This window comes from Castor canadensis, chromosome 3 (assembly GCF_047511655.1).
Source record: "Castor canadensis chromosome 3, mCasCan1.hap1v2, whole genome shotgun sequence".
Taxonomy (NCBI): Eukaryota; Metazoa; Chordata; class Mammalia; order Rodentia; family Castoridae; genus Castor; species Castor canadensis.
This window is the reverse complement of record NC_133388.1, coordinates 129305093-129371760: the sequence shown is the minus strand read 5'-3', so window position 1 is coordinate 129371760 and position 66668 is coordinate 129305093. Positions and strand designations below refer to the sequence as shown.

The window sequence follows — 66668 nt, the reverse complement described above, 5'->3', positions numbered from 1 at the left end:
GTAACTGCAGGGCAAAGATAGTCAGCCATAGGCAAGCAGGTTGGGTGCTGGAGCAGCCACAGTTCCCAGCCAAGGACCAGCCTCAAGTAGATTCCCCGCAACTCGCAGTTACCCACATGAACCTAAAATAGAATTTTATTCTATGTATATCATGATGGGAAAAAAACTAAAAGGACTCACCTAGATACAACTCTCACCAAATTTCTAAATCCATGTTGAAACATCATCTGGTCTAATATCTAAACCAGTTTATCAGCAAATACATTTGTTTTCTAACAAGCTTCCAGAGCATTTATCTCACATATTTTTTTTAATTGTGGTAAAATATACATAACATAAAATTTATGTACAGTTCAGAAGTGTGAAGTGCATTCACATTGTTGTGCAACCATTACCACCATCCATCTATAGAACTTTTTAATTTTGCAAAACTGAAATGCTAACTGCTTGTTCCTCCCACCTGCCAGCTCCTGGCAACCACCATTCTACTTTCTGCCTACTTTCTGTGACTATTTAAGTACCTCGTATAAGTGGAATCATATGCCATTTGTCTTTTGTTTAACTTAGCGAAATGTCCTTAAGGTTCACTGTTGCCATGCCAGGTGACCAGATTTCCTTCTTTTCTAAGGCTGAGTAATATTTTATTCTGTGTATACACCACATTTTGTTTAACTCATTTGTGCTTTGTAGGTTTAATTGTTACTGATACAAACTTACTTGACCTGGAGCAATATCAGGGTGCCTAGAGCCACTGAATTATGATCCACTTTCACTTACTATTAAGGAAGAGTCATGATTTTTAGTGACTTCCTGGGTACCTCACAGAATCTGAAGCGAATTCAACGCACAGGAAGGGAGACTTGTCAGGGATGCAATGATAACTGTAACCAGGAACTCAAATGCTATTGAGATCTTCTCTCTTACATTTACTTCTATCTATTAGCTTCATCCATCTTTCCATGCATACTAGATTTTTCCTTGTAGACAAAGACTTCAGTACCTGATTGAACCTTAACAACCCTGAAGTCAGGTTTACTCACCAAAGTCCAGATGTGACTATAAGGGTAATGAATACCTGCATTGTTAGAGGATTGATTCAACAGATGTAGAAAGACAGACACAAATTTTTATGCAGAAAAAACATGATCAGGATCTACTTAAGGACATACACAGATCCCACACACTACCATGCCATGAAGGATGGCATCTTTCCTATAGAGCAGTAACTGCTGTATTTATTTTCTGAATGAAAGTTTCTTTTTTGTTTTTTTGTCTTATATTTGTTTTTAAACTGAAAAAAGAAAACTTCCATATATGTATGGTGTACAATGGGATGTTTTTGGTATATATATATACTCACACACACATATATGATTTTATCAAGCTAACTACTGACTACCCATTGCCATATGTCCTTATCATTTTTTGCAATGAAAACACTTAAAATATACTTCCTTAGCATTTTCAAGTATACAGTTCATCATTGTTAACTATAGTCAGCATGCTGGAAAATATAGATCTAGAACTTACTCGTCCTATGTAACTGAAACCTCATACCCTTTAACCAACCTCTCATTCCCCATCCTCATCCTAGTCCATTGTTCGACTTTGTGGTTCCTGTGCATGTTACATCTTTAGATTCCACATACAAGGGAAATCATGTGGTGTTTATATTTTTGTGTGACTTACTTCACTAAGCAGTTCCTCCAGCTTTATTCATACTATTATAAACCCAAAAAAGGGTTGGGGGACTTCCTTACATTTTAAGGCATTCCATTGTGTGTGTGTGTGTGTGTGTGTGTGTGTGTGTGTGTGTGTTTACCCACTCATTTTATTGGACACTTTGGCTGGTTATATAGCTTAGCTGTTGTGAACAATGGTGAAATGAACATGAGAGTACAGGTATCTCCTTGACATTTCCTTTGGAAGTGAAGTGATTTTGCTAGATCACGAGGTAGTTCTCTTTTTTATGTTTTCAGCAGCCTCCATTCTGTTTTCTAAAATAGCTCTGTTAATTTACATTCTCACCAACAATACACAGATTCCCTCTTCCCTACTTACTCACCAAAACATGTTATCTTTTGTCTTTTCGATAAAAATGATTCTTACTATGCAATGTATGTCTCATTTGGTTTTAATTTGCATTTCCTTAATGAGTAATGAGGCTGGGCATTTTTCATACACCTGTTGGACTTTCTTATGTTTTCTTTTTTTTTGAGAAATATATATTCAGGATCTTTGTCCATATTTTGATTGGATTAATTGTCATCTTTTTTTGTGATATGGTCTTACTATATAATCTAGGCTGGCCTTAAACTTACTGTGTAGCCTAGGCTGGCCTCAAACTCTTGATCCTTCTGCTTCAGACTCCCCAGTACTAGGATTATAGACATGAACCACTATGCCTGGAAGAATTCTTTGTTTTCATTCTATTGAGTTGTTTGAATTGCTGATATATTTTGGGTATTAATCCTTTATCAGATGTATGGTTTCTAAATATTTTCTCCCATTTACATTGCTGTTCATTCTATTTATTGTTTTCTTTGCTGTACAGAAGCTCTTTAATTTGGTGCAACCCCATTTGTCTTTCTGTTTCTGTTGTCTATGCTTTTGAGGTCATATCCAAAAAATCTTGTCAAAAGCAATGTCAACAAGCTTTTTCCTAGGGGACCAGGAACTAGAGAAAAGGTGAGATCAAAAAGAATTGACCTAGAAGGTAACACACACACACACACACAGGAAATTAATGTGAGTCAACTCCCTGTATAGCTATCCTTATCTCAACTAGCAAAAACCCTTGTTCCTTCCTATTATAGCTTATACTCTCTCTTCAACAAAATTAGAGATAAGGGCAAAATAGTTTCTTCTGGGTATTGAGGGGGTGGGGGGGAGAGGGAGGGGGTGGAGTGGGTGGTAAGGGAGGGGGTGGGGGTAGGGGGGAGAAATGACCCAAGCCTTGTATGCACATATGAATAATAAAGCAATAAAAAAAAGCTTTTTCCTTATTCTTTCTTTTGTAAAGTTCCAGGTTTTAGACTTAAATGTTCAATCATCTTTTTTCTTTTCTCCTTTTATTTTAATGTTTTTTACATTTATTTACATGTATATACATTGTTTGGGCCACCTTCCCCCACCCACCAATTCCCCCATTACCCTCACCCCCTGCTTCAAGGCAGAACCTGTTCTGCCTTCTTCTTCTCTGATTATGTTGAAGAGAAAGCATAAGAGATAATAAGAAAGACATACTGTTTTTGCTAGTTTGAGATAAAGTTAGCTATACAGAGAGATTCCTACAAGTGCTTCCATGCACTTGTGTATTGCAACTCACATTGGTTTCCATCAGACCTCTTTGCTACTTCCTGGTCCCCTTCCCATAGTGGCCTCTGCCATTTTAAGATTACTTTATTCTCTCCTCAACAGGGGGCACATCAACCACATTCAAGTTTTAGGTGTCCTTTCCTTTCCCAATTTCTCCCATGCATGTTCTTCCCTTAGTGTGTGACCCATGTCCAATAATATTACTGCATTGTTTTGGGTCTATAATTCACATATGAGGAAGAACATACAATTTTGGCCTTCTGAGCCTGGCTAACTTCACTTAAGATAATGTTCTTTAGTTCTATCCACTTACTTGCAAATGACAAAATTTCTTCTTTGTGGCTGAGTAAAATTCCATTGTGTATAAATACCACATTTTCTTGATCCATTCATTGGTTGTGGGACACCTTGGCTGTTTCTATAGGTTGGCTATTGTAAATAGTGCTGCAATAAACATGGGTGTGCAGATGATTTTACAATAACTTGAGTCACATTCCTCCAAGTATATCCCTAGGAGTAGTATTGATGGATCATATGGCAGATCTATTTTTAGTTTTTTTAAGGTTCCTCCATATTGTTTTCCAAAGTGGTTGCCAGGGATGGTAAGCACTTTTTCATGTGTTTTTTGGCCATTTGGACTTCTTTCTTTTAAAAAGTCCTGTTTATTTCAGTTGTCCACTTCTTTATTGTTTCATTAATTTTGGGGGAGTTTAGTTTTTTGAGCTCCCTATATATTCTGGTTATAAGTCCTTTGTCTGATGTATAGTTAGCAAAGATTTTCTCCCATTCTGTGGGTAGTCTCGTAGTCTCTTCAATTTAGAGACTATTTCTTTTGTTGTGAAGAAGCTTTTTAATTTCATGTAGTCCCATTTGTCCATACTTTGTCTTAGTTGCTGGGCTGCTAGAGTTCTACTGAGGAAGTCCTTGCCAATACCTATTGTTTCCAGAATATTCCCTGCTCTTTCATGTACAAACTGCAAGGTTTTGGGTCTGATATTTAGGTCCTTAATCCACTTTGAGTTGATACTAGTACAGGGTGACAGGCATGGATCTAATTTCAGTTTTCTGCAGGCAGATAGCCACTTTTCACAACATTTGTAGAAGAGGCTGTCTTTTCTCCAACATATGTTTTTGGCATGTTTGTCAAAAATAAGGTAGGCATAGCTGTGTGAATTCATATCAGGGTCCTCTATTCTGTTCCACTTGTCTTCATATCTGTTTTTGTGCCAGTACCATGCTGTTTTAATTGCAAAGTGTTCAGTCATCTTGAGTTGATTTTTTTGTATAGAAGGTGAGATAAAGGGCCAATTTCATTCTTATGCAGCTGGATCTTCAGTTTTCCAAACACCATTTGTTGAAGAAACTGTCTTTTCTTCATTGTGTATTTTTGGCTTCTTTGGTGAAAATCAGGTGACTATATATGTATGAATTTATTTCTGGACTCTCTGTTCTGTTCGATTGGTCAACATGTCTGTTTTTGTTTTAATGCACTACTGTTTTGATTACTATAGCTTTGTAGTACATTTTGAAGTGAGGGAATATGTTGTCTCCAACTTTGTTCTTTTTGTTTAAGATTACTTTAGTGGTTCAGTGTCTTTGTAGGATGTTTTCTATTTCTGTGAAAAACACTATTATCATTTTGAGATAAACAGTATTAAATAATTTTGGGTAAATGGTCATTTTTTCAGTGTTATTTTTTTCAATTCATGAATACATTATCTTTCCACTTGTATCTTCTTCAATTTCTTTTGTTAATGTTTTATAGCTTTTAGTATACAGATTTTTCACCTCCGTGCTTAAATTTATTCCTATGCATTTTATGCTATTATGGATGAGATTGCTTTCAGTTTTTTCTGGATGGTTCATTGTTGTTAAATGGAAGTTCTTATTGCAGTTATCCATGCATTGCTGCACCATGTTCTCAGTTGAACATAACACAAGTAGAACCACTTTGTGACCTTATCACCTCACAGAGTCTCCAAAGTTACAGCTCTTTGTTCTGACTCCTTGGTCCCAGCCTCCATCATCTGCCCTCTTCCTACCTTTGCTCACGGAAGGCTCAGGATAAGAAGAAAAACAACATCCCTTTGTTTTCCTTTGCCATTTTTATCAAAGCTAGCTGGGTGCCTCAGATCTTTCTTTCCCCAGAATTTCTTCACCATCTTCCCCACAATTGTTGTTGGCTGATAAGCTGAGATGTCACTTTGAGTTTCCCCATCATCTTTAACATGTACTGGAATTTTATCTTAACCTGGTAAGAGTGCAGACATTCTGAAATCAATATTATATTCTCAATAAAGGATATAACATTGCCAAGAGACCCTAACCCTGAGGAAAAAACCCTTCCATCCCCAAACTAACTGCTAAAATATGTTCTGCCTCTCCCTTCATGCCAACAACAGAAGGTCATTGAGATATTGCTTTGGGACCTACTATGGAAGGTAGGGGGACTCAATTTATGATGTATCCTCTCTTTATTATTTTAAAGACAGCAGCCTAGAAGCTCAAAGGAAATGTCACACACACATAGTCAATTTGAGAATTCTATTTTATTCTTCAACCTGTAGCATTGTGGAACTCTGAAGTCAGAGTTCCAGGTTCAGATCATTACTGGGTCACAAATTATTTAACTTCTGCAAGCTTCAGTTTGCTCATCTGTAAAAATAAGCAGTAACACATATATCGTAGGGTGATTGTGAGGGTAAATGGACAATCCATGAAAGCACTCAGTATGGTAACATAAGCATGTAATAAATTTACTATTATTATTATTAATCCTCAGTTCAAAATATTGGGTAAAATTAGACACTTGAGATTTCAGTCTGTTTTAATAAATCAAGAGATCTAATTCTTAGAAAACTCTATAGAATTCCTCCTTCATTTCCTATCATTAACCTGCATTAATTATAAGGCTTCTAGGTAGTTTATGTTTCTGCTATCTTGGACACATGGGTTGGAGGATGGAGTAAGTGGTCATAAATATTTGATATTCTCTTGTTGCTATGATTTGAAGAAAACCAATTTGAGAAGCTGCACCTCTGTGTCTTATGTAAAGATCCTCTTTAAGTGGTTGGTGGTTGCCCTCTGCATCCTCTTGTTCCTACACTTTCCAGCCTGATAAGCAAATCAAGAGCGTGGTCTTTACTGAATCATGACAATTTTGTTTTTGGTTTTTTTAGTTTTGGTGTTTTTTTTTCTTTGTTTTTACTGGCAGTTGCATGGTTTTCAGGTCTAGTATGGAGGCATAGTTGTCCCCTAAAATCAATAATGACTTGCAATGACATGTTTACTTTGACTTTAGTCCTATTGGAATTCTGTAACCTTGAACTAAAATGGACAGTCCTCAAATATATTCTTTCTGAAGGGCAAAGTGAAGCGGTTTCCCATTCCCTATTGTGTCCTCGGCAATAGAGATGGGACCTCAGAAATAAGACAAAGCTCTTGATCTTTAGGTTCTGAGAATTTTGACTTGTAGGACTTCATATGGTAGGACATTAGTTCCTCTGATCCTGTGTCTACCTTCATCTCAGGCCCATGCCATGAGAATGAAACTCTTGCCATGCTTTTCTGGGGCAGGCATTTATAGTTCTGCCATTCTTGATGCTAAACCATTTAATTTTCCTTCAGTGCTGCTTCTGGATAGAGAGTGCATTATTCAACAAATATATTGCCTACTATGTAAACTAAAATAGAAAGTTCCAGTTTTTAAACCTTATGGTATTCTGAAATCTAGGGCATTAAATAAACCCTTTAAATAATACTTGTGATGTCTTTAATGTTTACTTAGTGTTCTGTAGTGTTTCAAGTACTTCTTTATTTCACTTAACAACTCTCTGTGCTCAGTGCTTTATTGCTTCCATTATAAAGCTGAGGAAACTGAGGCACAGAGAGTTGGAAATCATAGAGGAGCAGAAAAGTGAATGCAGGTTTTATGGCTCCAGTACCCAACCTCCCAGCTTCTGGGATTAGGCAACCTCCAGGATGGCCCCAGTGATTCTTGTCTTCTGCTAATCATGCCCTTGTGTGGGGGCTGAAATTTCTGACTTACTTTTAAAGAATCTAGTTCAGCAGAAGTGATGGAATATCCCTTCAAGGGATGGAATATCTAATGCAGAATCCATTTGTGGCACCCTTGCTTGTTATCTTGTGACTCACCATGGGGAAGGCCAGCTGCCTTATTGTAAGGAAGCCCTGTGGAGAAGACCAACTAGTGAATTTGGCACAGATTTATAAAGCCCATCAAGAACTACATGATGAGTCCAGAGCAGATTCCTCAGCCCCAATCTGGCATTGAGAAGACTGCAACCTCAGGAGAGACCCTGAGCCTAGGCACCCAGCTAAGCAAGCCTGGATTCCTGGGTCCCAGAAACTATGAATCAATGTTTGTTTGTTTTAGGGTAATTTGGGTTTGTTTGTTTCTGAGATGGGGTTGGGGGGGTTTTCAATATGTAGTTCAGGCTGCCTTGAACTCATGATCCTCCTGCCTCAGATTTTACTACACCCAGTTTAGGGTAATTTGTTATGTGGCAACAGTACAGTCACTAAGCCATAATGCTAGTTTTTTATTTGTTTTAAAACTATATAAAATCTCACAATTAGACACTGCATTTCTTTTTTTTTTTTTGCTAGTTTTTTTTTCTTTTATTATTCATATGTGCATACAAGGCTTGGGTCATTTCTCCCCCCTACCCCCACCCCCTCCCTTACCACCCACTCCACCCCCTCCCTCTCCCCCCCACCCCCTCAATACCCAGAAGAAACTATTTTGCCCTTATCTCTAATTTTGTTGAAGAGAGAGTATAAGCTATAATAGGAAGGAACAAGGGTTTTTGCTAGTTGAGATAAGGATAGCTATACAGGGAGTTGACTCACATTGATTTCCTGTGCGTGTGTGTTACCTTCTAGGTTAATTCTTTTTGATCTAACCTTTTCTGTAGTTCCTGGTCCCCTTTTCCTATTGGCCTCAGTTGCTTTTAAGGTATCTGCTTTAGTTTCTCTGCGTTGAGGGCAACAAGTGCTAGCTAGTTTTTTAGGTGTCTTACCTATCCTCACCTCTCCCTTGTGTGCTCTCGCTTTTATCATGTGCTCAAAGTCCAATCCCCTTGTTGTGTTTGCCCTTGATCTAATGTCCACATATGAGGGAGAACATACAATTTTTGGTCTTTTGGGCCAGGCTAACCTCACTCAGAATGATGTTCTCCAATTCCATCCATTTACCAGCGAATGATAACATTTCGTTCTTCTTCATGGCTGCATAAAATTCCATTGACACTGCATTTCTTAATAAGGCCTGAAGTTAGTGAAGTCCTTTAGCAATTTATGGTGCCTCTGCCGACAATTATTCTAAGCCAGATTCATGTTCAAGCAGAATTATTTCTGTAACTATTTCATGATTACTAAAATTTTAAAACTTATCAAGAACCTTTTGAAATTATAAAGTTATTAATTGCTTCCTATTATCTATTTCCTCTCTCAGAGAAAACTATTTGTCATGCATACCTTCCTGGATTATGTGGACAATGTTTGTTTAATGAAGAGTGAGCATGCCCCATAGTTATAATATAGGAGCCACAAGCTCAGGCAGTATGACTATCTCTTTTACTCTATCATATATTTTATTTCTCTCTTTCTTCATGAGACAAGAGAAAGAGGGAGAGGGGAGTGGGAGGTGGAGAGAGATAGTGGAAGAGAGAGAGAGAGAGAGAGAGAGAGAGAGACAGAGAAATCCTTTTGCAAATTAATATATTGTGACCAGAAGTGTTTTCCTAAATTTGTAAAAAACTACTAAACTGTCTGCATGTCAGTTCATTAATTTTTTCAATATTTTGTCAGTGTAGCTTAGAAGTACTGAGAAAGAATAATAGGAACATGTGCATTCAACTTGTATATTTTTTTGGTTAAAATTGAGCACAAGAATGCTTTAAAGTATTTATAAGTAAAGATTTAAAAATCTGTAAGTCATCACCCTGTTTTTTACCTGGAGTTTTTGTTGCACAATCATGGGAGGACCCACTAGAACCCTCCTTTGAGGATTTGCCATTTTGAATTTTAGCCACTCAAGAAGGTCCCTCAGAATCCATGATACTTGGTAATTGGTGGCTTTGCCAACTGAAGTTTGTGTACTGTAGTGAGGTACCATATCTAGCAAGTAGGCACCTGACTACCAAACCTACATCAGCTTAATGTAATTCCTTGGGGCAGGCATGTTTTAGATGAGAATTAATGTTGAAGTGGTATTTATCAATTTAGAAATACATCTCTGAGTGATAAAGGGCTACTTAACCTGTTTGGTATTCTCTTGTTTTTCCTGAAATTCCTTTGGCCTGTTTCATTTTTAATTTGTCATCTGGGGTTGAAATTTTTTATTATTTGAGAATGTTTTTCTCTGCTCCTATTTTCTATGAATGTGAAGCATTTCTCCGGGTGGGGTGTGTGTGTGTGTGTGTCGATCATGCCACATTTAGAGAAGTCTATAAAGGTAATTACCTTTCCAATTATCCTTAAATGGCTTTAGATTCAAAGGCTATTTGATTTATCATAGATACAGCAATGGTTACACCATTTCACCACAGGTAACAAAGGTGAACTCTTTGTAAACTATGACTGTAGATCCCCTGCCAAAATTTCAAACACCATGAGACAACATTGGAAGACATCCAATAAGAGGTTTTTGTTTGTAGCACTGAGCTCTGGGATTGTTTTTTAGGATTCCTATGGCAAGCAAGTGCTGATAAGGGCTAAAGAGTTTTGATGAATAAAACAAAACAACCCTTGGTATTTGTAAGTGAGCAATCAGATTAAAGAGGAGACCATCTTGTTCTTGAAAGGGAGGCAGCCTCCAAAGAGCCTCCAGGCCTGACTGAAGGATCCTTGGGAAGACATCCAACCCCTCTAGGGAAATATTGCCCACCTGCCCCTAGAGATCTCTAACATAGGATGGAATCTTTTCATTCTGCAATTAGAAGTTATACTTTGAACATCCACCCTATCCACAAAAGGTATCATAATATTGTAAATCCTCCTAAGGTATGCATGGAGTTGAAATTGGACCTTTCTGGGCTTCTCAAATGATTAGACTAGATTCCAGGTGAGTCCACAGCGATTACTGTTTCCATTGCTGTGCAAAAGGCTTTTAGTTTTGATGTAGTCCCAATGACTTATGTTTGCTTTTGTAGCCTGTACCTTGGGTGTCATAAAAAAAATCCCCAAAACCAGTGCCTAGGAGCTTTCCCCTGTGTTTTCATCTGAGAGTTTTATAGTTTTAGGACTTACATGTACTTCTTTAATACATTTTGAGTTGGTTTTTATACATGGTATTGAAACTGGAGTTTTAGGCCCAAGGCCCAAACTTCTGGGGTTTTGCATGTCAGGTCCAGCTACTTGCCCCTATTGGCCAAATGAAGAGGCCAGTAGTGGTAAAGGACAGAGAAGGGAAATTTATTACACAGCACAAGGAGCTGTGGGAAGAGGCAAAGTAAAGAGCAAAGAGCACTTCAGCCCATTTCAGTCATCTTCATGGTATAGACATGAGCTTTAGGTTTAAATAGACAAAGAATTAGGGGTAAGGGGAGAAAGGTATGCAAAAATACACAGTCCTGATCACAAGTGTGTTTCTGGGGATCATTATCTCAGTCCTTCTTTTGGGAGGGGTTCCAGAGAGATCAGGATAAACATGTAATTGTTGCCTGCCTGGCAGGTGGTCTGTCCTGGGGCCTCTGCTGTTTCTTTCCTTGGAGGAAGTTTTCCCCAACCCTCCTCATAAACATGTTATTAACAAATCCTATCCTTCTTGGAACCCAAGGTGATTGCAAAGTGACTACAGAGAAAATGGCTTAAAGAAAGGCAGATAGAAAAATGGTGATAGGGATGCCAAACTTTTCTCCTGCTTTTAGTTAATTTATGGGCCCAAATAAGCTTTTCTAGCCAAAGCAGTTTAAGTACCCTGGTAAAAGACAAGAATACCATGTCATTCATTTTCATTTTTTCATACACACTTTAATATGTGTCTATTAAAATGTTATGAATCAATGGATTTACTTGCAGTAAACAGTCACTTTCAGTAAACTTGTAACTTCTGATGTTTCTAAATCAATCATGCTCAATTGTAATTGAACTACAAAATGCTTGCTGAAGTAAGTAAAAAAAAAAAAGCAGTTTATTACACCTTATAGCTTTCTAAAGATTGCTACTTGACACAAAGACAACACTTACCTTTTATACGTGGACATCCAGTTTTCCTGACACTATTTATTGAAGAGACTTTCCCATTCCCATTGTGTATTCTTGGTGCCCTTGCCCAAGACTAGTGGACCATATATGCATGAGTTATTTCTGTTCTCTCTACCCTATTTTTATTGGGGTGTGTGTCTGCTTTTATGCCAGAACCATACAGTTTTAATTACTACAGACTTGTGATATAGTTTGAAATCAGTGAATGTGATGACTACAGATTCATTCATCTTTTGTAAGACTGCATTAGCTATTTGAGGTCTTTTGTGGTTCTTTATGAATTTTAGGAAAAGTTTTTTTTCTTCTATTTCTGTAAAAATGTTGTTGGAATTTTAATAGGAACTGCATTGAATCTGTTGATTGCATTGAGTAGTTTAGTCATTTTGACAATATTAATTCTTCCAATCCACATACATAGAATAATAGCTTTCCATTTGTGTCTTCTTCAGTTTCTTTCATCAATAACTTAAGGTTTTTGGGTAGATCTTTCACCTCTTTGAGTAAGTTTATTCCTGAGTATCTGATTCTTTTTGGTGCTACCATAAATTGGATCATTTTCTTAATTTTTTGGATAGCTCGTTGATAGTGTGTAGAAACACAACTGATTATTTTCTTATTGTAAATTGTTTATTGTAAGATCATTTACAAACATCTTGCTGTCTCTAATAATTCAAATAATGGACCAAGTTTCTTTTAACAAAGACAGCAGCAGTAAGCTAAAAACAAAATTAGCTCACTGAAATGTCCTTCTTTACCTCTTGCCTGAGGATGGACCTTGATTTTCATTAATCCAGAGCTGTAGCACCAGAGGTAATTTCAACCACCTCTTTTGCAATGACAGTTTGGTGGGTGTGGTTGAATGTCAAAGTCATTTTACTGGTCATCTCAGAAGCATTCTTTATGGTGTCCATATCCATCATGCTGGCACTAGTTGTGGGCTAGTGAACAGGGAGTGGTAGATGGTGATGGTGAGGGTGTCGTGGTTTGTACATGAAATGTCCCCCCAGGCTCCTGTGTTGAACACTTGGTCCCCAGGTGGTGGCACTATTTTGGAAAGTGGTGGAAACTTTACAAGATGGGGTCTAGCTAGAGTAAGTAGGTCACTGGGGGTGTGCTTTTGAAGGTTATACCTTGTCCCTGTCTCTTCTCTTTCTGCCTCCTGTCTGCCATGAGATGAGTAGTCTCTGCCATAAGCTCCCATCTTCATGATGTTCTGGCTCACTATGGGCCCAGAGTCAATGGAGCCAAGGCCTATGGACTAAAGTTTCTAAAACCATGAGCCAAAAATAAATTGTTCCTTCCTTAAATTATTTATATCAAGTGTTTTGTCATAGCAGTGAAAAGTGTGAGTAATACAGTTGGCCTTATTCTATTCTTGGCAATTCTGCCACACATCATCATTAATATTGTCATTGATATTCATGGTGTCAGAACTTACAGTGGTATTATGAGAAAAGATAGGTTTTCCTTCAGTTTTGTAATAGGTAACAGACCTGAATAAGTTAAAGATGATAAAAGCCTTCATCAAACTTATATCCAGAATGTAATTGTTCAAGTGCAAAGACCAATGGATCTCCAAAAGTAAGAGAATATCATGTCTTTGAATGTCAACAGGCACTGGTCAGAGTGACTCCTATAAAATATGCCCCTGATTTGTATCACCAATTCCAACATGCATAACTTTTCTAGCTGCCAGAAATTTAGCCACCTCACTTTTCATCTGTTTGGCCACTAGGAATGAGTAACATCACAAAGTCTTCAATCTGAAGACACACCAATAAGGAGGTATTGAGGCTCAAGATTTCCTCTTGTCTTTAGGTACCATAATATCAGCTTTTTCATTCAGAACCAAGGATACTATCCCATATACAAATGTTGCATGATGCTTATAACATCAGTATGAGTCCTGCAGCCCTACTCCACGTCCAAGGCAGGAGAGTAGCTGTCTCTGGCTGATGCATTTTCATAGGCTTTGTAATTTTGTGAATAATTTTGACTGACTGTAGTTGTCTGGTAATGTGTTTCAGAGTTGCCATATTTTGAACTTGGGTCCATTGAGGCTGCAAGACCCAGATCCATAGTCTAATGATACTCACCTGGGAGAACATGGTGGTGCTGACCTTGCTGAAGGTCAGGCAGACAGCCACAACTGATTTTTTTTTTGTTTTGTTTTCATGAGGCAGAATCTTTCTATGTATCCCACACTGACCTTGAACTCGCTATGTATCCCAGGCTGGCTTTGAATAATCAGTCTTCCTACTTCTGCCTTACAAATGCCTGAATTGCAGGTGTATACCAAATTGAGTGATTTTATTCCTTTTATGGTATCCTAATTGCTCTGGCTAGGACTTTCAATACTGTGATGAATAGGAGTGGTGAAAATGGGAGTCCTTATTTTGTTCCTCATCTAGCTTTTAGCTTTTTACTGTAGCATATGTTAACAGTGTGATTCTCACATATAGTCTTTATTATGTACATTCCTTCCATACTTAATTTGATAAACGTTTATGCTACAATTTTCTTATTCTTAGATTGGTGTGAGCAAGTGAGTAAGTTAACCACCAAGCAAGAAGGACAAGAGTCAGACTAAGTCAAGTTGTCATATACATACTTAGAGGAGGGCTAAGCACTGAGTGGTAGAGATGGGAAAGAGCTGTTGCTGTGGGTCATAACCTTTCCTATCTAGTCCTGAGCATGTTAGGCTGGGACTCATGGTGGCACACTTCCTTCCTTAGAAAGCAGTGGAGCAGACCTCAGCTATTACTGGAATGTGCCTCATGGGGGCCTCATTCCTATCCCCATGCCAAAGAACTGTCCAAAGTATTCACAAATGGAATTTTGGTAAATATGATTTTCTCCACTTTGTTGCATATCAGTGACTTCTGTTGTCCCTCAGGATTAGCTATCAGGGCACCCTCCCAGTTGACCCACCTCTTAGTTCAACTTGGATTCAGGCACAGATGGCCCAAGGAAACCAACTGATACCTGGGAAGCAAAAGTATCAGATTGGCTACTTGTGAAGTTGTTCCAAAGTTTTGGAAAGTGAAATGAATAGACTTTAGGAGTGAGTGAAGACAGAGGACTGGCTGAACTTTTTTTTTTTTAATTCATCATAGAAAGTAAATATCTAGGGAGATCAAAAAGGAAATCAACAAGGAAAGGGAAACATAAAAACAATAAAGCAATTTCAGTGCTAGAAAAGGCATGAATATGCCAAAGTTTCAATGACAACCTAATAAAGAATCACTCTTGCTTTTGTAACACCAGTGAGTTGGGTGGCCCTTCTCTACCACCAACACCGGAGCATAGCTGTCTCCAGCATAAGGTCTGAGTCCCCTGGGGCAAGGGGAAGGAGAAATGGCAGGGCTTAAAGAAGATTCACAGAGGCCAGGCTGGGAGTTACAGCATCTGTGATGTGGCTCCACCCAGATTTCGAGGGAAACCAAGTCATATAGTATCCAAAGTACCTATAAAAGGATATAGAAATAGAACTTGGAAACATGAGACATTGTCTCTGCAATAACCCAACCCTCTGATCCCTTCATTACAACTCCATTCCTCTTCTCACCCATAGATCACAATCATCCCTTCCCACGGGAAACTGAAAGTTGCAGCCAGCTTTCCAAAAGTCTGGGATCACTGGCTTAAGACCACATTAAGTTAGGTGCCTCTTTTTTCATTTTTATTTTTTCTTTCCTTTCCTTTTTTTTTTGAGACAGCATTTCACTGTATTGCCCAAGCTTGTCTTCAACTTACAGTTCTCCTGCCTCTCTCCTCCTGAATGCTGGGATTATAATATAAGCATGCATACCATGCCTAGTTCAATTGCCTTTTCTTGATCTAGAAAACTATGAACTAACAAGACAATGATTGCTCCTCCTCACACACTTAACAGACAAGCCAGGCTGGAGTAGAGTTTAGGAGTACACAAAAACACTCCCCTAAAGAATGGGGAACAATGAGAGGTGCACAATGATCACACCTTATACCTCAGCCATTCTGAAATTTCCCTGAGAATGGGGTATAAGGGCTCTTGTGATTAGTCCTCTGGATCTTGCTATCTGAGAGGGATAGCAAGAGCCATTGTCCTCAGCTATCCATGTGGAAGTCTGCCTTCCTGCATCTACATAGCCATCTTGGTGACCTGACTATTATTCACAGAAGAATGGATTCCAGTACCATTCCAAGCTTGAACCAGACATTTAAAATGGGGTAGTTTCCTGCATGGAGTCTGGATAATGGATTTGTTTTTTATAGTCCTCACAGAAAAGTGAAATTCAGAGGGATGACAATTAACGCTCCTTAGTCACTTTCCCTGCCTCTCTACCACCACCCCCACACATGACAGGTCAGGCTGATTCATGATCCCTGCACCCCATCTCCACCACATGTAGTAGATCCACTCCTCTCTTCTTCCAAATCACTACTCAGTGTGCCCTGCCCTGTTCACCATAGCACTTTGATAGCACTCCATCCTCTTTAACTTTCTTCCTACTTCTTATTGCTTTCTCTATTTGTTATGGACTGAAATGTGTCCCCCCCAAATCCATATGTTGAAGCCCTCACACCTAGTACCTCAATAGAACCATATTTAGAGACAGGGTTTTTGTGTAAATCTATTTCTGTTCTTATAACAAAGTACCTGAAGCTGGGAATTTGCATTTTTTAAAAAGGTTTATTTAGCTTGCAGTTATTGTGGCTAAAAGTCTAAGATTGAATGACCTCTGGCAAGGGACTTATGGTAGATGGCAGCATGGAAGGTACTTGTACAAGAGGGAGAGGTGACATGGTAAGACAGGACACCAGAGAACTTCATGGATCAGGCACGTTCTTCTTTAACAACCCACTTTCATAGGAACTAACTTCAGGAGACCAATGACATAACTAACTTTCATAGGAACTAACTTCAGGCGACCCAATGACATAATTGGCTTTCACTAGGCCCCATCTGTTTGTGGTCCCACCATTTCGACATTGCCACATTGGGGCAAAGCCTTCGGCGCATGAACCTTTGGATGACAAGCAACATCTAAATCATAGCAGTCTTTAAGAAGCAATTCATGTTCAAGAAGATCACAATGGAGGAGTCCTAATGTAATAGGATTGCAAGCAGAAGAAACACAAGGCAGGCCTGATCATAGAGCAAAGGTCAGATGATGACATAGGCAGAAGGTTCCATCTGCCAGCCAAGGAGAGAGAACTCAGGATAAACAAAACCCACTGGCACACTTCCCGCCTCCACTACTTTAAGAAAAAAAATTTATGCTGTTTAAGTCACCTATGTCTGTGGTATTTTGTTTTGGTAGAACTAACACTGCTCTTTCTCATTTTCTCAAATCCTTCAAAGTGCCCTCAGACCTCTTCCTTGTACCTTCCCACCATTAGTGACAGAGCTGGATGAAAGGTAAATAAATGGGTAAACTCTGAGGTAAAATGACAAACAACCTACTTCTTAATTTCCTCAACTACTAAATAACAGAGTTGATTCTATCTGTAACTTGGAGACTGTGATTCTGATCCACCTCCTGTACAGCCCTCTTTTGGAAGCACCACGGCGACTCCTTCAGAACCTTCATTTTCTATCTCCTGTCCTTTTTGAAGACATCTGCTTTCAAGGACAAGTGAGGCTATTTTTTAGTTTAAAATATTCACATTTTTACAGTATTTTCCATTGTTTTCTTTTGAATTTTAAAATTATTCAAAACGGAGTGATCTATGTGATATTATAGATTAAATTGACTTTTGTTTGTTCATGTGGGAATCTAATTCCCATTTATAATATAGTTTCTTTAATAGATTATGTTCTGAGTCTCAAATATTCTGTTCACAAGTTGGACTGTCTATGCATGGCTGAATTGAAAAATCATAAATTCTGATGCTATTTTTTGGCAATGACCTTTTTTATGTGGCAAGTGGCTTGGCCTACTTATAATAAAAGGAGAAATCTAAAAGGTAGCTGACATTGCATATCTATCTTCCGTCCTAGAAAACTATGCAATGAATGAGCTACTTCATAGCGCCATAAAAAAAAGGCCTCATTATAAATAGAAAATATGTTGAGACTATCATCAGCAGGTTGACCATTTCTGAAACCATATTTAATAACTATATAGAGAATAAGTAGAATATTTAGAAATTAATGACTGAATTGAAGGACAACCAGGACTCTGTCCACTTCCCATGTGGCCTCTGCTCTACTTCTCATCCTGTGACAGTGCTGGTCTGGCCTGCCTTTCTTTGTCTCTGAGAGCCATCAGCAGCCTGCTCAGCTCTGCTCACACTGCTGAGACCTCTGCACCTCTACTAGGTTTCAGCAAATAGTGAATCCTTTTATCACGCAATGTGGGCCTGAACACTGACCAGCTATGTTCTCAGTTTTGTGTGTAACTCTTTCCCAATATTTTAATAGGGTGGAACATCAATAGAGAGAAGTAAAAAAAGTTTGCTAGTAAAGCAACCAAACAAAGCATTTGCAACTTGGTGGAGCTTGGACTAAGAAGAAAAAAGTACAAAATGCCTCCACATAAATCATTGATTTATTTGGTTACTGTCTTCAACTGTTGCAACTGCTAATATGTGTCAAGACACCAATTCGGAACTTCAGTGAGTGAGCTGTAAAGTTGAATAAAATATAATTACTGTCCTAGGGAAACTGGCATTCTTTGAAATCACTCCAAAAAATTGATAAAGTAAAGGCACTTATAGCTAGAATTCTCAGAAACTGCTGACTCTGCCTGATTGTCATGTTTCAGTCACCAAAGCTCTCCTCAGTGACACTCAAATGGTGCTTATCACAGAGTTACCTGCAGTGCTGTGTTCCCTAATGGCTCCTCTAGCCATTTTCTCACCAACACATTCCAAGAAAAATCATGATCAAAAGTATTTTAAAGCGCATATTCCCTACATGTACATATTTCCATGTTTTAAAATAATTCCTTCCACTTCCAACACTGTTTAAGTGAGTTTCTCTTTTTTTCCTTGTCAAAGAAGTAAAAAATGGTGACATTGAGATAGCATGTTGGTGATAATCCCTCTCTCTATAATCCGTCATTCCTCCCCCAAACTCTGTCACACAAACACAGTTCTTAAAACTGTCATTCGTTTAATCTATTGTAGATTCCTCTAGAACTGTTTTTGAAACTATATGCTAATTAACTTTGCTACTAATTTCTGGATAACTTTCAAGGAGAAATTGTCCTTTATAATGGAGCTGAGGCTCTTAGAGATTATGGATGGACATATACTTTTCTCAATAAAACTGGGGAGTTTATATATAGTAGTGGGAAATTTTATGAATATAGATATTTTTCACTTTTCATGTATTGATTTTTTTCATATATAACTTTAGATAAAGAAACAGGCTTATGGAAGTCTATGAAACCTATTACCTCTATTTTAGAGGGGTTCATACTGGTAAATGCATACCAGTTAGTTCAGCACAAATAGCATTTGATGTTCAAACAAGAGGTTTCTAGAACCAGCCTAACCTATAACTTGCTGTGAAAAATTTTAAACAAAAATTACCTCTATTTCATTAAATGTGAGTTTCTAACTAAAATGAGAATTGGACTAGATGACTTTGAATAGTCATGATGGGTTGGGAAGTGGTGGTGCTGCTGTCTTGGCTGTGCATTCCTTATCTGTCTGAGCCTCTGAGTTGGTATTAACCAATGAGGTGTGAGAAGGCACTGGTGAGTAGTTGTATTCCATTTTCTATTAATGAGACCAATGCTTAAAATCCTGATCTTATGTACAATGCAAAATTGCATAATGAACAGCTCCAAGTTATAGGTGAGTTGAAGGAACACTTTCCTGTGTGAAGGCAAGCACAGAGTAAGGCACATTTGATTATGTGGCCTTTCTGCACAGGCTCTCAATCAGAATCCTCAACCTCCTTCTTGGCACCCTGAGCCCTGGCTGCAGTGCCCCCCACCTTGTGACTGTGTGATGCTTCCAAACAATGGGAACTTACGGACAGAATAATGTCATGGATGTTATTTGCTGTGGTTTATCTTTTCATTGACAGGAGTCAAGATAATGTCACCTGAACCTTCTGCAAAGTGAAAAATGCTAACTCTGGAGTCACAACAACCTGGACTCTAATACTCCCAGCTTTTCCACTTATAGTATTATGACTTAGGGCTAGTGACTTAACTTTCTGGAGTCGCTTTTTTTCTCCTCTGTAATAGAGACATGATAGTAACATGAGCCTCAAAGAGGAGGATCATAAAGAGAGGTGACCTGTTGAGTCTACCCTGGATCACAGTACTCCTGTGATAAATTTACCATTATAAATTAGGAAATCCTGAATAAATTTACCAATAGGCCTATTTGATTTTACAACAGGTTACTACAATATTGTTTTTAACATAGGTGCCTCTTTCAAATAAACAAAGATCCTTCCTAAATGGAATGATTTAGTCTTCAATAAAGGTCTAGATTGAGGCTATTTAAAATTAAATTATATCCCTGTCTTTTTAAAGGTATTCCCCCCACAATTTAAAAAATTTAATATACTAGCACATTTTTTAAAAAGTTAATCAAATTATAATAAAAAATAGCTTTGGGGAGTGCTGTCTAATAGGACTTGTCAAACAGCTTTTCTTTTCTGTGAAGAACCAGGTTTGATACATCTTAGGCTCTGTGGCATCTGGTCTATATTGCAGCTCTCAGCTCAACTGTTATAAAGAATAATGACATTAAGAGATGTATGAATGAATTCAGAATCATAAAATCTATTAGCAAAGCACATTTGAAATTCAGTCTGTAACAGGTTGCTAAGACACAAAATTGAATTGCTCTTTTTTTCTTTTTTTGCAATATTGGGGTTTAACTCAGGGTGTCACACTTGCTAGGCAAGCACTCTACCTCTTGAGCCACTCCACCAGCCCTTTTAAAAAATTTATTAGCATATATTTGTACAGGGGGATACACTGTGATGTTTACATATGTGCTTACAATATATCTTAGTTAGATTTACCCCCTCCATGTTCTCCCTCTTCCTCTTGCCCCCCTATTCTTAGAATAATTTCAACATGTTTCATTCTTTTATTTTCATATATGAATGCAAAATACATCCATCAGGATGAATCACCACATACCTATCAATACTAAACACACTTACTGTTAACGGACCTAATTCCCCCATCAAAAGGCACCGTTTGACAAACTGGATTAAAAAGGAAGATCCAACAATTTGTTTCTTACAGGAGACCCACCTCATTGATAGAAATAAGCATGGGCTTAGGATGAAAGGCTGGAAGAAAATTTACCAAGCTAATGGCCCCCCAAAACAGGCAGGAATAGCAATACTTATCTCTGATAAGTTTGAAGTAGACTTCAAACCCACATTGATCAAACAAGATAAAGAAGGACATTCCATACTAATAAAAGGGGAAATAGACCAAAAAGAAATAACAATTATCAACCTATATGCACACAATGTCAATGCACCCAATTTCATCAAACATACCCTGAAGGACCTAAAAGCATATATTAACTCCAACACAGTGGTCGTGGGAGACTTTAACACGCCACTATCATCAATAGATAGGTCATCCAAACAAAAAATCAATAAAGAAATCCAAGATCTAAAACATACCATAGATCAAATGGACCTAGTTAATGTCTACAGAACATTTCATCCAACTTCTACACAATACACATTCTTCTCAGCAGCTCACGGAACCTTCTCAAAATAGATCATATCCTAGGGCACAAAGCAAGCCTCAGCAAATATAAGAAAATAGAAATTATAACATGCATTCTATCTGATCACAATGCAATAAAACTAGAACTCAACAACAAAAATAAAGACAAAAAACATGCAAACAGCTGAAAACTGAATAACTCATTGCTTAATGAACAATGGGTCATTGATGAAATAAAAGAGGAAATTAAAAGGTTCCTGGAAGTCAATGAAAATGAAAACACAACCTACCAGAATCTATGGGACACAGCAAAGGCAGTCCTGAGAGGAAAGTTTATAGCCATGAGTGCATATATTAAAAAGACTGAAAGATCTCAAGTCAATGACCTAATGATACATCTCAAACTCCTAGAAAAACAAGAACAAGCAAACCCCAAAACAAATAGAAGGAGAGAAATAATAAGAATAAGAGCTGAAATCAATGAAATAGAAACAAAAAGAAACCATACAAAGAATTAATGAAACAAAAAGTTGGTTCTTTGAAAAAAATAAATAAGATTGATGGACCCCTGGCAAACCTGACTAAAATGAGGAGAGAAAACACCCAAATTAGTAAAATCAGGAATGCAGAAGGGGAAATAGCAACAAACACCATGGAAGTCCAAGAAATCATCAGAGACTACCTTGAGAATCTATATTCAAATAAATTTGAAAATCTTGAAAAATTGAACAGATTCCTAGATACTTATGATCATCCAAAACTGAACCAAGGGGACATTAAACACTTGAATAGATCTATAACACAAAATGAAATTGAAGCAGCAATCAAGAGTCTCCCAAAAAGGAAAACTCCAGGACCAGATGGATTCTCTGCTGAATTCTATCAGACCTTTAAAAAGAACTAATACCAACCCTCCTTAAACTGTTCCATGAAATAGAAAAGGAAGGAAAACTGCCTAACACATTTTATGAAGCCAGTATTACACTTATCCCAAAACCAGGCAAAGACACCTCCAAAAAGGAGAACTATAGGCCAATCTCCTTAATGAACATTAATGCAAAAAATCCTCAATAAAATAATGGCAAACCAAATTCAACAACACATCGAAAAGATCATTCACCATGGCCAAGTAAGCTTCATCCCAGGGATATAGGTTTGGTTCAACATACGAAAATCAATAAATGTAATAAACCACATTAACAGAAGCAAAGACAAAAACCACTTGATCATCTCAATAGATGCAAAAAAGACTTTGATAAGATCCAACACCATTTCATGATAAAAGCTCTAAGAAAACTAGGAATAGAAGGAAAGTACCTCAACATTATAAAAGCTATATATGACAAACCTACAGCCAGCATTATACTTAACGGTGAAAAACTGAAACCATTCCCTCTAAAATCAGGAACAAGACAAGGATGACCACTATCTCCACTCCTATTCAACATAGTACTGGAATTCCTAGCCAGAGCAATTAGGCAAGAAGAAGGAATAAAAGGAATACAAATAGGTAAAGAAACTGTCAAAATATCCCTATTTGCAGATGATAACTTAAAGACCCAAAAAACTCAAAAGCTCCTAGACACCATCAACGGCTATAGCAATGTAGCAGGATATAAAATCAACATAGAAAAATCATTAGCATTTCTATACACTAATAATGAACAAACTGAGAAAGAATATATGAAAACAATACCATTTACAATAGCCTTAAAAAAATCAAATACCTAGGTGTAAACTTAACAAAAGATGTGAACGACCTCTACAAGGAAAACTATAAACTTCTGAAGAAAGAGATTGAGGAAGACTATAGAAAGTGGAGAGATTTCCCATGCTCATCAATTGGTAGAATCAACATAGTAAAAATGTCTATAGTCCCAAAAGCAATCTACATGTTTAATGCAATTTCCATCAAAATCCCAAGGACATTCATCAAAGAGATTGAAAAATCTGTTAACTTTATATGGAAACACAAGAGGCCACGAATAGCCAAGGCAATACTCAGTCAAAAGAACAATACCCAACTTCAAACTATATTACAAAGCAATAGCAATAAAAACAGCATGGTACTGGCACAAAAACAGACATGAAGACCAGTGGAACAGAATAGAGGACCTGGATATGAAGCCACACAACTATAACCAACTTATCTTTGACAAAGGCGCTAAAAATATATGAAGAGAAAAGACAGCCTCTTCAACAAAAACTGCTGGGAAAACTGGTTAGCAGTCTTCAAAAAACTGAGACTAGATCCATGTTTATCACCCTATACCAATATTAACTCAAAATGGATCAAGGATCTTAATATCAGACCCCAAACTCTAAAGTTGGTACAGGAAAGAGTAGGAAATACTTTGGAACTAATAGGTATAGGCAAAGACTTTCTCAGTGGAACCCCAGTAGCTCAGCAACTAAGAGGTAGCATAGATAAATGGGACTTCATAAAACTAAAAAGCTTCTGCTCAACAAAAGAAATGGTCTCTAAACTGAAGAGACCACCCACAGAGTGGGAGAAAATATTTGCCAGCTACACATGAGACATAGGACTGATAACCAGAATATATAGGGAACTTAAAAAACTAAATTCTCCCAAAATTAATGAAACAATAAAGAAATGGGCAAGTGAACTAAACAGAACCTTCTCAAAAGAAATTCAAATGGCCAAAACACACATGAAAAAATGCTCAGCATCTCTAGCAATAAGGGAAATGCAAATTAAAGCCACACTAAGATTCCACCTCACCCCTGTTAGAATAGCCATCATTTGCAACACCTCCAACAACAGGTGTTGGCGAGGATGCAGGGAAAAAGGAACCATTTTACACTGGTAGTGGGAATGTAAACTAGTACAACCACTCTGGAAAAAAAATTGGAGGCTTCTTAAAAATCTAAACATAAATCTACCATGTGATCCAGCAATACCACTCTTGGGGATATACCCAAAGGAATGCAACACAGGTTACTCCAGAGGCACCTGCATACCCATGTTTATTGCAGCGCTATTCACAATAGCCAAGTTATGGAAACAGCCAAGATGCCCCACTACTGATGAATGGATTAAGAAAATGTGGTATTTATACACAATGAAATTTTATGCAGCCGTGAAGAAGAATGAAATGTTATCATTCACAAGTAAATGGATGGAACTGGAGAACATCATTCTGAGTGAGGTTAGCCTGGCCCAAAAGACCAAAAATCATATGTTTTCCCTCCTATGTGGACATTAGATCAAGGGGAAACACAACAAGGGGATTGAACTTCAATCACATGATAAAGCGAGAGCACACTTGGGAGTTATGAGGATAGGTAAGATACCCAAAAAACTAGATAGCATTTTGTTGCCCTCAACGCAGAGAAACTAATGTAGATACTTTAAAGTGACAGAGACCAATAGGAGAAGGGAACCAGGAACTAGAGAAAAGGTTAGTTCAAGAAGAATTAATTTAGAAGGTAACATACATGCACAGGAAACAATGCAAGTAAACTCCCTGTATAGCTATCCTTATCTCAACTAGCAAAAACCCTTGTTCCTTCCTATTATTGCTTATACTGTCTCTTCAACAAAATAAGTGATAAGGGCAAATAGTTTCTGCCTGGTAGTGAGGGGGTAAGGGGAGAGAAGGAGGGAGCCAGGGGAGGGCAAGGGAGGGGGTGGGGAGAAGGGAGGAGAAATGACCCAAACATTGTATGCACATATGAATAAAAGAAAAAAATTATTAACATGTATTTGTACAGGGGGATACACTGCGATGTTTACATATGTGCTCATAATATATCTTAGTTAGATTTACCCTCTCCATTGTTCTCCCTCTTCCTCTCTCCTCCCATTCTTAGAACAATTTCAACAATTTCATTCCTTTATTTTCATATGTGAATGCAAAATACATCCACCATATTCACCCTCATTCACCCTTTCTTTATGCCCACCCACCTCCCACTGAAAAAGATCTATTTTATCCTTCTGTTCTTCATTTTTTTAAGTGTATATTGATGATCCAAGGGAGTTTCACCTTAGTACTTCAGGCCTGATTTAATCAAATTAACCCTCCCCCCAGTACTTACTCATTTTCTATCAACTTGCTCCCCTAATATTCAACAGCTTACAGTACATTTTCATTCTCTAACATTTTCTTTCCCTTTCCCACCTCCCCTAGTCCCCTCAAACAGATTTACTAATACAATTTTGTTCTCTCACTATATGTGTTCATGTGTGTATTTATATATGATCATGTATGCATCTATATATACTTTTAACTTAAAGGTCTAACTTCCACATATGATGGAAAACATATGACCTTTGACTTTTTGAGCTTGTCTTACTTCTCCGGTTCCATCCAGCAAACAGCATAATTTCATTGTTCTTTATGACTGAATAAAATTCCATCATGCATATGTACCACATTTTCTTAATCCATTCATCAGCTGTGGGGCATCTGTGCTGCTTCCAAAGCTTGGCTATTGCAAATAGTGCTACAATAGACATGGGTGTGCAAGTGGCTCTATCATGTCCTGAACACATTCCTTCTGATATATGCCCAGGAATGGTATTGCTGGATCGTATGGTGGTTCTATTTTTCGTTTTTTAGGGATGCCATTGCTTTGCATAGCAGTTACACTAATTTACATTCCCACCAACGGTATAACAGTATTCTTTTCCAGTATTTGTTGTTGTTTGTGTTATTGGTGATAGCCATTTTGACTGGGATGAGATGGAATCTCAATGTAGTTTTGATTTGCATTTCCTTTATAGCCAAGGATGTTCAGTATTTCTTCATATGCTTCATTTGTACTTCCTTTGAGAATTGTCTGTTCAGTTCATTTGCCCATTTATTCAGTGGGTTGTTTATTCTTTCAGAGGTTAGTTTTTTGAGCTCTTTGGATATTCTGGTTATTATTTCCTTCTCAGATGTATAGCTCTGTCAGCCCTTTTTTGTGTTGGGCATTTTCAGGATAGGGTCTTGTGAACTATTTGCCTAGGCTGGCTTTGAACTGTGATTCTTTTTAACTCTGCCTCCCAAGTAGCTAGGATTACAAGTGTCAGTCACCAGAACCCAGAAGAATTTTGTTAATATTGAAACCCATCCAAATAAATTTAATTTTCTTGATATGAAAAATAGTCTACTTAAGAGGTAAAGGCAGGAGGATTACAAGTTAGAGGACAGTCTGGATTATGTAGCAAGACCCTGTTCAAAAAATAGAGAAAAATGAAAAGAAATATAACCTACTTAGGAGTTAATTCCATAGTGATACTAAATAGCAACATTTAAAATTTTTTAAATGAAGACTGGGATGTAACATAGTAGTAGAACACTTACCTAACATGTAAGGCCATGAGTTTAATACCAGCACCACACAAAAATGAATTTTATGTACGATGAGGGAATTTTTGAGTGAATGATTACTTTGAATATTTTTGAGATATTCAAAAATATAAATATTTTAACAAATCAGGAATAAAATTATAGCTTATCAGTGAGTGAATGTTTTAAAACATTTTTAATATTTCAAAATTTAAAACATACATTAATACTTTTATTTTTGAAAGATGAATAATTTCAAAATTGCCAAATGTTAGAATATTTTCTTAAGATCATAATACTTATGGTACAAGAATAAAAGATAAATATAATTTACATATAAATACATACAGAAATATCAATGAAACAATATAGCTAATATCCCTAATATTTAAAGTACTTTACTAAAGCATCATTGTACACTTTATTTAAACACTATCATATAGCCTTAAATTATTTTTTCTCAAATGCAATTCTTTTAGAGATAAAATATATTTCAATAACAAATAGTGTCAACCTATATGTAATGAACTCTGTATGTTCCATAACTAAAGCTTTTAAATGGTCATGTTATACACACCATTTACCACATAAGAGCTTTGTTCTTTTCACTAATGCATATTTAGTAGTGAAAGAAAAAGTGCCTTTTTAATCTCAAAAATCTCATTCATATGGAATCAAGTAAAAGTAAGAGAGTTGTAACCCAACATTTACAGAGTTTCCAGCAACAATAAATTAAAACATAAGGGAAGATATCAAACAGCCTTTAGTGTCTTCAGGACCCCAAGATCATCATTTTTAAAGCTCTGAATACAGGATGTAGAGAAAAGTGAAAAACATTTCCTTTTTATTTATCTATTTGATAGTACTTGGGTTTGCCTCACCCTTGCTAAGCAGGAACTCTACCACTTGAGCCACTCTGCCAGCACCTCCTTTTTATTACAAGGCATGATATAATCTTTTTAAATGCTCTGAAGAATCTTACTAGTCAAAAAATAATGCCATTTCACTAAAACGTGAATTTCATTCCTTTTTCTAATGGTTGAGTGATTTTTATAAAAATAAAGCAATTTCCGTAGGAAAAAAATCGCTAGTTGGAGTATCTTCATTTTGAGAAAAAAGAAAGGCATTTTCCTCTGAACATAGTGAAGGTCAATCCCTGGCCATATGAATTCTCATTGACTTATATAAGTGAGAACAAATGATTGTGCCCATAGAAAGTAGCTATTCTCACTAGCATAGTCTGAGATAGGATTAGGAAACCATCACTGAAGTGTTAGATTCCCAAGAAAGCAGTGTTGAGCAGAACTGGACATGCTGAACCACCTCTATGACAACTAAATTCATATGTCCTAAGGGACTGTTTATCGATGGTGCTCAGCAATTCTATAACATTATCTAGTCTCCTGTGCTTCTAACCACATATTCACAAATGTTTGAGTTTATATTTAAACTCGATGTCATTTAATGGTGGTAAAATGCCCAAGCCTGCGCGGGACTGGTCCAAAAGGGGACACATAATATGGCTGTCCACAAACTCCAGTTCAAAACATGAAAGCATCAGAATCAAAAATTGCTTGATTTCTTGGACAGCAAACAATCTTCCAGGGCATATCATAGCTCCTGATCCAAAAGGCATGTAGTAATACTTTAACTTGATTCCATTGCTATAGAAAGTGGTCTTTGTCTTCCTGTTTTCATCAAGATATCGATCATATTTAAAAGTCTGCAATGAAAATACAAAGAAAACATGCCTATAAATTACTTTGAAAGAAATTTATCTTTCTTTACTTGGAAGCTCCAAAGAATATTTTTCTTTTTTAATCTAGTCCATTAGTGAGTTAACAAATACCCTACATTGAGCAGAGAATAATAAGGGACAGAGCTTAACAAGAACTGATGGACTGAGAAAACTTTATGACACCTCCTAATCAAGCCTAGCAACCAGAAGTAGGCTGGTTCTAGTCAGGCAGAGCTAGCAAGCATAGCTCCAATCAGAAACTACAGGAGTCAATATATTCACCCCTAATTTTATGGATTTAGAGCAGGTGCTTTTAAGGGATAAGATAGGCAGCTTTATTATTATGACTGCAAATATAGTCTGTAGAGACTATGGGATGAGAGATATCAGGGCTAAGAATTAAAAATTCATGCCACTCTCTAAATATTCCAAAATATATGAATATTTGATATTATTATGGGGCCAATCTCTATGGCTACAATGATCAAATCAATTCTATGATTGTAAATGCCCTCTTTTTCTTAGGTCTGGTAGATATCACCTATATGGTAAACTTTGATGAGAAGTCACTTACCATAGGGTCTGGATAGATTTCTGGATCTAAATGAATTAACTGTGGATAAAGAGCTATGATGTCATCTTTTCTGATGTTATAGGAACCATCTTCAAGGTGCAAAGTGAAATCCTCCTTAGCTGTTCGGATGTTCAGGGAAGCACTGGAAAGCCTCAGAGCCTCCTTGATGATACTGTCTAAATAATTTAGAAGAAATGGGGGGAAAAAGAAGCAGGATAAGGAATGAAGAAGGAAGGGAGAGAAGAACAATTTAAGTATTTGAAGGCCATAATACAGAGTCCAAAAAATTTCTGGCGGCTTATATCACAAAGATGAACAGAAAATAAGAAGCTGACCACATAAAAGCTTCCCAAATTATTTTCTGTTACCACTATGCTGTTATCAATGATTCATTGTATCTGATGTGTTTTTTAATCTGACCATCTGAGTTAATGATAAACTTTTGATAAAGATACAGTCTTATTGGTCATCAACAGGAACTAGACGTCCATAATTTTACAGAAAAATAATCTTATTTCTTTATATCACTAAATAGTTAATAAAATTAGAAAAATTAGTAACCCATTTTTATTCAAAGTTTACCACTTTGAGATTAAATAAACTGATAACACTTTTATGTAGAAATTAAATAAACTGATAAATAAATTAAATAAGCTGATAACAATTTTATGTGGAAATGCTTTTTCACATGTTTTATGCATCTTCAATTCAGTATTTAGAAGAAAACATTTTTATTCATACATTATCTGATGTTGTATGACTATACTCTGCAGACATGTAAAGGCATAAAGGGACAAAAATTGCCACCTAAGAACAGCTAAAATCTAGAGATGGCATGAGAAGTCCAGGCTGGCCTTCCAGCCTCTGTCCTTAATCATGTTTTAGGAGCTCATCACATGATTATAAAAGCACAGAAGGTGAGTACTTTATTTACAAATGAGAAAAGTAAGGCCCACAAAAGAGAAGTGACATATCCAGAGTATCCCAAGTCAGGCATAGCTCAACATGGAATCTGAGTTTCTTGCCTCCTGCTCCTCCCTATAAGATAGCCTGACCCTAAAAGTATGTACTGGTTTCTTTCCTTTAGAGAACAATTTTTAAAAACAAAGAAGACTCTTTCTTACTATAAGCATACAACACTTTTGTATTTATATAAAACATATAAAAACAAAAAGAAGAAAAATCAAATAACTTTTAATCCCATCCCAAAACCATGCAACTAATTGTGGTTTCTAGATGGTACTTTGCCCCCTTTATTTCATATGTCATGCTTCCTTTATCCATAAGAATAGTGGTAAGAGTAATACTAAGGAAAACAGAGTACAGATGCTGGTTGAGAGCAAAGACTATCAAGAAATGCACATTAATGCTGCCACTGGTTCCACCATTATTCTGTCCCAGAGCTTAAACTCTCAGTGTTAGTCTCTTTGCTTGGTTTATAAAAATAGAAATAGCCTCTAGTAATAGGATTGTTGTGATATTAAAAGAGACAAATTATGGGAAATACATAGCTAAGTGTCTAGAACTCAGTAAGTACATAATTCATGTTGACCATTATTGTTACTAGCATGACACAGTAAATGAAATGTAGCATAGCAAGCACACCTAGTACTGGCAGGTCATTCAGTTGCATTTGATTCAAATAAATTGAATTGCTGAGTTTTTGACCAGCATTCTCCAGTACTTTATTCACTTCTTCAGTAGCTGCTTTCATTGCTTCAGGACTCCTATAAAAAATTAAAGAACAGAGATATGGAAAATAAATTTGTCCATATTCAGAGATCTTCAAGCAAATAGGCATTTCCCCTCTTTTTTTTAAACAGGTGGTCAAGAAACCAGGGAATTCAGGAAAAAGACATTCCCACTTGTACTCTTTTTGTAACTGTGTCTATGTCCTTGAATATTGGCGAGGAGGGGTCTTAGAGGGTCTTTACTACATAAAAGTAAGACTTTGGTCAGACTTCAATAAATATGTGATTCTAATAAGAGTTAGACAATCAAATGAGTCATTTTAGAAAGAAAATTGCATCTGAATTAATTACAGAGTATTGATGAAATTCCAAATGGAAATTTGAATTTACTCTTAAAATTCAAACCACAGCTTCAAGTAGAACAGCTTTTTCACTTATTTTTTCAATCTGTGAGATGAACATTGCTTCATTTCAGGGCATGGAAATCGTTGGAAGCTCAGTGGTATGGTTAGGGATCAATGCTACCTAATTATGCTCAATTGGGTCTCAGAAATCTTGACTGATAAGTATTTGTATGGCTATCATAAACTATGGTTACAATTACCTATACAGCTGATGTAACTTTACTATAAATATGTGAATTTATTTTGATCAAATATAAAATAAGATAGCAATTACTGAATGAGGGAAGAAACTAACCATGAATGCACAAATAAAAGTGTGGCCGTTGCACTGGTCCTTGTCCTTAAGTCAGTAATCATTTACACATATTTTTATGATAATGAGGAACCCATTCATGTACCTAAATAAGTGTTATGAGGAACACTGTGGGGTTAAGTAAGAGCCCAGGCTCTGGGCCAGAGGTACTGAATTGACTGGGTGTTTGCCCATCAGTGTTTGGTGGCTTCAGAGACATCCCTTTCTATAGGATTGCCAATGTTCTATAAAAAGGTGTTTATATTTTTGTGAGGATTGAATGAACATGCTAAACACAGGCACAAGTGTTACATTCTTGACTGATGGTATGAAAAAGTACTCTTGAGTCTTTCTGTTTTTAAAGTTAAAATGGAAAAAAAAATCCAATCCTGAATCCTAACTATTCCTAAGTATAAAACATGTTGAAATCTCAGTTAATTTTATAATGCTGACATTATCCTGTTTAATAAAAATCTTTATAGAATACTAATTAATAGACCTCTCTAGCTTTGAGGAATTATTAAATATATTTGACTAAATAAAAAAAAGTTTAAATGGTTGAACTTGTGCTTTCTACCAGAATAAGGAAAAAAAGTAAAGTTGCTAGTCACCTCATCATTTGAAATAAGCTCCAGAAAGTGGCAGGAATGGTGTTTGCCTGCGATGCCCAGAGGATAGCAAGGTGCGTCTTGGCTTTCTCGGTGTCGTCGAAAGTGGAGAGCGTGTCATTCAGGAACATGCGCAGGCGGATCAGTTCTGAGACCTGGTCCCTGGTGCGGAGCTTCTCGTGCTTCAAGCCCTCGGCCAGCCTTTCTCGGGCTTTGTGAGCTGTCTTGAACATGTGAATGGGGAGGCCTGCCACCAAGGCTGGAAAAACTTTGTCAAATTGCTTGAAGTTGTCAAGGTTGTTTAGGATGAGGGCTCTTTGTGTATCTTGCCTTGTGTGATCTCTGCCAAAAAGAGTTAAATAGCCAGCCTCAAACATCACTCGGTAGCAGAAGGCATACATCCCTTCTGTCACCCAGGCAGCACTCTTTGATTTAGGAAAGCCGGGAGGTCTCATGACAAGTTGGAGGTTTTCCATCATAGCTTCTGAGAGGGAGTTCAAGGCATCTCCCTGCAGGGTTTTGTTGAAAGTGTTGTTGATGTTCTCAGTGGTATTTCCATCACTTGGATCAATGCTTCTGTGCCCAAATGCCTGACAGCAAATAAAATGCAAGAAAAAAATTAAGCTTGACCTAGGGCTAGTAAACGACTTAAAAATAGATTAAAGCCTTTCATAATTCTCTATGTGGCCTTCTCATGTAGAATTTCATAGTACATTTTTTAAAAATGCCCAAATCATACTCTTCCTTTAAGGTCATCTCCTCATTGAAACGTCCCTGAACTACTCTGGTCATCTGTTTCTTGTTCTTTATTCTATGGCACTAAATTGATACTAATCAATAGTGTATTTAACAGTCAGTTCTCTTTTATATTCTTTGTAGATACAACTTAACCAGACTTCAAGATACTTAGTGGCAAACATCATGTCCAATATTTCTTTGCAAAAACTCCATAAGTATTCATTGTTTTCTGTATGAAACAGCTTCTTATATTACATCTAAATGATATCTGGTTTATTCCTTAACAAGTGTGCATGGTAAAAACAACTGTCAAATGTTAAAATCTTCCAGCAACTACACTCTATGTGTTGTGTAAACATTGTGAATGTGATGAATTTGTCCCTGCCTCATTGATACAGTATCATCTAGCTCAGTAAACATTTAATTTTTATTTCAGCCTCATTGGTTGGTTAGCAAATGACAAATTGATACCTATTTTGAATTTTTAACAGATTGTACCAAGAAACTATGTTTACCTTGATTTATTATGTTCCTAAGACTCTCCACAATAGGGTAACTTTCCTCAACAGCTCTATCCTACAATCTAAGAACATCAGAATTATGAGATAAATATATTACAAATAAGAAAGAAGTAGAATTCTGTGTGAATGCAAAACTGCTTACCTGTGCAGAAGTAGTGTAGTGAAATTTTTTCCAATCAAAATATTTCCCATGACTTAATACTTTATGGTATGACAAAGAATTTGTGACAAAGTGGACATATTTTCCCATTAGTTTGCAGGTGAAAACATGACCATGTTTCCTTTGATTTTCTCTGAGGAACTCAAGAGGGTTGGCCCCAAACTTCAGAGCACAGCCCAGGTATGGAATCAACCCATTTTCCAGAGGCGGCTCTCCCATTTGTCTGCAAGACACAAACATATGATAGATATGGAAAAATTACATATCTAGTTTTTTTTAATATAGGTTTTTAAATTCGTATCACTAAATTCAAACTTCATAACTCTATAGCTTAGAAGTTCATTTTTCCTTCTTTCTCTAGTACTGGTGATTAAACCCAGGGCCACATGGTTGCTATGTAAGTGCTCTACCACTTCAGCCATGCTATTAGCCCTTTTGTTTTTTTGAGATAGGGGCTCCCTAACTTTTCTGGACTTCAAACTCACAATCTTCCTGCCTCCACCTGCCAAGTGACTGAGATTACAAGCATGTGCCACCACGACAAGCCTGAACACTTCTTTTGTTGATGAGACCCTGTTCTTTTATAAATAATGCATTTTATTAACCTAGTAACATGATATGTTGGTGAAAATCCATCCACCCATCCATCCATGTTTGCATACATTCAACAAATACTGACTGCCAACTATGCTTTCAAAGAGATAGGGCTATAAGGGTCAGGCCAGCAAGATTCTTGTTCTCAATATAGAAAGGAAGATACCTTCTAGTGTTTATATTTGTTTTATGCACCATTTGTCTAAGTATCTACAAGTTTTCATTAGTTTCTTTTCTTTGGAGATGTAGAACACCAAACAACAGAAAGAATTGCAGAACTGAAGTTATCAGAAATCTTCATAGTTTTAAAGATAGTAGCATTCAGTGATAGAGCTCTTGCCTAGCATGTACAAGACCCTGGTTTTGACCCCTAGATATTATTCTGCAATGATAACCAAAGAGAAGGGGAATTTCTCTTGAGAAATTAGCCTATTATAAAAAGAAATCAGGTAAGATAATCATTGATAGGATCATCAACTATAATTTAATGCTCTTTCAGGCTATCTTAAATGTTTTATTAGAAAATAGAAACTTACTTATTTTCCAACATAAACCACTGTACTTCTTGATAGAACAGCAGAATATAAAACAATTATTTTTATTTTTATAGTGTAGAGTTAGGTACTTTAATTAAAACTAGAAAATATTAGGCCTGAATTAAATATCTCAAAGAACAAAAAAAATTCAAAATGTATACAACACACAGCAGTCTCATAGCTGAAGATAAGCTCAGGGTTATTCTCACATTTTGAGGTTGACATAACAGAGAATATCTAAATGCCCTCCCCTTCAATACTCTGTGAACCAATCAGAAGTTAAATAAGCTATTGGTCTGGATTTGTGTTTCTTGAACTAATTATAAATAGGTTATAGATAACAGGTGACAGTGGTGTCATATACATTTAACAACGTTCCCAATCACTATGGTTGGTTAACATTAATAAGAGTAATAGAATGAAAGACTCAGACTATGTGCTGTTATCCATGCTTAAGTTGAATCTATGCACAAGAACTACTTGAACAGAGAACACTTATTTAGCCAGAACATCTATTTAATTCATCTGCTAGAAAGAAACCCTTTTCATTGCAGATTCCTGCTTACCAATTGTATTCTTCTTAATTTGGGCTTCCTCTGTAATATACACATAAACACACACAAAGATCTTATAATTTTTTCAGTTATGTTTAACAAATGCATGCATTACCATTGCTAGATGTGAATACTAACAAGGGAAACTGTCATGTAGTTTGTTAGATTTAGTCAAAATGGTATCACATTTAAAATTAGAATTAAAATTTTAATTTGAAAATATTAAAGAGGAAAATACTGTGTTTACATATAGAAAACAAATTTATTGTATAATAATATGAAGACAAAAGAGCACTAGATAAATGAACTAAAAGATAATGTTAAAAATACTTTCCTTACCTTCTCCTTATTCCAAAAATAAGCCATAAACAACAGCACACTGCTGTGACAATCCCCCAGATCAAAGATGTGGTCAACATTTTGCAAATCTTACACAAAATTACAGAAGAGGAGAATCTATGACTAGAAAGGTAAAGATGTCCCTGAACAGAGACTCCAACTAGGCTTTTTATATACATAGGACCCTGACCCAATAACTTGACCTTGGGTGACCAAAGCAAACAACTAACCATTTGTTATCATGTTAGAAAAAAGAAAAAGTAGTATTAACTGGCCTTGAACTAAGTCCATAGTATCAGAAGAGTTTCCAAAACAATCAGAGAACTGCAATACTTGATAAACTGAAGTTCTCTAAATCATGTGTTGACTTAACATTCAGACCTGGAGACAAGAGCTAATATTATGAGTTTGGTATATCTATAAAAAGAACAAATAAATCTGTTTAAGATGAACATATATGATAAAGTTGTAAAAATATGATTTAAAGTAAAACAAGCATAAGTTGTTACTAAGTTAATGATTTGATTTTGTTAGCTTTTGAAGAAGAAGCTAATTTAAGTGTTTTGCTTATTTCTAGCATCCAAACTTTATCAATCATTATTTGTAGTTAAAAATCTGTTTACTAACTATTCAATAGGGAGAGAAAGAGAGGGAGAGACAAGGATAGAGTTGTATTAAAGACTTTAGTTTTTTAATAATAGGATTTTAAAAACTGAATATTATACCTCCGTATTTCTCATAAACATATATATGTGCACATATATGCATATATATATAATTGCTATGAGGTACTTACATACTTAGAATTCTACTGAATAAATAAATGTTCTGTTACTTATTTAACTGATTCTCTATTGATGAACATGTAGGTTATTTCTAGTTTTGACTGTAGACCCCATATATTTGTTTCACAAATTTTTGCCTCACTAAACAAAGATTGTAAGTTTTTATTACATGATTTATGATTATAATCATTAATATTAATCACTGTATGACAAGAAATAGATTTTCTCAAAATCTAATTAGGGTTTTTAGTGTTTTGTGCACATTATATATATTTAGACTGTTTTCAAAAATTAATGTATCTTCTTTTAAATGACTCATGAATAACCTGGACCTTTATGTTGCCAATCACAACAAAGTATCACAGTTAGAGAAAATATCAGTCTAATATTGAAACAAGTGAACTATCTAGAGTCACAACAGATGAAAATGGAAAAGAATAGGCACATAGGAACTCTCAGTTCTATCTTTGTAACCATCTGTGAATCAATAATTATATACAAATATATATTATAAAAGGTTTTCAAAATGGTAAAGTAAAAATTATTCACAACCTCAGACAAGCTTACACACAGTCACACACTGAACACCTACTGCTTGCCAGGCATTGAGTCAGCATTTAGGACACAGTGTAAACATGACAACCATGATCCTGATCCTATGGAGTTTCCATTGCAGCAGGGGAAAGGGTAAGTGCCCTGATGAAGAAAGTAGCCAGAAGGCCTCACATAACAAACTAAGGTTATCTCAACTTGAATCCCTCCATGGTGTATCAGTTTTTTCTTCCTTTGTTGTAGAGTACCACACATTCTGTGGAAGAACTTGCTCTGGGTCTCAAAGAACGTAGGACCGAAGTCTAGAAGTCTAACTCTCCAATCCCATCAAGCATAAATAAACAAAACATGGGAATTTATATCAGGAGATTAGGAAGTAGGAAGAACAACTAAAGCTGCCAGCATATGTAAACTGATGGCAAATTTAGGTATCATTTCCATTAAGAAAAGCAATAAGCAGGACTGAGGGTGTAGCTCAGTGGTAGAATGCTTACCTAGGTTGTATGAGGCTCTGGGTTCAATCCCCCGCACTGCCAAAAAAGAAAGAAAAGTAAAGAAAGAAAGAAATGCAACAAACTTAGAGCCTACAAACCAGCTTGGTTGCTTTAAATAAAGTGAATCATGAATATGATCAAATAATTGAGTCAAACCAGTTTTCCTGAATTCACAAGTCATCATGGTAGAATACAGACTGCCTCAATTAAAGCAAGCTCTGCATTTTCCAGGGGCATCACAGAACTGTTGTGAACCAAGGTTGTACATGAGGTTCCTAATTCAGCACTAGTTAGTAGGAGACCAAGGGGAATGGCTGGTGATGCCTGGTTATGATGACTTGTGGGCTTTCATAATAAGTTCTTGGAAAATTTGTGTGTTAACATGTGAGCCATGTCCTTATGAAGCAATAGGGAAAAATTTTATGTTATGGAAAAAAGAAATCGTCTGATTCACAAGTACAGTTTTGAATCTTAAATCCCTGCTGCTTTTAGAGTTGTAAGTGCATAGTAGGACTTAGAGAATTAAAAGGTATTGGTTAATCACAGGTAATGTCATGAGAATTTTCAGGGAACCAAAGGGCACCTGGATACAGATACAGGAAAGGGTAAAAGTACCTCCAACTAGGTATGAACCAATCATTCAACCAGTATTTATTTCATGTGTTGTGTCCATTCATATTAACTTAGCACCCACTTTGTGCAAGGCATTTTTGAGGTTCAGGAGACATAGAGGTAAATAACACAGATGAATTTTCTGCTTCTAATCAACAAGAGAGGCAACACACTGGTTTCTGATGATGAAATTGTCATTTTTATTATTAGGAAAGGTAAGCCAGTTATCAGTGTTTGGTGCCAAGATCTTCTCAAACTGACTTCACTTCGTCCACATGGTAGCAATATGAGATGGGCACTGTTGCCTCTATGTACAGGTGACATAATATTGTGAGGCTCTGGCTCCGTGCCCAGGGTAGTCCCCACTGTGCTGTGCTGCACCACAAGGAAAATTCCATTTGCTCAAGTTAATGGCATGCTTAAAAATCTGGAATTAAAGCAGGCTACGTGTTTGTTTTGTGAGAATTCTCACTCCAGCCTTCTGACTTCTAATCTAGGATGTTCACCTGGTTCATCATACTGATTAAGCCCAACTAACCTCACCAGCTCAGGGAGAAAGAGAGAAAAGAAAGAAGAGAGGGAATTTACCAGAAACAGCTTTATTCCCATTTTCTTGATAATGCCCTTAGATGTACAAAAGATTTTAACCTCAATGAAGTACAATTTAACCATAATTTTCTTGATTACTTAGACTTTCTATATCTAAGAAAATTGTCTAACCCAAGATTATAATTATTCACACATTTTATTTTGAGAGGTTTATAGTTTTAGCTCTTAAATTTAGGCCTTTAATTGCTTTCATGTTAATTTTTGTGTATGATGTGATATAGGGATCTAACTTCATTCATTTACATGTGGATGTTCAGTTGTTTCACCACCATTTGAAGTCTATTGACACCCTTGTTGAAAATTGATTGATTATAAATGTATGAATTTGTTTCTGAAAATTCAATTCTATTCATTGTTCTATATTTTATCCTCATATCAATACTACAAAGTCTTGATCAGTAAGTATAAGTTCTCTCATTTCATTAATTTTTTAAGATTAATTTGAAGAACTGAAGGCTGGGCTCAAGTGCTAGGAGCATCTCCCTAGCATGTGGAAAGTCCTAAGTCCTAGCACACACATACATAAAAGATTGTTTTGAATATTCTGGTATCACTTTCCTTTCCATATACATTTTGGGACCTGCTTTTAATAGGAATTACATTCGATCTCTAGGTCAATTAATAATATTAAGACTTTTGAGCATTTTGAACATGGATTGTCTCCGAATTTAATTAGGTCTTCTGTAATTTCTTTCAATAGTATTTTACACTTTTCACTACATGAATCTTATACTTTTTATTAAATTTATTACCTCAGTATTTATTCTCATTTATGCTACCATACATGGAATTGTTTTCTCAATTTAGGTACTGGGGCTTGAACTCAGGATCTACATTTTGAGCCACTACACTAGCCCTTTTTTTTTTTTTTGTGATGGGATTTTTTGAGATAAGGTCTCACAAACTGTTTTCCCAGCCTAGCTTCAAGCCACAATCCTCCTGATGGTTGCCTCCTGAGTTGCTAGTATTGCAGGCATGAGTCACTGACATCCAACCAAAGTGTTTATTGTTAATGTTTAGAAATGTACTTATTTTTGGAAGTTGATCTTGCATCCTGCAATTTTTAAAACTTAACTCTAAGTACTATTTTGTGCATTCTTTAGGATCTTCTATATATAAGCTCATGTATTCTTAAAGTACAAATAATTCTCCTTTCCTTTTCTTTTTCTTGCCCAATTGTACTGTCTAGAACCAGGATAATGTTAAAAAGAAGTGGTAAAAGCATCTATCCTTGTCTTGTTCTTGATCTTAGGGGGAAATTTTTCTTCAGTCTTTTGTTACTGAGTATGATACTAGCTGTGGGTTTGTCACAAATGCCCATGATGAGGTAGTTCCCTTCTATTTCTACTTTATATAGTGTTTTTCATGGAAGGGTGTTATATTTTTGTAAGTTTTTCCTGCATCTATTGTGATAATCATGGTTTTTCTTTACTATGTTAATATGGTATATTTTGTTGGTTGATTTTTGTATATGGGACCATCCCAGCATTCCTGGGATAAATCCCACTTGGTCATGGTATATAATATTAAATGTTGCTAGTTTTGTTTCATTGAAGATTTTTGCATGTATATTCATAAAGGACATTGGTCTGTAGTTGGTTTTACTTGTAATATCCTTTATTTTGGCACCTGATAATACTGAGTCAAAACAATAGGTTAAGAAGTAATTCTTCCTCTTCTAATTTCTGGATGAATTTACAAAGGATTAGTGCTACTCCTTTAAATGTTTGGTAGCATTTACCAGTGAAGTCATCTGGTTCTGAGATTGTCTCTGTAGGATATTTTTAAAGCTTCTACTTTGGTCTTCCTTGTAGGCCTGTTTAGATTTCTTATTTCTTCTTGAGTAAGTTTTGATAGGTTGTGTCTTTCTGAAATGTATCCAGTGCATCTCACTTATCTGACCTGTTTGCAAACAATTGTTCTTAGCATTCCTTTGTAATCTTTATTTCTACAAAATGTTAGTAGTAATATCCTCTTTTATTCTTAATTTTTAAATTTGATCTCAATCTCTCTCTCTCTCATCTTGCTAATGGTTTATCAATTTTGTTGATCATTCAAGAAACCAATTTAAGGGTTTATTGATTATCTGTATTGCTTTTCTGTTCTCTATTTAATTTACTTCTACTCTGATTTTTATTCTTTCCTCTTGCTGCTTGTTTTAAGTTTATCTAGCTTTTGTTTTTATAGGTTCTCAAGGTAAAAGATTAAGCCAGTAATTTGATATGTTTCTTCTATGCTAACTGGAATTTTATTTTTAAGATTCACTGTAATCACTGCTTTTGCTGCATCCTATAAATTTTCATTTGTTGTATTTTTATTTCATTCATTACAAAATATTTTCTAATTTCATTTGTGATTACTTCTTTAATCCATTGGTCATTTAGAAGTTTGTTGTTTAATTTTTAAATATTTGTGATTTAAAAAAATTCTTTCTGTTATTTGGTTCTAATTTCATTTTTAATTGTTAGAGAACATACTTTGTATGGTTTTAATCTTTTAAATTTATTGAGATTTATATTATGGCCTGACAAATATCTATCCTACAGAATATTTCACATCTTATTGAAAATAATTTGCATTCTGCTATTGCTAAATGAAGTATTTTAAGTATGTCTGTGAGGTATAATTTATTTAAAGTGTTGTTCATGTGTTTTAGTTCCTTACCAACCTTCTGTCAAGTTGTTTATCCATTATTAAACTGAGGTATTGATGTCTGCAATTGTAATTGTTGAATTGTCTATTTCTTAAATTCTGTCAACTTTGTTTCACATATTTTGTGGCTTTGATGTTGGGTGAATATGTGCTTTTAATGTTATAACTTCTTGATAATCTTACCTCAGTCTTTATAGAATGTTCTTTGAGTCTAGTAACAAGTTTTGTTTTACATTGACTTCTCTTTTCACCTATTATGTTAATTTCTGGAAAACATAAAAAATGTTACAACCATATTAAACCTTATAGTAACATAAGTATAATATAAAATTTTTTATGGTTTTAGAGTTCATTCTTTATTTTCTCCTAATGCACAATTTCATTCAGCATCATGTTTAAAGCAGTTAATGAACATATGCCATCTAGTGGATAGCGGTGCACACTGACACCTTCTCTAGTTAAGTACTGGAGGGTATATTACAAGACCCCGGCAGATACCTGAAACCATGAGTAGTCTACACCTTACATGTACTATGTATTTTTCCTATACATAGATACCTTTAATAAAACTTAATTTATATGTTAGGCATGTTAAGGGATTGCAAATAAGTAATAACAACATAGAACAATTATTATAATATACTATAATAAAAATTATGTTAATGTGGGCTTTCTACCTCTTTCTCTCAATTATCTTATTACACTGTACTTGCCCATTTTTTCTGAGGTACTGAGGGTCAAACTCAGAGCACTGTGCTTGCTAGGCAGGACTCTACCACTCAAGCCATATCTCCAGTCCTTTTACTTTTTTTAGTTTGTTTTTCGCATGGGGTCTCTCACACTAACTTTGCCCAGGCTGGTGCGAAACCATTACCCTCTTGCCTTCATGTCCGAGTAACAGGAGTACAGATGTGCACAACTATGCCTGACCCTTCCCCTTCTTCTTGTGATGAGATAACATGATACCTACATGAAACACAGTGTTAGACTTGCTTTAGATGGCACCCTGTGTACTTAATCAACTTCTTCGGCTCCTCCAGAAACATGTAAGCAACTCCTTTATTAGGAGATGCAGCCTCTGCAGTAAATTTTACATTTTTCAGTCCAAACCAATTCTTGAATCTCTGACTTGCTGTAAATGACCTGGTGTCACTCATTTCAGGGGATCCTTAACTGAAGTCTTCACATAGCTTGACATTGCTTTCTGTTATAAATACCTTGCCATCAGCTGAAACATATTTTGGGTTCATGCCTTTTACTCACAAATTTAATACCTTTCCTACCTTAACGAAGTACTTATTACTCACTGTGGCCACAACTTATGCTGTATGAGTATCATGGCAAAACTGTTAACAGTGCCGGTGCAGCCTATGATCAGAAGACTGCCAAATTCTTTGTATTCCACCAGGAAGAATCCATGGCAGGACATGTGGATATAAAAGGAGTTTATTAAAAGTTAGGGAAGGGAAATACAAAAGGGAGCATGGTGGGGCCCAAGTGGAATCTGAAGGCAGAGACAGTGTGTGCTTCTTTTCCCCAGGTACTTTTAAAACTTATGCTAATCTAGGGGAAGGGAGGAACCAGGTGATTTCCATCCAATAATCAATGAGTGAGGAAGGGCATGAGTGGTTCCCAGCCAGGTGAGGGCAGTCCCTGAGCCAGAGCGATTTCAATTTGAAATGTAATATTTTTCTGAGTCATGAACTTTCCCTAGTTTTAGCCTGCCTCAAAACTAGCACAAGTTTGTTTCTCCTTCCTGGATAGAAGATTCATTCTTATTTTTTTAGACGATCCATTCTTACCATAGATCTCAGAAACCTCAGTATATGATTTTTTTCCTTTCTTATAGTTAGTTTAACCTTTTCACTTAAAATAAGCACTTTCAGGTTTCTCTTGACATATCCAAATTTCCAGCCATACTACTTTTGTGTTTTGGGGATATTAAGTGAAATAAGGGTTACTTAAGGACAAGCACTGTAATATCTTGATAACTGATCTGATAACTGAGATGACTACTAATTGACTAATGGGTAGGTAGTCTATACAGTGTGGAGATGCTGGACAAGTGGATGATTCTCATCCCTCATGGGACAGAGAAGAATAGAGAAACATTTTATTATGCTACTCAAAAAGCCACATAATTTAAAACTTAAGAATTATTTTTTTCTAGAATTTTCCATTTAATAATTTTGGATCATGTTTGACTATAACTGAAACCATGTAAAGTGAAACTACTATAAACAGGAGGAAGCATCCATAACTCTCGTGTTGCAATCTTGAATTAGAATTCTAGAAAGTACCCTATACACCCAGCTCATCAACCAGAGCCAAAGTTGGGAACCAACAAAACCTGAGTTTGGGAAAGCCTCCATTTTATTGTAAGCCAAGGTCTTGGTATTTACAAAATAAGGAAGCCCCACCCTAAGAAACAAGACCCTTGAGAAGTTCCAGAGCCACAAATACTAGAATTAGTCCATATGAGTTTTCCTATTTTCATAGCATGTGGAAAATATTTCCAGCAACAGCTACTACTTGACTTCTACTGACAATGTAATAGTTTTCCAGATTGTGCAGCTGGATCTATATGTACTATGTTTTCCTATCTGGCTGCCTGCAAGATTTTTCCTTTAACAATGATACTGATAAAGCAGTTTAGCAATGATATTTTTTACTTTTTTTCTCCTTGAATCTCTAATTTTTTTCTTTCATTTATTATAAAACATTCTTGGCCATCATCTCATCAAATTCTTTTCTTTCCTTTTATCCCTTTTCTCTTCTGGAACTCCAGTTTCATATATATTAGACAGTTTGTCATTATCCCACAGCTCTCTCCTTTTTTCTCTTTGTGTTTCAGTCTGATTCCTGTTAACTAATCCTCAAAAGCAGGAAATGAATATTCTTATGATTCCATTCAACTTTTGCCAGTTGTTGCCAAAATGGTCCTTTAAAACTGAATGACTGGGTTCCAGCTATCCTGCTGCATTTGGTTGTCACATTCCTTTGGTCTTCTTGGTCTAGAACAGTTTCTCAGTCTGTCTTTGACTTTTGTGACTTTGGCATGTTTCATGTTAGAGGCCAGTTGTTTCTATAGACGATCACTGAATTTAGATTTTTCCAAACATTCCTCTAGATTTATGTCCTACAGCTCTGCCAGAAATAACAGAAGTGGTGTAGTGTTCTTGGCAATACATCCTATTAGGAGCACTCTTTCAATCTGTCTTGTCACTGATTGTGTTCACTTTGTTAACTTGATTAAGATGGTTTTTCCCAGGCTTCCCACTGCAACATTAATCTTCCCCTACATGGAGTACACTCACCTCACCACCAAGAGAAATAGTCTGCAGTCTCATTTAATTACCCTTTCTGCTGAAAATGTACCATCACAATCATTTCCCTGTGTCCAGGTGTGGATCCTCACAGTGGGTCTACCAGCCTGTCACCTCACCTAAAATACAAGTTGTTTACCTACTGTCTCCCAACATCACTGAATATTCTAATGCAGTGACTGAATAGGACCAAAACAACTGCAATAGAAACTGGACTTGGAACATGTGACACATGGCAATAGCAAATCCTACTGATAGGACTTGGAAATTCCTGAGTAGGGCTTACCTAGATTAATATCCTAGTCCCTGTCTGTGACCCTCCGTAGTCAGATATTATCCATGATCCTCTGGTTCCACTGTGGAAGTGAGCATTAGAGAGAAACTCTGCCCTGAGAATTATATAGATTTTTATTTTAAAAAAATCAGATTGCCTTGAAGGCATCATTAGAGCTCTAACACTGAGAATGGTATTGGTATTTCTTTGGCAATGGCATGACCTCAAAAATTTAATTGGCTGTTTTTCTTTTCTTCATAGTGAGCATTTTCACCTGCTGTAACCATTTGAATGGGAATTCTCACCATACAATTTAAGTTTTCTCTCTCTCTCTCTCTCTCTCTCTCTTTTCTTGTAGTACTGGGGCTTGAACTCAGGGCCTTTACCTTGAGCCACTCCAGCCCTTTTCTTGTGAAAGGTTTTTTCAAGATAGGGTCTTGAGATCGATTTGTTTGGGCTGGCTTTGAACTGCTGTCTTCCTGATCTCTGCTTCCTGAGTAGCTAAGATTACAGGTGTGAGCCACTGGCACTTTTTTTCATTTGCTTAGGTCTTTTTCTAATCTCCAATAAAGTTGTGTATTTCATAGAGTATGTATTTGAGTATTTATAAACATATTAAACTGTGTTGTTTTAATCTTAAATGTTTATCTTATGGAAATTTCCTTCTATTTCTAGCTTACTAAAATTTTTAAAAATCAGTAATGGATATTTAATTTTATTAAATGCTTTTTCAGAATCTATTATGAGACCCTATAGTATCTTAATTTTAAATACAATATTGTTGGCATTAGAAAAACGTTAAGGTAAATGCCCTGTCCTAGTTTATTTCCTATTGCTAGTAACACAATACCACAGACTGGGTAAGTTTTAAAGAAAGTCATTATTTTGAGTTCACGGTTGAGGGGTCACATCTAGTAATGGCTTCTTGATAGCAAAGTTACAAGGCAGTGCAAGAATCACAAGATAGGACATATATTTTTGTGCCTATGTGTATCTCTTTTAGTCTCTCTCCTCAGTATTCAATCAGGGATCGCTACCTTGATGACCGGGTCTCATCCTACTGGCCCCACATTTAAACACCATAGTCAGACTAAGTTTCCATCCTCTTAATATTTCACTATGGCGATTAATCTCCATCATGAGTTTGGGAGGTGGAAAACCATATTCAAACCCAAGCAACCTCATTACTCACTTAAATAAATATTATCCATACAGTTGAAGTCCCTATGTATCCTTCCTCAGTCCTTTTTGCTGATACTTTGTACCACCTCTCTATCTTGAGTTTGATTTTTTTTTCTTTTGTTGTACACTGAGGATTGAACTCAGGGCCTCATGCTTGCTAGGGAAGTGCTCTACCACTTCAGTCAGGCCCCCAGTCCTTTTACTTTTAGTTTTGTTTTTCAGATTGTATGTCATGGTAACTTTGCCCAGGCTAGCCTACAATCACAATCCTCCTGAGTAGTTAGAATTGCAGGCATGCACCACCACACCCAACCTGAGTTAATTTTTATTGTTTCAGTATTACCCAAGTATTTTGCCACACACATATTTCTCCAAAAGGTATAAAATACTGCTTAGGCTTTTTAAATATTAGCATATATTAGTTACACAAAGAGGTTTCATTGTGATATTTACATACATGCATGTAATATACTTTGTTCAAATTCATCAACAACTCTATTGCTCTTTCTTTACCCACCTCATCCATTTTTCACTTTTTTTGTGAGATAGGGGTTTGAACTTAGGGCTTTACACACTACTGCTTGAGTCATACTTTCAGTATATTTTGCTTTCCTTATTTTGGATGTAGGGTTTTACAAACTAGTTGGTGGGGCTGGCCTCAAACTGTAATCCTACTAATATCAATCTCCCAAGTAGCTAAGATTATAGGCATGAGCCACTGGTGCCTGGCCATTAACCAATTTTTAATGCATGCATATAAAGTATGTGAATCATAATTATCCTTATTACCCTCTCCTTACCCCCTACTCCTCCCACTGCTTTCCTTCCTTAGATAGTCCCTATTTTACATTCAGGCATTCTTTCTGGGAGGGAGGGGTCTAGATTCCACATATGAAAAAGAATGTAATATTTTTCTTTGTCAGTCTGAGTTATTTCACTTTAGCATCAGAATCTCTAGTTCTATACATTTTCCTGGCTGAATGATTTTATATATATATATATAAAATCTTCATCCATTCATCGACTGATGGACACCTAGGCTGATTTCATAGTTTGCCTATTATGAATACTGCTGCTATAAACATGGGTGTGCAGGTATTACCATTGTATGCTGACTTACATTCCTTAGGATATATGCCCAGGAATTGCATAGCAGTATCATATGGCAGTTCTATTTTTAGTTTTTTGAGGAATCTACATACTGATTTCCATAGTGGCTGAACTAACTTACTTATGTTCCCAACAATGTATAAGGGTTCCTTCCCCCTCTCCCAGTCCTAGCCATCTGGGCTGAGGTGGAATCTCAGTGCTATTTTGATTCACATTTCCTTTATGGCAAAGAATTTTGAACATTTCTTCATGTATTTGTTGGCCATTTGTACTTCTTTTGAGAACTGTTTTTGTTGTTGTTGTTGTTAATTTTTTGTTTGTTTTTTTTCCATACTGTGGCTTGAACTCAGGGCCTACCCCTTGAGCCACTCCAGTAGCCCTTTTAGGTGATGGGTATTTTTGAGATAGGGTTTCATGAACTATTTGCCCAGGCTTGCTTTGAACCATGATCCTCCTAATCTTTGCCTCCTGAGTAGCTAGGATTACAGGGGTGAGCCACCAGTGCCAGGCTTGAGAACTGTTTGATTATTTATTCTTTTGGTGTTTAAGTTTTGGTTGCTGAGGCTTTTAAAACTTAAGGCTCTTAATATTTAAGATTTTACATTATATGCATCTCTCTTCACTGAACATTGTTTTCTAAGATTTATCCTTTAAAATACATGTAAACCTAGCTTATTTTAACAAAACTTAGTGTTTCACTTAATGAACACACAAAATTTATTTATCCATCCTCTGGTGGTTATCATTTACTTTTTTAATACTTTTTTCCTATTTCAGTGTTTTTATACATTTTTCCTTGTGATCATATGCAATTAAGTTTGTCAGACTAGCAAACAAATACACAAAATATCCAGTTAAATTTGAATCCCACATAAACAAGGAATAAATTTTAAGTATGTGTCCCAAACATTATAACTCTGTAAGTTATGTTTAGAAACCACAGTAAGAAATGCTATATGAAATGATAGCACATGCACACATAGAACAATAAAAGTTAAAGATTCCAAAGATAATAATTGATCTTACTTCTGATACTTATTGTTATTTTTCTATTGAAATCTACTCCTTTCTTTCCCATCTTATCCCATCCATTCTGTAAAAACAACAAAAAAAAAGGTATATTTGTACCACTAAATTAATTCTACTACCTACCAACATGTCCAGTTCTAAAGTCTGAAAAAAACACTTGAAGGGTAGACAGAATGGAATGCTAAGTATAGGTATTACACTTTCAACTTTCTTAGTAGCCAGGTTGTTTTCCAAAGTGGTGGAATATAAATGTTCCCAGTGCTTCACAGTCTCATCAAAACTTTTTATCATACAACTGCCTAATTTTTTAATCTCATGAATATTAAGTGCTCTCATTTCAATACAAATGTACATTGTACTAATTATTAATGAGGCTTTGCATCCTTTTCAGTTGTGCTGGTTATTTGAATTTTCTCCTCAGAAAATGAATATGTCTATTCATATTCATAGGAATTCATGGGATGCTTGCCTTTTTCTTATTGAATTTTATTAGTTTATGGCATATTTTACATACTAATGAGCTGTGTATAATGTGAATAGCATATCATTTAATTTGAGACTTATCTTTTTACTTGGTTTATGTGGAAATTTTTTATGCTAAAGATTATTACTTTAATATTTAATTCAAAAAATAATATCTGCCATTTGCATCTTATTTAAATTAATCTAACCTATCCCCAAATCATAAAGTTGTATATCTTCTCTTTACTTTCTTCTGTAAGTTTTAACTTTATGAGTGGTGATTTTTGTCCATTTCAGTTATTGCTAAACTATATTCCAAATGCTTGGAAGAGTGTGGGCACTTAACAGGGTTGAAATACTTGATTAAAGATCAAAAAGAGGGAAATACTAAGGAAAAACAAGGTGAAAATGGAAAATCAGAATGACCAGGGGACTGGGATGAATTCTTTGACTTGGGAAAAGTGGAACATTGCAATGAAGGCACAGACAGCCAGGACAGAGAGAGAGGGTAGACAAACGCCAAGCTAGACATCCAAAAGGCTAACTGCTATACTTTACCTAGTATTTAGGTAGGATATAAATAAGAGATTTTTAGGTTATTTTGCTTCGTTTGTCAAGAAATGTACCACTTAATGTTTGAAATGCCTTAATTGATTTTTTAAACTTCAGTCCATCCCTGCATTCCTGAGGCAAGTCATTCTTGAAAATTTTGTTAGATTTTATTTGTCAATATTTTGTTTTATTTTCCTTTTTAAATTATCATATTATTGTCATACTGGGAATACATAGTGACAATTACAAAAGTGTTTACCATAAATTTACTCTCTCCATCATTCTCCTTTATTCTCCCTCCCCCTATTCGTAGATTAGTTTCAGCAGGTCTCATTTTTCCATTTTCAGACCTGAGTACATAATATTTCCACCATATTGACCCTCCTACATCTTTTCCATATATCCTCCCCCTCTCACTGGTACCAGCCCTCAGACAGAACCTGTTTTACCTTCCTGTCCTCTGTTTCTGAAAAAAGAAATTTTTGTTTACGATATCTATACAGAGAGTTTCATTAGGACATTCCCATGTATATATGTATTGTATCCCAAATTGGTTCATTACCTCCATTTTTCTCCTTTCTAACTTAGTCCCCTTCTTATGGTGATTTCAACAGGTTTAAAATGTTTATATTCATTCTTGTATAGAAAGAATATCAATGATATTCACCTTCTTTACTTCCTTCTTTTACCCTCCCCTTCCAGTTAGGGCACTCTCCTTAGCATGGCCTGTTTTTCTTTCTTGTCCTTAGTTGTTTAGGTGTCTACTCATTGGTCAGTAGGATTTTTGCCTTGTTATCACACCTGTACATGCGTTGTACTTAAGTCAATGTGATCCCCCCCACTGCACTTCCTCACCATTTTCCCCATCCTCAGCGTGTTTTCTTGTATTTTGTTCCTGCACAGATGCAAAGTACTTCATTATTATTCACTAGTTTCCTTTCCTTCTTTTCCTCCTCCCTTAGTCAACTCTAATATTTTAATTAAGATGTTTGCACTTTGTAGTCATCAATTTGCCCTATCATTTTGTTGTTGGTACCCTTGTCTAATATTGGTACTTTTGATGTGAGTCAGGAAGTTTTCTAGCACATTCTATGCTTTGGAAATTTTAACATAGAATTGTCTCCTAAATATTTATGAAACTTATATAAAAACTATCACATTTGTTTCTTTTTTGGAATCAATCTCTGAATATCTTTTCTTGTTTATCTTTTTGGTTGTGTAACCTCTGAGTCAATTTTGGTCATTTATATGTAAGAAGATGCTAAGTGTCATTCCCGGTGTCTCAGATTTCCAGCAGAAAACTTTAAGATCAAGAAACACAGATACCAGATCCCCCATGCAGGACAGGCCAAGAGACTGTGCAACCCAAGCTCACTGAGGACCTTAATAAGCAGAAGTGAGGAAATTCTGCGAAGTTAGTAGTGAGAACAGCTCTGACTATTAATGTTCGTGTGCTCCCCAGACAGTGGAAGGATGAGAAGCTCTCTCCCCTCCCCTCAAACCAAATCAAAGGTCTTTGAAGAACCCCTTTAGGGCATTGTTACATGTTGCTTGGCACTTGAATGGAACAAATCAGAGTCCGGCTGCATCTACTGTGTGACAGGAAGAGAGAGGGCTTCACAGAAAGCAGCTCAAAGAGCCCAAACATCCTCAGAGAAAATCTTTGGTTGTTGAGTCATCTTGGAAGGATTTGAAAATTGTGGTAATCATACCACAGTGCATGCATACATGAAATCATGTTGCACAACTTCAATATGTTAAATAATTTTTGACAGATATTTTAAAGTAGTAAGAAGAAAAGCAAATAGATCAAAGACTGAGAGAAAATGAACTGTGAGATTGTTAATGGCACTGGTGCAGTCTGTGATCAGAAGACTTCCAAATTATTTGTCCTTTGTGGAAGAATCCATGACAGGACATGTGGGTATAAATGTAGTTTATTAAAAATTAGGAAAGGGAAATACAAAAGGGAGCATGGTGAGGCCCAGGTGGAATCTGGAGGCCAAAAGAGCGTGCTTTTACTCTTCAGGTACTTTTGAAACCTACCATAACCTGTGGGAGAACCAGGTGATTCCCATCCAATAATCAATGAGTGGGGAGGGGCATGTGCGGTTCCCAGCCAGGTGAGGGTTGTTCCTGAGCCAAATCATGGTTAAAATCCAAGATGTAATATTTTTCTGTGAGTCCTGAACTTTCCCCTAATTTTAGCCTGCTTCAAGATTGGCATGCAACCTCACCCATTTAGAAAAAAACATGAGGTATTTTAAATATCACCCCTAATGAGCAGAATACATTTTTTCTAGACAATCATTTTCTCTAAATTTCCAGGTATGTTGTTAGAGGTATACATAGGTTTTCTTTTAAGATTAAAACTTCTCTGCCTGAAGTTATATCTCTTTCTCTTACTGTTGTTTATTTTTTCTCTTCTTGACCAAATTATCTGGTGTAGCAAGCTTTTCAATAAAAAAGATATGTTCATCAAATCTGTGAGGGTTTCGTTTGTTTTCTATTTCACTAAGTTCTTTGTATTTATTGATTCCTTTCCTTGGTATTATTGGGCTATTTCTCCTGTTTGTTCTGTGTCACTGAACTGTATGCATCATTTGTTCTTTTAAAATAGTCTTATTATATTTTGAATTAGCAAACTTTCATAAGATGAGGGGGTTTTATTGCGATAACTCCACACATGTTTTCAGTGTACCTTGAATAAGCCCACCCCCTCCATTATATTCCATTACCTGTTTTCCTTCTCCTCCTTTTATCAGTGTTTGGTGGGTTTCATTATGCTGTCTTTAGCATGTGTATGTGTATCTGTGTAGTGTACTTCAATCCTCTTCATCCCTCAGTATTCTTTCGCCTTATCCACTCATGTTGATGCCCCTCCCAACAGTCCCCCTTTTACATTCACATCCCACAATTAGTATTATTAGTATTATTATCGTGATCATCATTTGAGATCTAGGTTTCACATATGAGTGAGTAGGAACATACAATATTGGGCTTTTAGAGCTTGGTTTATCTCGCTCAACATGATGGTCTCCAGTTTCATCCATTTTCTTGCAAATGACATAATTTAACTTTTATTTATGGCTGAGTAATATTCCATGATATATACTATATTTGCTCTATCATCAATTGTTGTCCAGCTCAATTGATTCTACAATTTAGCTGTGGTGAACAGAATTGTAATACATGGGTATTCAGCTATCTCTCTTGCATATTGATTTACATTCTTTTGGATATATGCCCAATGCACCATTGTATGGTGGGACCATAAAGTAGGTCTATTTTTATTTTTTTGAGGAATATCCATATTGATTTTCATAGTGGTTGCACTAATTTACATTCCCTCCAACAGTGTATGAGAGTCCCCTTTCTCCTGCATCCATAACAGCATTTGTTGTCATTTGTCTTAATTTGCATTTCCTTTATAGCTAAGGATGTTGACTGCTTCTTCATATATTTATTAGCCATTTGTATTTCTTTTTCTGAGAACAATCTGTTCAATTTATTTGCAAATTTATTAATTGGATTATTTGTTCTTTTGTTACGTAGTTTTTGAGCTCTTTGTATATTCTAGATATTAATCCTTTTTCTGTTGAATAGCTGGCAAAGATTTTCTCACATTCCATGGGTTGTCTCTTGATTTTGGTAACTGTTTCTTTTGATGTGGAGAAACATTTTAATCTGATGCAGTCACATTTGTCAGTTCTTACTCTTCAATTTCCTGGGCAATTGAAGCCCTAATTAGAAAATAATTTTCTCTGCCTTTATCTTCCTAAATTTTCCTTATTTTTTTCTATGATAGTTTCAAAGTTACATTAAGACCTTTAATCCATTTGGACTTGGTTTTTGTACAGGTGGAAATAAGGTCTACTTTCATTTGGTCATCTGCATGTAGAAAACTGGTTTTCCCAACACCATTTGTTGAAGATGCTGTCTTTTCTCCAGTGTTTATTTTTGGCTCCCATGTCAAACTGTAGGTGGCTATAGAACCATAAAATAGAATACAGAGGAAGTAAAAGTAAGAAGACATTCAATTAAATAAGCTGTGTAGGGAAGCCTCTTTTCCTGTATCACTAGCCAGATCAGACAGATGGGATCAGAAACCAGCCAGGTGAGCAAGCCACTTTCAGACCCAAGGCCTACCACACAGGCCAGCTCAGTGCACAGGAGCAAATTTATCTGACCTCCAAGAAAACCATTAGCTAAGTGGGCTGATTAATGTCACCCAGCCTTAAATCCCCACAAGGGCTTGGTGAGACAGAGATCAACTGAGATTCAGTGTGGATACAGCAAGCTTTGGGGATTTTAGATTTTTCATAGAAACATTTGCATGAGTGCAGGGTGTGAGCCATGTGCTCCATGTGACTGAAAGGCCTGCCTGGTGAAATGGGAACAGAGGGCAGCACAAATCTTAGGTGGATGGTGTCACTCATGCATTTTTGAGATGCCACCTAATGGCTGTGAGTACAAACTCACTCACTGAATGGGGGCCCTGTCTGCTCAGATCTCTCCACGTTTCAACTGAAAGTCTCTACCCACTCCCTTCCACATATAAGGATGCTGTGCAGTCCCAAAACAATTCAGCCAGCAAAAGAGCTTTGTTAAGAGAATTGCCTTAGAGTGAGTGAACCTTGCAGTCTGAGCTGCCACACCCCTGAAGCCCCTACAGTAACACCTTAAGCTAGGAATTTCTTCTTATTGCAAATCCTCTTTGCTAGGGGGAAAAAAAATGCTTGGCAGGCTGAAAACCTCCAGAGGTGCCACCCTGCCCTTTTGAAGTTGTTCTCATAACAACCAGGGCAAGGGGGACAAACCTGGACAAAATGCAGGGAGTATCATTTCTCTTCAGTGAGAAATATAACATTTTTCTTTTTTCATCTAATTTGTTTTCATTGGGTGTTTCTTTTTTCTTTTAATTTTAGTTTCTATTTGGTAGAATCTATTTTGTTTATTTCTTAATTGTTTTCTCCTTATTTATCAACTATTCTCTAGTTCTGTCTCATACTATTATCTCCTATACACACGGTCCCTTCTTCCTAGCTTCCTAATCCCCTCCTTTCCCCATGCCCATCCCCTATATTATTCAATTTCCAATCCTATACTTTTCAACTAGTGTTAAGTTCTCTAACACTAGGAACCAGAGTTTTGTACCCCTATAATCTTAGTGGGGAGACAGATAAGGGTTCCACATGTTTCTTACAAATATTTGGTTTCATACAAATATTTGGTTAATTGATGAATTTTTCACGTTGTTTTAGAACCTTATCCTGAAGGTTCTAGACAGTACAATTGGGCAAAAAAATAAAAGGAAAAGAGAATTATCTATACTCTTTGATAGAGACATTAAAAATGATCAGAAACATCAATGAAGATTCAAATAAGTAGACAAATGAGTTTAAGAAACCATTTCAAGATCTAAACAAGAAGTTCAGCAACATAGAGGAGATATTCAGCAAGGAAATGGAAGTTATAAAAAAAAAAGTAGAAATGTTAGAAATAAAAACTTCAATAAATCAAATAAAAACTACTGTGGATAGTAGACAAGATCAATCAGAAGAGAGAATATTAGACATGAGGACATGCAGGCAATCACAAGAAAACAAAATGAATACCTATGATTACAACATACAAGAATTCTGGGACATAATCCAAAGATGAAACCTAAAAATTAATGGGGAGCTAAAATACAAGCTAAAGTCATAGGAAACCTATTCAATGAAATCACAGCAGAAAATTTCCCAAGTCTATGTAATGATACAGATACCCATGTACAGGAGGCATTTTGAACTCCATGTAGACATGACCAGAAAAAACACCTCTGTGTCATATTTGAATTAAAATGTCAAAACAAGAGAGCAAATGGATACTGCAAATTGCAAGAAAAGATTGACAGTTTATACAGAGGCCTCTCTGTTTCTCTCTGCAAGAGGAAGGAGATTAATTTGCAAAGCAGGTACAGATTTCTGGTCATCCTTCACAGGTTCTACTGGTACAGAGTAGGGCTCCATTAGAGGTTTGTTGAATGAATGTCAGTACCTTCCTGAAAGCTTCTTCTCATCCCCAAAGTATCAATTGCTTAATAGTTCATGATTTCTTCTTAATAACATCAGCTTAATATCCTATGAAATGAATTTCTATTGGCAGAAACTATCGTTATATATGTATAATTCTGTTAAAAGAGTTTTTTGATACAGCTTCTAGTCTCCATGTATACACCATATTAAATAGGTATAAAGATTCTTAGATCTTCTGTCAGCATGAATGTGGGCAACTGAGGGGTACCTCAAGAATGTGAATCCTTTGAGAAGATTCTCCCTCATAGCTAAGCCAGTCCCTGAGAATAAAGTTCATGTGCTTGCTATTTTTTACCATGAAGGATGAAGCAGCATGAAGAAATGTTTAATATACTCCTGTGTGCAGAAGTTAATGTCTGCATGTAAGAAAGGAGTGTCTGTGATATATACTACTGTGCAATATAAGATGATGTCAATCTTGACTTTCAGCTTTTTGCTGCCTTCTTGCTTTTCAAATTCCTCAGAGGGTATGTCTTTTCAAGTCTCTTTTAATGGTGATGTAGAACTGAAATGTTATACAACCTGGGGAAATAACATACTGTTTCTTCTTCTCCTCCTCCTCCTCCTCCTCCTCCTCCTCCTCCTCCTCCTCCTTCTTCTTCCTCCTCCTCCTCCTCCTCCTCCTCCTCCTCCTCCTCCTCCTCCTCCTCCTCCTTCGGCTCGTTTTTCCTCTTTGTGAAGGCAGATGCTTCTCACCCATCCTATATGTTGCAATGGGAGCAAATGCCCCCACTGGCATTTGCCTGTAGTCAGTAATTATAGACTTGGCTGGAAATTCTAATTTAGAGTGCTAATGCACTATGTCAGAAGCCCCTTCTGTCACACACAGGAGTTTGTGCCAGGTGGACAAGACATTGGGTGAGCTTGGAAAGCACCTGTCTAGAAGGTGAGCAAGGGGTATTGAGGAATGTTTTCTATGTAGAGTAGCTTAGAAACAAAAACAGAGCACAAATGACACAATGAGAGAAAGAAAATCTTGTTATGTCAAAACGCTTTGAAATTGGAGTCTTCTTTCTTTTTTTAAGTTTGAATTTATTTCCAAAAAAGGGAGATAAGCCAGGAGAGATCTACAAATAAATTTTGCAATAATAGTCATATGAGAGGGTGTTGTTGGAAGCACACCCTGTAACCCAAAATAAGCCATTAGATGATAACAACCTGGTCTAGTGATTTGACTGCAAGCTCATAAGACATGATGAGCCAACTACCCAGCTAAATCACTGATGTTCAGAAACTATTCCAAATAATAAATGTTTATTGTCTTTTCCTGTTACATATTTGTTTTGCTGTGAAACATCAGGTACACAATGCACTTACTTTATTAAGTTTGAAATTGCTTTGAACTAATTATGCAACCAAATTTTCCTATATTTTGGCATTGCTTTGTAGAAAACAGTTGACAAGAAAACAAAAAGGAGTAAAGAATATAAAAATATACTCTATAAAGACTCATTGCCTTTCCACAGAGTGTCTTTAGGTTTTCTAGATGAAATTTTTTTATTCTAAAATTTAAAGGCTATTAGTTTGTAAATTTACTGAGCTCTTATTTATCACTTGAGCAAATGGAATGTTATTCTCAAAGGAATAAGGCAGTTCAGAAATATTTCAACTTCCGCAAACACATAGTAAGCAGGAACACTAAAATAAATTTTAAACACTAAATTCTGAAGGTTTGGAATAAATTTAAGATATTTATACACCAAAACTGATGATTTACAAATTGCTTAATCTTATTTAATGGTTATACTAATCTTTCTTCTCTCACTCAATATCTATACAAAACGTTATGTTTTAAATAAATGAATGCAATACTAGGTTAGGAAATTCCAAAGAAAGAAAAGAACAGACCAATTTCCTACATGAACATGGTTGAAAAGGTTCTGAAAGACTTAACAAATCAAATTCGTCAATATATAAAAAGATAATATATCTTAACCTAGGGAGGGTAATCCTGGGAACATAAGGCTCAACCAAAATTTAAAAATCAATATGCTTAATTCATCATGTTAATAAACAAAAAGGCCCCATGCAATCATTTTAGATGATGTAGAAAAAAATTGTGTCAAAACATTAAATGTAAGACCTGAAATTATGAAACTAGTAGGAGAAAACAAAGGGAAAACTTTAAGACATTGGTATAGGCAAAGAGATATCTGCACTCCCATGTTTATTATAGCACTATTTGTAATACATAGGATATAGGATCACTGGAGGTGTCCATCAGCAGGTAGATGGGTAAAGAAAATATGGTATATACATATATACTATGGAATATTATTCATCCATACAATGAAATCTTGTCATCTGTGGCAAAAAGGATAAAACTGGAGGATGTTATATTAAAAAGAAATAAGTCAGGCATAGAAAGACAAATATGACATGTTCTAACTCATATGTGGGAGCTAATGAATTAATTTCATTTAAGTAGAGAGTAGAATACTGGTCACTAGATACTAAGTCAGCGAGAGGAAACAGAGTGATCAGATAAAGGATACCACAATGCAGTTAGATATGACAAAGAAGTTCTGAAGCTCTACCATATAGTAGTGACTATAGATAACAGTAATACACTATGTACTTCACAAAGATAAAAGAAAGGATTTTGAAAGTTTTAGTCACAAAGCAATGATAAATGTTTGAGGATATACATTTGCTTACTCCACTCTGAACGTTACACACTGCACAGATATATCAAACTTTACATTGTGCCCCAGAAACATAGTTTTTAATGTCAATAAATAAAATTTATTTTATGGCATCATCCAGATTTTTCAAAGTCGGAAACAATTCAATAAATAACACTGCAACTTGGATAAACAGGAAAGCCAAACCGATGGTTAGTAGATGGAAAGAAATAATAAAGGAACTAATGAAATGGAGACTAAAAAAAAAAGAATCAGTGAAACAAAAAGGTGATTCTTTGAAAAGATAAGGAAGATTGCTGAATCCTTAACTAAATTAACTAAAAGAAAGATAGGAAAGGCCCAAATTAGTAAAATTAGAGATGAAAGAGGGAGAAACTGGTGAGCAGGAGAGCACTGGAGAAGGAGAAGAGTAAACACTTCTAAGAAGGCATCATCTCCAGGACATAGAAATGGAGGTCAAGAAAAAGGGGAGGTAATAAGAAATGACCAGGAGTTTCTCACAAGTCTGCTGGGGATAGATCATAAAGAGAACTGAGGTGGGTGGATTGCTCTTCAGATGGAGAGGAGGGTTGGGAAGGTGCACAGACATACTCATAGGAGATCAGAAGGCCAAACTGCAACTTTAGTTTGGTTCTGGCTTATTGGACTGAGTGACACTCTAAGAGGAGGAATGTCATGGGGGTCCAAGGCCCACTGGTCAGGGGTCTGCATTGCAGGAGGGTCCAGGAAAGTGGCCAGAGAGCTGCTTCTCAGGTCCTCCAGGTAACTAGAACTCTGTGAAGGTGGCCATGAACCATTGCCTTTAAAGCTGTGCATATCCATCAGGGAGAAATGGCCCATGGGATTGGGACAGTGGCTGCACCAGCTCTCATTATGGTCCTGCCTATCCCTCACATACTTTTGCTACTTCATCTATCTCACCAACAATGGTGTGGAATAATTTAGGCCACACCCACATTCAACATTCCATGCTACCTAGTATCTTCCTGCATCTGTTTTTTCTGCCTCACTCACTGTGAGCAGTTGGTGGAGGAGGATCATGGTGATTGCTGGAGGAGGATAGTGGTGATTGTTGAAGGATGATGACCATGGTGATTGCTAGGTGAGGAAGATGATGGTGATCACTGAAGAAAGAGAATCATGGTGATTGTTGGAGGAGGAGGAAGATTGTGGTGATTTTTGGAGGAGGAGAATCAGTGGTGATTGTTGGAGAAAGAAGTATGTGGTGATCACTGCTGGATGTATGTGGTAATTGTTGGAGAAGGAAGAATGTGGTGATTGCTGGTGACTGCTGGAACAGCATGATGTTAGTGATCACTGGAGGAGGAGGAGGAGGAAGGTCATGGTGATTGTTGGAGGATAGTGGTGATCTTTGGAGGAGGAGGAGGAGGATATTGGTAATCACTGGAGGAGAAGGATTGGGATGGCCATTGCAGGATGAGGATCATGGTGATTGTTGAAAGAGGAGGATCATTGTTTTCATTGGAGTAGGAAGGTGGTGGTAACTGCTGCAAGAGGAAGATCATGGTGAACACTGGAAGAGTAAGACCTTGGTGATCACTGTAGGAGGAATATTGGTAATCTTTGGAGGAAGTGGATCATGCTGATCACTGGAGAAGGTGGATTTTGGTGATCATGGTAGGAGAAGGATTATGTTGATCTTGAAAGCAGAGGATCATGGTTATCATTGGAAAAGGAGTATTATGGTGATGCTTGCAGGATGAGGATCATGGTGATCATCAGAAGAAGAGGATTGCAGTGGTCACTGCAGGAAGATTCTGGTGATCATTTGAAGGGGAAGACATGTTGGTGATCACTGAAGGAGAATCATGTTGATCTTTGGAGGAGGAGGATTGTGGTGATCACTAGAGGAGGTGCATCATGGTAATCTCTGGAGGAGGAAGATGTTCATTGTGATCTTTGGAGGAGGAGGATCATGGTAATTGCTGAAGGTGGATCATGGTGATCTGTGAAGAAGAAAGATCTTTGTGATCATTGGAGGAGGTATGTGGTGATCATTCAAGGAGGAGGGGCATTGTGATGATCACTGGAGGATGAGAATGTTGATAATTTCTGGATGAGGATCTTGGTGATTACTGGAAGAGGTACATGATGATTTTGGAGGAGGAGCATTTTGGTGACCCCTGTAGGAGGAGAATCATGGTGATCATTGGAAGGTGAGTTTTTTGGTGTTAATTGCAGGAGGTGTATCATTGGTGATCATTGGTTGGAGATTGTGGTGACCATTGAAAGAAGAGTATCATGGTGATCATTGGAGGAGTATCACTGGTGATTGTTGGCTGGAGGATTGTGGTGATCGCTGGAGAAGGAGGCTAGTGGTGATTCTTGGACAGGGGGCTTCTTGGTTATCATTTCAAGGAAGAGAATCATGGTGTTCTCTGTAGGAGGAAAATCATGCTGATCACTGGAGGAGGAGGAGGAAGGTGATCAATGAGATAGTAAGATCATGGTGATCCTTGAAGGAGGAATATCTTAGTGATCACTGAAGGAACAGGTTGTTGGTGATCCATGGAGAAGTATGTGGTGATTGTTGGAGGAGGATGGTAGTGATTGCTGCAAGATCATGCTGATTGCTGGAGGAAGAAGATTGTAGTGATTGTTGCAGAAGGATCATGATGATCATTTCTAAGAAGATGATGGTGATGTTCTCTGTAGGAGGATAATTGTGTTGATCACTGGACTAGGAGGGTCTTGGTGATTGCTGGAGTAGGTACATGGTGATCGTTGGAGGAGGAGGAGATTCATGGTCATTGTTGGAGGGAGAGAATTGTGGTGATAACTTGAGGAAATGTTGGTGATTATTTAGAGTATCATGTTGATCACCCGAGATGGATCATGGTGATCATTGGAGGAGTAGGATCATGGTGATCATTGGACGAAGAGGAATGGTGATCTCAGGAGTCTTATGACCATGGTGATGTTTGGAAGAGGAGGATCTTGGTGATTGCTGGAGAAGGAGGAACTTGGTGATCACTGGAGGAAGTACATGGTGATTATTGAAGGAGGAGTATTGTGGTGATCTTTGCAGGAGGAAGATCATGGAGATAGTTGTAGGATGATGATTGTGGTGATCATTGGAAGAGGAGGCTAGGGTGATCCTTGAAGGAGTGGGATCATGGTGATCATTTCAAATAAGAGGCTCTTGATGTCCTCTGTAGAGGGAAGGTCATGCTGATCACTGGAGGAGGAGGATTTGGTGATCACTGGGAGAGGTACATGGTGACTGTTGGAGAAAGTGGAGGATCATGATCATTGTTGGAAGAGGAGGATCATTGTAGGAGGATTGTGGAGCAGGAGGATGGTGGTAATCCTGGAGGAGGAGAAGTACAGTGATTGTTAGAAGAGAAGGATTATGGTGATCATTAGGGGGAATATTTGTTGACTGTTGGAGGAAGAGAATCATGGTGATCATTGGAGGAGGATCATGGTCATTAATGAAGTAGAAGGATCATGGTGATCCCTGGAAGAAGAAAATCATGATGATTGTTCAAGAAGGAAGAGCTTGGTGATTACTAAAGAAGTAGGATCATAGTGATCACTGGAGAAGAGGATCATGGTGACTGCTGGAAGAGGGTCATTATGACCTTCCTGGAGGAGGATGATCTTTGTTATCTTTGGAAAAGGAGAATGATTGGTGATTGTTGCAGGAGGAAGATCATGATGCTCACCAAAGGGGAAAATCTTGGTGCATGCTGGAGGAGTAGGATCATGGTGATCCTTGAAGGAAGAAGGACATGTTGATCTCAGGAAGAGTATTGTGATCACTGGAGGGGGAAGATCTTGGCTATTGTTGGAAGAGGAAGATCATGGTGATCACTGGATAGGAGGATCTTGTTCATCACTGGAGGAAGAAGATATTTGTGATTGCTACTGGAGGATCTTGGTGATCTCTAGAAGATGTGCTTTGTGATCTTTGGAGGAATATGGTCGTTATCAGAGGAAGAAGATCATATTGTTCACTGGAGGAGGAAGATATTGGTCATTGCATAAGGAGGAGGAAAGGTGGATCATGGTGATCACTGGAAAAGGAGTATTATGGTGATTGTTAAAGGAGGATCATATTGATCATCAGAATTGGATCATGATGATCACGAGAGGAAGCAGATTGTGGTGATTGCTGAAGGAAGAAGAGCTTGGTGATGATTGGAGGAGAAGGTTCATGGTGATCACTGTAGGAGGATCATTTTTTTTTTTACTTTTTTTTTCTTTTATTATTCATATGTGCATACAGGCTTGGGTCATTTCTCCTCCCTGCCCCCATCCCCTCCCTTACCACCCACTCTGCCCCCTCCCTCTCCCCCCCACCCCTCAATACCCAGCAGAAACTATTTTGCTCTTATTTCTAATTTTGTTGTAGAGAGAGTATAAGCCATAATAGGAAGGAACAAGGGCTTTTGCTGGTTGAGATAAGGATAGCTATACAGGGCATTGACTCACATTGATTTCCTGTGCGTGTGTGTTACCTTCTAGGTTAATTCTTTTTGATCTAACCTTTTCTGTAGTTCCTGGTCCCCTTTTCCTATTGACCTCAGTTGCTTTTAAGGTATCTGCTTTAGTTTCTCTGTGTTAAGGACAACAAATGCTAGCTAATTTTTTAGGTGTCTTACCTATCCTCACACCCTCGTTGTGTGCTCTGGTTTTTATAATGTGCTCAAAGTCCAATCCCATTGTTGTGTTTGCCCTTGATCTAATGTCCACATATGAGGGAGAACATATGATTTTTGGTCTTTTGGGCCAGGCTAACCTCACTCAGAATGATGTTCTCCAATTCCATCCATTTTACCAGCGAATGATAACATTTCATTCTTCTTCATGGCTGCATAAAATTCCATTGTGTATAGATACCACATTTTCTTAATCCATTCATCAGTGGTGAGGCATCTTGGTTTCCGTAACTTGGCTATTGTGAATAGTGCTGCAATAAACATGGGTGTGCAGGTGCCTCTAGAGTAACCTGAGTCACATTTCTTAGGGTAGTATATCCCTAGGAGTGGGATTGCTGGAAGAGGACTATTGGTGATCTATGGAGGAGGATGACCGTCATCTTTGTTGAAGTAGGAGGATTTTGGTAATCATTGGAGAAAGAGGATCAGTGGTGATCATTGGAGGCAAAGAATCATGTTAATCACATGAGGAAAAGGATTTTGGTTATCAATAGAGGAGGAAGATCTTGGTGATTGCTGGTGGTGTAGGATCATGGTGTCCTCTGAAGGATGAGGATCATATTGAAGGCTTCAGGAGTATTGTGTTGCTTCCTGGAGGAGGAAGATCTTGGTGATTGTTAGAGGAAGATCTTGGTGATCACTAGAGCAGGTATGTGGTGATCATTGGAGGAGAAGTATAGTGGTGTTTCTTGGAGGAGGAGGATCATGGTGACCCCTGCAGGAGGAGAATCATGGTGATCTTTAGAGCATGATTATCTTGGTGCTTGTTGCAGGAGGAGTATTACTGGTGATCATTGGTTGGAGGATCATGGTGATTTTTGGAAGATAAAGATTGTGGTGTTCACTGGAGGAGCAAGATCATGGTGATGATAGACACATGTGATAATCATTGGTGGAGGAGGATCATGGTGATGGTGGAGAAGCTGTATCATATCATGGTGTTTGCTGGAGGAGGAAGATCTTGATCACTGGTGGACGATGTTGGTCATAGATGGATGAGGTGAGGTATGTAAGTTCATTGGAGGTGATGAATCACTGCAGAAGAATCATGGCGATCTTTGGAGGACAAATAGCTTTGTGTTTGTTGCAAGTGGAGAAGCTCTGGTGATATTGGTTGTAGAATTATGATTATCATTGGAGGAGGGTGATTGTGGTGATTTTTGACAGAGGAAGGCTGTGATGTTTCCTGGAGGAGGAGTATTGTGGTGACTGGTGTATAGGATGTGTGATAATTAATCATTGGAGGAGGACTACCGTGGTCATTGTTTAAGTAGGAGCATTCTGGTCTCTGGAGGAGGAGGATCTTGTTGATCATGGGAGGAGGAAGGCCTTGGTGATTGCTGGAAGCAGAAGATCATGAGGATGCTGCAGAGGAATAACTTGGTGATTCCTGGATGAGGAGTATCCTGGTGACCATTGTAAGAGGATGATCATGGTGATTACTGGAGAAGGAAGATCTTGGTGATTGCTTGTGGTGGATGATCATGGTTACCACTGGAAAAGAAAGGTAGTGGCGATTGTTGGACTTGGAAAATCATATTGGTCACTGGAAGAGGAGGACTTTGGTGAATGCTGGAGGAGATATATTTTTTTGAAGTAGGAGGATCCTGGTCATTGTTGAAGGGGGATTAATGTGATCCATGGAGGGGAAAATGTAATTGACTGCTGTAGGTTGAGCATCATATTGATCACTGGAGAAAGATAATAATGTTTGTTCAAAAAGAGGATCCAGTGATCATTGTAGGAGGAAGATCTTGTTGCTCTCTGGAGAAGAACCTTGGTGATCTCCGGAGGAGGTTATGGTGACAATTAGAACTGGAATGTCATGGAGGCCATTGGAGGAATATTATGGTGATCATATGAGGATTGCAGTGATTGTTGGAGTAGTAGTATCTTGGTGATTGTTGAAGCAGGAGGATCATAGTCATCAGTGAAGGAAGATGGTGGTAATCCCTGGTCTGTGGTTGAGGAGGTTCATGGGAATCATTGGCAGAGAAGGATCATTGCTTTGCATTGGAGGGGGGGTCACAGTTATGGTTGAGATAAGAGTATCATGGCCATCCCTGGGGGATCATCATCCCATGATGATCATTGGAAGAGTATATCTTGGTGATTTCTGCAGGAGAAGTATTATGGAGATATTTGGAGGAGGATGGCTTTGGTAATAATTTCAATAAGAAGATTATTGCTTTTCATTGGCAGATGAGGATTGAGATCCTAATAGGAGAAGGGTCATGGTGATCCCTGGAAGAGGAGGATCATGGTAATCATTGAAGTAGAAGATCTTGGTGGTCACTGGAGGTGTAGGAATATGAGTATAGTTAGAGTTAGAGGATCATGGTAAATTCCAGAGGAGTATCTTGCTGATCACTGAAGAAGGAAGGTCTTGAGAGAAAAAAATCTTTTAAGGAGGAATATCCTGGTGATCTTTGAATGAGGAAGATCTTGGTGATCACTGGAGGAGGATCTTGGTTATCACAGGACAAGGTACAAGGTAAATATTATAGGAGTAGCATTATAGTGATCCCTGCAGGAGGGGGATCATGGAGATAGTTGGAGGATGAGGATCATGGTGATCATTGGAGGAGGAGTATTAATGATTATTGTTTAGAGGATTGTGGTAATCATTGGAAGAAGAGGACTGAGGTGATTGATGGAAGAAGAGGATTGTTGATGAATGTTTGAGGCAGAAGATCATGTTGATCACTGGAGGAGGAAGATCTTGGTGATCACTGGAGGAGTAGGATCATGGTGACCACTGAAGGATGAGGATCATATTGATCAATGGAGAAGTATCTTGGTGATCCATGGAGGAGGAAGAACTTGATATTGTAGGAAAAGGAGGAATGTGATGATCTCTGGAGGAGGTGATCTATCTTGGTGATCTTTGGAGGAAGAACTTGGTGATTGCTGGAAAAGTTATGTGGTGATCATTGGAGGAGAAAGATCAAAGTGATCACTGAAAGAGGAGCATCCTGGAGATTGTTGGAGGATGAGTATAATGGTGATAGTTGGAGGAGGAGTATTGTTAGTGATCCATGTTGGAGGATTTTGATGATCACTGGAGGAAGATCATGGTGATCATTGGAAGTTAAGGATTTTGGTGATCATTGGATGAGCATCATTGCGATTGTTGGAGTTAGAGAATCATGGTGAACACTTGAAAAGGATAATGGTGATCTATGGAGGAAAAAAATCTTGGTAATCTTTGAAAGAGGAGTATTTTGGAGCTATTTGGAATAGAAAGATCATGGTGACCATTTGCAGGAGGAGAATCATGGTTATTGTTGGAGGAGGATGTTGTTGGAGGGATCACAGTGATCCCTGCAGGAGGAGAATTTTGGTGATCATTGGAGGATAAGTATTCTTAGTGTCCATTGTGGAAGGAGTATGATTGATGATTGTTGTTCGAAGGATTATGGTAATCATTGGAGGAGGTGGATAGTGGTGATCATTGGAAGAAGAGAACCCTGGAAATCACTCAAACAGGAAGTTCTTGGTGATCATTGGAGAAGTAGGATAATAGTGATCACTGAAAGATGAGAATCATGTTGAATGCTTGAGGAGTATGGTGGAATTCCTGGAGAAGGAAGTTCTTGGTGATTGTTGGAAAAGGAGGAGCATGGCAATCACTGGAGGAGAAGGGTCATGTTGAACACTGGAAGAGGAAGATCTTGGTGATCACTGGAGCAGATACATGGCAATCATTAGAGGAGGGGTATCATGGTGATTCATTGGAGGAGGAAGATCATGGTGATTCTTGGATGAGGAAGATCATGGTGTTTGCTAGAGGAGGAGGATCATGGTGATAACTGGAAATGGAGGATTATGATAACCACTGGAGGAAGATCATGGTGATCACTAGAGGAGGATGATCTTGGTGACCTTTCTGAAGAGAATGATCCTGGTGATTACTGTAAGAGGGAGTAGTGAGGATGTACCTCACTACTGGAGGTACATCATCATAATATCCTGGAGTAGGAAGATCTTGGTGCTTGCTTGAGTCAGACCTTGGTGATTGCTGAGGTTGGTACATGGTGTTTGTTGAAGGAGGAGGATTGTGTTTATCCCTGCTGGAGGAGAGTCATAGTGATATTTAGAGTATGAATATCTTAGTATTCATTGTAGAAAGAGAACCATTGGTGATCCTTTGTTGAAGGATCATAGTGATCATTGGAGCAGAAGGATAATGGTGATCATTGGAGTAGAAAAATCATGGGAATTGTTGGAAGAGGAAAATCATGGTGTTCACTGACAAAAGAGGATCATGGTGATTGCCAAAGCACAAAAGTGGGAATTTGAGGAAGTGGATCATGGTCACTGACAGAGGAGAAGCATTGTGGCGATCACTGGAGGAGGAAGTAGTTGATGAT

The 66668-nt window shown here is 37.1% G+C and overlaps 1 protein-coding gene and 1 pseudogene across 1 annotated transcript; both read right to left on the bottom strand.

Annotated features, from left to right (window-relative positions):
- Positions 1 to 12332: 12332 nt before the first annotated feature.
- On the bottom strand, positions 12333 to 13655 carry LOC109696681 (ATP synthase F(1) complex subunit gamma, mitochondrial pseudogene; annotated as a pseudogene).
- A 13104-nt stretch (positions 13656 to 26759) lies between these two features.
- Cyp7a1 (cytochrome P450 family 7 subfamily A member 1) lies at positions 26760 to 35394 on the bottom strand. Its single transcript, XM_020179808.2, has 6 exons — positions 35247 to 35394; positions 33206 to 33446; positions 31808 to 32394; positions 30415 to 30536; positions 28810 to 28985; positions 26760 to 28220 (listed from the first exon to the last, which is right to left on the bottom strand). Exons 1-6 carry the CDS (start codon positions 35324 to 35326, stop codon positions 27921 to 27923), a joined length of 1506 nt encoding a protein of 501 aa, XP_020035397.1. The 5' UTR covers positions 35327 to 35394; the 3' UTR covers positions 26760 to 27920.
- Positions 35395 to 66668: the final 31274 nt, after the last annotated feature.

Excerpts from the sequence above, each read along its gene's own strand:
- Cyp7a1 (XM_020179808.2), bottom strand. The coding sequence starts at position 35,326 with ATGTTGACCACATCTTTGATCTGGGGGATTGTCACAGCAGTGTGCTGT. Across the intron at positions 30,537-31,807 it reads AGCTTATTTCAAATGATGAG|GAGTCCTGAAGCAATGAAAG; the intron begins GTGACTAGCAAC and ends AATTTTTTATAG. Across the intron at positions 28,986-30,414 it reads GAATGACCTGCCAGTACTAG|ACAGTATCATCAAGGAGGCT; the intron begins GTGTGCTTGCTA and ends TAAATTATTTAG.